We start from the raw sequence: 62,440 nt of genomic DNA on the forward strand, positions 1-62,440 counted from the left end.
TGGGGGTGGTGACGGCCGACAGGGAGCTCTGGCGTGGGCTGGTCCATGAGATCACGAAGAGTCGGAGACGACTGAACGAATGAACAACAGGTAATAATGGATAACAACAAACCCTGTTTTAATGAATGACTTCTGACCCAACAATACCATAGATCAGCATTTCTCAACCTGGAGGTCGGGACCCCTGGAGGGGTCACGAGAGGGTGTCAGAGGAGTCACCAAATGTTTTCTGTTGGTCATGGGGTTTCTGTGTGGGAAGTGTGGCCCAATTCTATCATTGGTGGGGTTCAAAATGCTCTTTGTAGGTGGACTATAAATCCCACCAACTACAACTCCCAAATGTCTATTTCCCCCAAACTTCACCAGTGTTCATATTTAGCCAAGCCCAGGAAAAACACAATTAAAAGCAGAGCAATAACAAAATGCAATTTAAAAGCATAAAACAAACATAACAATAATAGACAAGCATCAAGCAACAAAAGAACTAAGAGGGGGGACGACAAAATACAGGCTGATTATAGAGTAATTGGTTCAACAAGGTGGATGAAAATGTATAATAGCATAGGAAATATCATTAAAACAGAGCAATCTAACAGGATCAGAAATAATTCAGTTTGACTTATAAAATCTGAATAGTAATGTAATATAGGAAATTCAGGTTGAATGATCATTAAACCCTTCCAGTATTTTCTGTTGGTCATGGGAGTTCTGTGTGCCAAGTTTGGTTCAATTCAGAATGCTCTTTGATGGTAGGTGAACTATAAATCCCAGCAACTACAACTCCCAAATGACAAAATCAATCCCCTCCCAAGTATTCAAATTTGGGTGTATCAGGTATTTGTGCCAAATTTCGTCCAGTGAATGAAAATCCATCCTGCATATCAGATATTTACATGACGATTCATAACAGTAGCAAAATTACAGTTATGAAGTAGCAAGGAAAATAATGTTATGGCTGGCGGTCACCACAACAGGAGGAACTGTATTCAGGGGTCGCGGCCAGGCCCGTAACCAGGATTTCGATTCGGGGGGGGGGGGGGGGGGCTGAGTTTGTTTCGGGGGGGGGGGGCTGAGTCCAAGTGAAAGAGGGTCTACCCTAGCAAACCTTTTGTATCGTTACCCCAATACCCCCATGCATATGGGATATATTGAGTAGGTGATCAGATCATATGAATAAACATAACAGTTTAAATAATGCACCAGTAAGGCCTTTTCGCGAACCACCATGAGAATTTTGCACCAGTAAGGCCTTTTCGCGAACCACCATCATCATCGTGGCCAAGTGTGACTGTATTTCAGAAGTAGCGTCTTAGCGATGGGTCCGTAAGTGACTGCAGAAACCTATTCTGGGTCTGCATTGTCTTTTACAATGAGGACATCAGTTTCCAGATGGAAGGTGTTCCTGAGAAGGGCTGGCTTGATGTGCCTTTTTTTTGACACATTTCTCCCTTTTGCCCTCTATTCGTACCTCCTCAAAATCCACAGCACTGTTGGTAACAGCTGGCCTCCAGTTAGGATGCTGAAGTGCCAGTTCTTGGTGTTTGTTCAATATTTTTTTGGTTAGCTTTAATCTTTAAATCTCTTTTGCTATCCATTGACATTTTGTTTTCTGTTCTTGAGTTGAGAGTAAAGTAACTGCTTTGGGAGATGGTAATCAGGCATTCAGACATTGTGGTCCTTCCAGCAATGTTGTTGGCAGAGAATAATAATTTCAGCTGGCTGTATTTGCTTCTTCCAGAATACTGACTTTTGTCCACTTGTCTTCCCAAGAGATTTGCAGGATTTTTCAGAGACATCTTTCCAGAAGTCGAAAGATTTAACCCTAAGGCTAGGTGGACGTCAGAAGCCTGAATGGAGAATGCCATACCTTAGGATGCAACCTACGTTTTCTGGATGCAGCTATACAATACTCCTTTCCCCAGTATCAAGTACCCATTTTTCAACAGCTCACTCTGTTGTCTCCGTAATATTTGCTGCTGTTCTGTGCATTAGATAAGAAGACAGCACACCCTACTCCATTACCTTCAGGTTTTGTTCTTTTTTAAAATTATTTTATCACACTAATCCACGATTCCACTAATGTTGAAAATGAATACATAGGTTGAACACCTACAATAATTTATATGGGATGCCATTATTATTTATCAGATGACTTTGGCTACAGGTGATAGTACGTGAGATGCCAGCGACATCTGGTGGTGAGTGTGTGCCTTCGGGCCACCTGTTTATTTACCGCAGGCTTCTTCAACCTGCAGCTCTCCAGCTGTTTGGGACTTTAACTCCCAGAAGACTTGGCCAGCTTGTCCAATGGTCAGGAATTCTGGGAGATGAAGCGCAAAACATCTGGAGGGGCACAGGATGAAGATTTACAGCAACCCCATGAATTTCATCAGTAAGGAATAATCAGAGGTGAGTTTTGCTTATTCTTTCCCCTGAAATACAGGCTATAGTGCAGGCATGGGCAAACTCCGGCCCTCCAGGTGTTTTGGACTTCAACTCCCACAATTCCTAACCCCCAGTGGGAGTTGAAGTCTAAAACACTTGGAGGGTTGAAGTTTGCCCATGCCTGTGTTTTGTTTTGTTTTTGTCGTGTCAGGAGTTTGACCTGAGAAACTGCAAGTCGCTTCTGGTGTGAGAGAATTGGCCGTCTGCAAGGACATTGATGTTTTGATGTTTTATCATCCTTGTGGGAGGCTTCTCTCATGTCCCCACATGAGGAACTGGAGCTGATAGAGGGAGCTCATCCGCCTCTCCCCGGATTCGAACCTGCGACCTGTCAATCTTCAGTCCTGCCGGCACCAGGGTTTAACCCACTGTGCCACCGGGGGCTCTTATGCCTGGGGTGTAGCACCTGGTATTGGGTGATGATTTTCCGTCCAAGTACTAACCAGAGCTTAACCTGCTTAGTGTCCAAGACCAGATGGGATCTGGTGCATTTAGGATATTGAACATAAAAAATCCATTTGTATCTCAATCCAGATAAAAGTGAATAATAATGACGATAATAATAATAATAATAATAATAATAATAGGTGGGGGATCCAATCATATGATTTAGTCATATGATTATATATGTAGTTGTACATGATTATATATGTAGTTGTACATGAAAACTAGCTTGTTCAGACTGATTAAACTAAAAGGATAAAAAATGAATACTGGAGAGCTTCTTCTGTACTTTTATTTGGGCAAATGTTTTGTTTTCAATTCATTAGCCAACTAATGCATAATTTTGATGTGTGTTACAGGCATACCTTGGTAAACAAAGACACTGACAAAGAAGTTCCTTTAAAAAAACAAGTTTTTTAAAATGCTGCCATTTTCTCCCTTTTCCTTCTTGTCCTCTTCCTAGCTGGAAGCTTTTTTAGCAGCATCAGGATTGGAAATCTGTCAAGGGAAGGCTAGAGAAACACAGATTTTTTGGTGTTGGATTATAAATTGACTTACTAGAAACTGTGTATGCATGCATGTGTGTGTATAAATAAATACAGTGTAAGAATTCCTTCTATTTTATTTATGTCTGTAATACCAAGTTTTATGTATGTTCAAAAACGGGAAAAATAATGAAATAAGTACTATATAGAGGCAACCAACATATCTCAGCAAGGGTTCATTTAGTGGGTTGTTGTGTATCCCGGGCTGTATGGCCATGTTTTAGAGGCATTCTTCCCTGATTTTTCGCCTGCATCTATGGCAGGCATCCTCAGAGGTTGCGAGGTCTGTTGGATACTAGGAAAATGGAGTTTATATATCTTTGGAATGTCCAGGGTGGGAGAAAGAACTCTTTTCTGTTGGAGGTGGGTGTGAATGTTTCAATTGGCCTATTTGATTAGCATTTAATGGCCTAGCAGTTTCAAGGTCTGGCTTCTTACTGCCTGGGGGAATCCTTTGTTGAGAGGTGATTAGCTGTCCCTGATTGTTTCTTGCCTAGAGTTCCCCTGTGTTTGAGTGTGGTTCTTTATTTATTCATTCATTCATTTAAGTCCATTTAATTCAATGATCACATTCATCAGTTCCTCTTCCAACTCAGAACCAATGCCTTGCTTGTTTTGATCATTTTCATAGACAGAGCACAACTCTAATTCATTGCAGAAAAAAAATACCATTGGGTCCAGTGGAGTTTAGACAGCTCTTAAATAGACAGATACAAAATGCAGCTTCAACAGTGGAAAAAAAAATTGATGTCTTATTTTCCTGTAAAGACACCCGGAATCCGAGAGCGACATTTTACTCTATCCCTTTTCTACATCAGTACTTCTATAACTTTGCTGCGCTTTTCATCCGCTGAGACGAGAGACTAAGCGCACAACCTTCTCCTCCGGTTCTCATTCGACCACCAAAACAGGTAGAAAGGAGGCACCGCTTTATTTTCGAACGTTGGACGGAAAGTCATGCGCGTGCCTCTCTGCGTCTGCTTTACGGCGGCTTATTCGCGTCACTGTCGCACCACCTCCCATCAACCTGCGGAAGTAAAAAAAAAGCTGCCGGAAGTAACCGAAGAGGAGAGGAAAGAGGAACACGTGGGGAGTGGAGGTGGGTATTGATAGAGGGGTTCTGTTTTCTCAGGGTGGAGGGGCTTAGTGTTACTTTTCTTAAATATCCCAAGGGCCCTGAATCCTGACTGATCTTGGAAGCTAAGCAGGGCCAGCCTTGGTTAGTGCTTGGGTGGGAGACCGCCCACGATGCCCAGTTCCTATAGGCCATGTTTTGCAGAGAAAGGACCTGGCAAAACCACCTCTGCTTAAGAAAACCCTATGAACTCTGCCCTTGTTGAACTCTGTGTTGAGTCTTCTTCAGCAGGCATTTATGGCAAGGCTGGGGAACAAAGTAGCCCTCCAAATAGATTGCCATTCCCATCTTCCGTGACTGATTGGAACTGTTGGGATTTGTAGTCCAATGGGAGACTCCTCATGGTGTGTTTGAGTTGATCCTTCTCCTCCATACACTGTAATTTCTGTTCCAGATATATCTGCAGTTAGTGCCATTATTTTCCTTTTTGTGTTTTGTTTTGTTTCATTGTGTTGCTACAATCTGACCAGTTGAGGGTGCATCTGTATTGTAGAATGAATGCGGTTTGACTCCACTTTAACTGAACTGGCCCAATGCTATGGAAACCTGGGCATTGTAGTTCAACAAAACTATAACTCTCACAGCTCCATAGCATCATGACTGTCAAAGTGGTGTCAAACTGCATTCATTCTAATCTACAGTGTTTTAAAGAGTAGCACAAGCAGTAAATAGAAAGCAGGTGTTTTGTTTACCATCCGATCTGTATTGCTAGAAGCAGTACAGTACAGGTTGAGCATCCTTTATATCAGGCATGGGCCAACCTCGGCCCTCCAGGTGTTTTGGACTTCAACTCCCACAATTCCTAACAGCCAGTAGGCTGGAGGGGTGACATTTGCCCATGCCTGCCTTTTATGGAACACAAAATATTCCAAAAAAGTCCACCAGGGTGTCTGACAAAATGACATTTTACTTTCTTGTGGGTTTCTATTTTCATGTTAGGAGTGACTTGAGAAACTGCAATTCCCTTCTGGTGTGAGTGAATTGGCTGTCGGCAAGGACGTAGCCCAGAGGACGTCAGGATGTTTTACTATCCTGTGGGAGGCTTCTCTCATGTCCCCGCATGAGAAGCTGGAGCCAACACATGGGAGCTCACCCCGCTTCCCAGATTTGAACCTCAGACCTTTTGGTCAGCAGTCCTGCTGGCACAAGGGTTTATAAAAAATCCAAAATGCTTCCAATCCCAAGCATTTTGAATAAAGGACACAACCTGTATTTATAGCTTTCTTGACATGCCTTGCCCATTCATATCTCTGTACTTGTATAGAGTGTATCCCATCAAAGCTAACACTTGAAGCTAAACTTGAAAGATGATAGGTATGATTAAGTTCCCTTCTTTTTGAGCATGCCATGCTGTATAAAAGTTACAGCTTTCTGACAAGAATTATTCTAATTTACAACTGAATCAATTTTCTGTAGTAGAATAATGTGCAGTAAGATATTGGATTTTGTGCCAAATTATGAACTGATGTTCTCTATTTTATTTTATATGATGGGTATAAATAGATTATCACTGTTTTAGTTTTTTCATCACTTTCTATTGTTATCATAATAAATCAGTATGTTTTGTTGGCTCCTTTATTTACTACTTATACTAATCTGATGTGATAAACATTTACATTCACTTCCCATTGTGTGCTATTTGTCAAACAGCACTTGTAACATTGGTAGTTGTGATGTCAGATTCTTTCAAACAAATAAAGAGGGGCATGCATTGAAATAAATCTAAGCTCAGATCATATATTTTAAATGGGTTTGGAATTTGATTTATAACATGAAGACAGATATTCATGAGACACCACTACCATCTTTTGTGTTTTGCAGCAATAACGAAATGGAAGCCAAAGGCAAAAGAAAGTTCCCAGGCCAAGGTGGAAAAGCAGGCCCTGGCAGAAAGAAGTTTAAAAAGAATAATGGTAAGGCCAATGAATGATGAAAACAATCCACCCCAGTCTGGTGCCCTCCTGATTTTGGACCACTCCTTCCATAAGCTGTAATCACTAGCAGTTCTGTCTGAGACTGATAAGAAACACCAATCCAGAATATTTGGATGGCACTAGGTTGGGTAGTTATAAAGCTGATGCACTCGACATAAATAAACTCTAGAAGCGAAGGTAAACTGAATGATCGAGGAAAACACAAGAAATACGTTGTTGAACTTATGAAATGCTAGCTGAGTGTTTTAAAATCTCAAAAGAAAGGGGCAAAATATTTAGTTTTATGTACATAATATAATGAATTATATCATTAATCTGGCCTATACTATGTAAATTGATTTATCTCATGATGACACTACAAATCTTCAAAAGCATAGTGACAAAAATGACAAGGTCTTGTACATATAGACCGTTCGTTATGTACTGTATGTTCCTTATAATTGCTTATTCATGGAATTTGAGTGTATTCCTCAGAATGTAAGTAAGGCGTCATCTGTAGCTTGCTTAATTTTGCTTAGGACTGATTGTGGAAGTGGAAGGTGATTTGATTAGAATTGATTTGTACCACAGAGTAAGAAATAACAATTTTTAAAATTATACCTCACCCAAGAGATAGAAGCGACAGCATAGGACGTATATGTTTTCAAATATCGTCAGTAATCTAATATTTCAAAATGTTAATACGTTTTTATTCAACAATCCTCAGAGGCCTTTCGTCTTTCAAAAATACAGTATGTAATGCACTATTCATGTATATTTACGTTTAATTCATAGGGAAGGTAAGAAGATATCCTAAATTAAAATATCATGGCTGACTTTGAAAAAATATAGTAGTTTTAGATGCCTGTGTGTGTGTGCATGCATGCATGTGTATGTATGTATATATTGCTGTTATTTATTTATTTTCTTTAATGTTGCAATCCTGCTCCTACAGAGAAGTTCAGTAAAAAAGAAGGTGAAGAAGGGAAGCCGAAATTTAAATCCAAGAAATTTGAGAGAGGAAACAAAAAACCTGGTAAAGCAGGCACAAAACAATTCAAGAGTAAACAACCCTCAGATAAATTCTCCAGGAAACGCAAACTTCAAGATAACAAAAAAGGAGGTGAGAATATAAATTTTAAAATATGTTCATTTCAAGAAAAACTTTTAGCTAATAGTGAATGTTATGCTTTTGAGAAGGACTTTTAAAATGTGCCTGAATCTAGAAATCAGCAAGCCTGAAAAAGAGCACGCCTGAGATTCGGGGATGTGGGTATTGTAATGTTAAGGGCAAAGCGTTTCTTGCTGTTCTATACAAACACTGCAAGAATGGGATCCTGGTCCCAGCTGATCAAAATCTACATTTCATATTCAATATCAATATTTTAATGGCTAGGTATGTTTACCGACCTGTCAGGTATTTGGTCAAGCAACACAGAGTTAAAAGTGGTAAAGCTAGGAGAGTGCGAAGCACATGAAGACTCTGAATATCATCTAGCACTCTGCCTCCTATTGAGAAAAAGATTGGCCCCGTCTTTTTTTAATGCCATAGTCTGGCAGCTCTTCCAGAAGGGTGTATTTGATAGTAATTCAAGGCAGATGGCCCAAATTCTCTCTCTGGGGATACTTCTTGAAAGAGTGGCATCCAGCCAGTTGTAGTCCTTCTTGGATAAACTTACGATTGGAGGTGGGCAAGGTGCTGCCAGCAGGCTCTATATCAGTGGTTCTCAACCTGGGGTCCCCAGATGTTTTTGAGCTTCAACTCCCAGAAATCCTAACAGCTGCTAAACTGGCTGGGATTTCTGGGAATTGTAGGCCAAAAACATCTGGGGACCCCAATGATTTTGATCCCCAGAGGTCAATATTTTTTCTTTTAAGATTTGGGGATACGGGCAAGATTTCAAATGTGGACCTTATATCCAAAAGGTACCAGATTTTTTAAAAAAGCAAAATGATTTTGAGGTGGCAGGATATTGTTGCTTCAAAGAAGAATATTATGTTCAGATCAAAACTATCAAAAAGTATCAAATCACTTCAGTACAGGTATTGGAAAATTGCTTTTTACAGCATATCTTCAGCATGGTTTTTTTTATTCCTTTAAAATTTGTTCAGATGGATTTGATGCTTTCTGAGAACAAACTCCACAAATGCTTTCTGGGAGACATGGGACTTTTTTTTTACCCTTAGGTCATTTTAAACCTAGGAAAGGCCTGTTTTAGAATAAGGGATTATCCTAAAATGACCGGGGAGGGGGGCAGGCATGATAGTAATGTCCCTTTACTCCATAAAAAGCATATGGAACATTTTTTTGCCAGAAGCATGATCTCCATGATAACATTATGGGCAGATCTATTTAATTTGGGCAGCCCTGTCATAAAATAATCTGCCCCATTCATTTATGCTTTTAAAACAAATTATGTTAAAAATAAGCCTTCGATTTAGTTTCTGATCTAGTCGACCATTTGTTGTGTCCTCTTAAAAAAAAAGTGCTACTTTTATCGTTTCGTCTTTCATTGTGGTATATTTTTGAAACTGTATTTGTTTTCTTTTTTCCTCTATCGTCCAACTAAAGAATACTGGTTCATGGGTGGCTATTTCTATCTAGTAGAATATGTGTTTGAAGATATTGTAGACTCATATTTGTCCTGAGAGCTGATACAGTCTAGTAGTGAGACACTTTGATAGTCTTGAACGTGAAAGCAAAACAGGTAGTTGCCACACTCCTGCTGTTCTCTTGTTGACTTGGTTACTGAGAAAGTTCCTGTTGTCATTTCTTGCATGCAGATGGACAAGGAGGTTGATGGTTTGGCTACTGCTGAACTGGGATGTTTTGAGCATCTCATCTACATAAGAACCAAAACCCAAAATATTTTAATCTTACTTATGCATGCTACCATGTGTAGATGCAAAGAAATGCAATGTAGAAGGGGTTAAATACACTATGACACTAATATCCAGGGAAGATATCTTCCAAGACACAAACACACACAGATACCTGGAAACGTGAATAATAGCGACACCGATATTTTGACTATACCTGGGGCATACCATAGAATTGCTATGGAGGACCTAGAGATGTCCACAAATACTTCCATAGAGTGTTTTTGGGGGAGGTTTTTGGAATGTGGGTAAGTGGAACTGTGGATATCGAATCTATGGATACTGTAAATTCACATTAATAATAAACTTAGGAAGTTCCAATTCTTCACTCAGCACGGAGCTGTGGAGAGATTGCTGTGCAAATTCATGGCTGATTCCTTACTCTCCCAGCCTTTTCAGCTCCAAGACTGTGGCTTGTTGTGCACATTAGGTGGCAGCAGTAGCACATTTGTGGTGAGCATAATATATGGTAATATGAAGAACTGGGCTGGGTAGGTCTTCGACTTGAGATTTCAAGTCTTTCTGACATTTTCTTAGGCTGTAATGTGGGGATGATATAAGGACCTCAAACACAGCAACAGGTATACATGTTTTGTGTGTCAGGGATGTTTTTCAACCTCCGCTGTGAAAATGCTTTGGAAGAAGGGATGTGGTGGATGATCTGCCTATTTTAGAATAGAACATACTGAGCTAGACAGGGTAATAGGCATGATTTCCAGAATAAGCTGTTGCCTTCTTTGCTTGAGGATGACATTGCTAAAATAGGAAGGAGAAGCAAAATGAATAAGAATTAGTTGGAGATGACTTGGTGTTGGATATGATCCCATGAGCAGGATAGTCAGCATCAAACAAACGGCATTATGTTAATGAACTGGTTAATGCTGATGAATGTGTTCCATCAGAGTCGATTTTAATTTTTATCATCAGGGTTGCAGCCTAAGAAGCCTAAATGGGACGACATCAAGAAGAAAAAGAAGGAGCTGAAGCAGAGCCGACAGCTGAATGACAGAACCAACTATGAGGCAGTGCTTAAAGGAAAACAGATTTGGGAAGCTCTCCGGCGGTAAAAATGACTTTGGTTTTATTTTCTGTAGCATTCCACTGCATATGGAAATCGTTTTCTTTCTTACCTTTCACTATAGTGCAGGTGTAGACATTGCTTCACTGTAGTGAAGTATGGATGGATTATAAAATTAAGAATATGGGTTGGCATGTTCAGTTAGAATATCTATTACTGCTTATCGGCGGGTTTTTAAAATATAAGGACGTCGTTGTAGGGGAAACTTTGAACCAAAGAAAACTGAGCTGAATTTCCTGAAATCCTGGTTGCCTTATTGGTCTGTGATGTGTTTGGCTTGACCATTGTAAACTCGGCTTCAGATCCCTGCACAGTTTTAGAGCTGATGAAATGTCTGGGCAAATCACTATCCCTCATCTTGATATGATGTTGTGATTCCAAGGTTAAAATCAGCACCAGCCTGAGCACTTTGTATTCCACCCAGTTTTCTGCCAATGCGGCAGAACATTTTTGAGGTCTTATTCTTATCTTGCCATTACAGTTGAAACCTGAGAGTATGCTGTTTTGTATCTTCAGTGTATATATGACTGTACCTTTTTTAATCTAAGGTTTGTATTGCTTTAGAATAATTCTTGATTATAAAGTAATGAACTTAAGCCCACTTGAAACACAAGGTATAACATATTGGAATCTTTAGACAACTGATACATATTGATATTATTGGTTTTTTGTTGGCCACAATTTTTTGATGCTTTGTAAATATAGAGGATGCCAGCTTTTTTCTTACATTTCATAGCAAATTGATTGTGTAGAAAAGAATATTAATTCCCCTCTGGATCTGCTTATTTTGGTAGGAAAGACTGTGACAAGGAAAAACGGAACAAGCTATTGAGTGACCTTCAGAAGCTGCTTCATGGGAAAATAAAAAATGTAAGACAACTATGTGCAAAAATAAATAAAACAAAGCATAATCACAAAATACTAAATACTAAGAAACAATTCAGAAATTTCTTGGAAACGTTTTTACAAATGTTTTTGAATAATGGCAAAACTGCATGTTGTACCATTTTTCTGAACACATGACAGGTATTTCTGAACACATGACAGGAAGTAGAAATATTGCCCCACTCCAAATGATTGTATCAAAGATTGAGAAAGGCCCTTGGGCCAGAAGGGCTTTCACCTTAGCTAGGGATCTCCACTGCCATTTTACATAAAAATTCCTTTCTGATCCAGCCTGGGCTACATACTATTGTATGTTTTGCATGCATTTAATGTTTCAGTTGTTGCAACAAATTGTGATAGGAAATATTCTGTACTTGTTAACCTAAAGCAGTGGTTCTCAACATGTGGGTCCCCAGATTTTTGGCTTTCAACTCCCAGAAATCCTAACAGCTGGTAAACTGGCTGGGATTTCTGGGAGTTGTAGGCCAAAACACCTGGGGACCCACAAGTTGAGAACCACTGCCAACTTTGTTTTTCCAGCTATTTGCTAAAATGCTACTCCATTACTCTGATTTCCTTCCGATTGGTTTATTTCTTGCCTTAGACAATCTGTCCTTGAGAACCATATTGTTTATTGTAATATGTGTGTCTAATATAGTATCTTTAGAGCCTCAGTTAGCTATAGTCTTTATTCAGAAATACAGTTATTGTTAACTATTAAGGTGCTGTAATGCAGTGCTTTTGGGTTGTTTATTTATGCATTACTTGTTTGTTTATGCACTACTGGTCACATTACCTTGGAGGTGTATGAACAATGTCAGCTCTTCAACTTAGAAATGGAGATAAGCATCACCCCCAGAGTGACATGACTAGATTTAATGCCAAGGGGAAACCTTTCCCTTTCCCTTTGACACAAAATAAACTATTAAGATAAATGCCCAAAACAAAATGCCACCTAAAGTATGTGGGTGAATGGATTCATTTCTCTCCATAGATGGCGTTTGCTCATGACTCAACCCGTGTCATCCAGTGTTATATTCAATATGGCAATGAGAAGCAAAGACAAGAGGTATTTGAAGAATTAAAAGGTATACTCTTTAGATATATAGCCTTTATGTGTACATTACTTCATTGTTGTTATGGCTTTTCACTGTGATTTCTCATTCCACAGAGAGTTTCACTGAACTAAGCAAGTCCAAATATTCTAGAAATATTGTGAAGAAACTTCTCATCTATGGGTAGGTAACTTAAATAACCCTATATTTGGTTCATGTTTTGTGTGTATGATTGATTCCAGTTTGAGGCAACCAGGCATAATTTAGAGAGTTGGCATGTAAAAGATTAAAACTTGAACTTTGGCTTTGATTCTTGGCTACAAATGTGTATGTGGTAACTTTACAATTTTTGGCAAGTTGGTTTTTTAATGTCTAACCTCTGTTGTAGCAAGGTGCTCAAGATGATTAAAATGGGATTTGAAAGAATAAACATGTGAGTGATTGTCCTTGATGCCTCATGTCTTCCATTAAGTGGTCCTGTTGAGGCGATTGCTGTGCTTTCAGAGCAAAGGTCTTGCTCAGGCCCCACCTGCACTGATCATTTAATGTTCGAAGCTAGCTTCAAACCAACAGCAGCCAGATAACAATTGCATACAAAAGCACATAAAAGAAAGCCCTTAATGTACATTGGTGCTATCATCATCTGGGCCTCAAACTGATTCCAGGATTCCCTCTGAAATCATCTGCACAGTGCAACCACTTTCTTCAAGACCAATTTGAAACTGCATTAAATTCTTAGTGTAGATGAGGTTTTAGCAAGACTAGGAAAATGCTTTACTCTGACTGTACCTATGCTTGGCTGCTACTTGTACCTTTTTCAAGTAGGAAAAAAATGTTGTTTATGTTTATGTGGGTATTGAATTTATAATACAAAAGTATCATCTCCTAATACTAACATAAAATATTGCAGATTGTTAGGAAGTGTCATGTTCAACACTTGAACGGGTTATTTCTCTAAGTGAGGGTGTGGGAAATCTAGTTTGAAGTTCATGTGTGGTTTTCTTTTCTTCCCTAGTGCTCAAATTGCCCCTAAATGCCCTCCAATAACTTCTATGGGCTATAGGGTGCATTCTTGCCACACATCATTACAGGGCCAGAAGGCACTATTTTAAAATACAGAAACAAAAAATGACTTCCAAATATTTGGTCTAAAATGATCCAGGGGGAGCTAAAAATACAATCTTTTAAAAAAAATCCATTGGGGTACAGCCCTTCAAAGTCTCTTAAGGAGCCAACGCTGGCCTCTGTCCCCACAGTTGCCCACTTCTGCTATAAACAATACTTGTTTTGCATGCTTTTTGTTGTATATACTATATTTTGGCTTCCAGAGAGTTTTGGCACTAGTCCATAAAGTTTAGAAGTCTGGAGTAGGGAGGTATATGGCTTACCGAGAAACAAAAAATAATGGTTCATGATTTCAGAATTATTCTACCTATCTGTCTGTCTATCTATCTATCTATCTATCTATCTATCTATTTCTCTTCCAAACCAGTTAAGACTCATGTTGATTGAGATGCAAGGGTGTCAAAATATGTATGTAGATATCATTCTCTTCTAAACCTGATAAGACTCATATTGATTGAGATGCAAGGATGGCAACTATTGCTCTGTATGTGTATGTGTAGTTTTCAAATAAGTATTTGCTATAGTTAACAAGTCTGGTTTTCCTTTTTGTCTGTTTGTCCTGCTGGGTGTTGGTGTTCACTTATTCCCGGAGCAGAACAAAGCCACAAATTGCAGAAATCATTAAAAGCTTTAAAGGAGAGGTGAGGAAGATGCTGCGCCATGCTGAAGCGTCCGCTGTTGTGGAGTACGCATACAATGACAAAGCCATTTTGGAGCAAAGAAACATGTTGACAGAGGAGCTTTATGGGAATACATTCCAAGTCTACAAGGTGATCTACTGAGACAACTTCCTTTTTCGTTTCCTAGCTTCTTTCAACACAACCTACCATATAGAAATGCAAAGCCTTCTGAGAAAGAAAAGGGAAAACAGACAAATATGAAAAGAAAATAGAACAACTTAGTTCCAGAACAGGAACCTTGAAATGAGTGCTTATGTGTGTTGTACCCTACACGTATCAACACAGATACCATTCCTCTAGATTACATTTTTATTCTGAGCTCTAGGTGACCTCTTGGAGCAGAGTATTTTGGATGAGATATATTTGCTGGAACTCTCTTCACAATTGTAAAATCTGTGATTTGTGCAACTCTAATTGACATCTCGGTTGCTTCATTAAATGCATTATCTCTTAAAGCTGAATACACAATTTTTTCTGTATGCGCTAGTTAATTTATAAACGGACTGAAATTTAAAAGTATTGTACTTTACCCCATTCCAGCCCATCCACTAAAGCACAGCTTTATTAAGCATCTTTCCAACTTACCATATATACTCGAGTATAAGGCAAAATTTTCAGCCCTTTCTTTAGGTTGTAAAATCTCCCATTGGCTTATACTCGAGTCAAGGTTATTTATTATTTTATTCTGTTATTATTTTATTACATTTATTATTTTACTCTATTTATTACTGTTACTATTACAGTTACATTATTTAAGTATTATTATTATTACATTTATTATTTTATGCTATTATTATTACATTTATTATTTTATGCTATTATTATTACATTTATTTACTCTATTATTGTTATTACATTTATGTTATTTTAATATATTATTATTTGTATTATTTTACTCTATTCTTATTTTTATTACATTTATTATTTTAGTCTACTAATATTGGAAGGATATGTAAGCACATTTACATTGAAGGTTAGAATAATGATTTAATCAGAGTTTGACAGTCTTATCTTAAATTACAGTTTTATGTAAATATTCAAAAACATTTACCTACTGATGCCTCAATTAATATAATTCTATTGGTATCTATTTTTATTTTGAAATTTACCAGTAGCTGCTGCATTTCCCACCCTTGACTTATACTTGAGTCAATACATTTTTCCATTTTTTGTGGTAAAATTAGGTGCCTCGGCTTATATTCATGTTGGCTTATAGTTGAGTGTATATTAGAGACTGTCTTTGGGAGCTTGTCTCTTTGCTTTAATGTATCTTGTATGTAGTGTTGAATATATATATTGGCAAAAAATAAGTCCTTGGCTTCTCAGAATCTGAAGGAAATTGAGAGCACCTTTAAATTGACATAATTATTGTGAAAGTGTCAGGTTTCTTAATATTCTAGTAGATAATCTATTATTTAAAAACTGTTAAAAGATTTTTTACATTTGCTTTTAGTTTGAAATCATATCCACTGGAAGCCTATGTGTATAAGAAGTCCTATATATTTACCAACTCTCTGAATGGGGCATAATGGTACCTCTGTATCCATGGTTTCTGTATCCACGGATCAAACCATCCATAGCTTAACAATACTGCCCCCACCAAAAAGAAAATTCCAAAAGCAAACCTTGATTTTGCACTTTTGTATAAAAGACACTATTTTGCTACACAATTTTATGTAACATGAGTTGAAGATTCATGGGTTTTGGTATCCATGGAGGGTCCTGGAACAAGACCCTTGCAGACACAAAGGGCTCCTCTCTTCATCAAAATGATTGGCTTTAAGGACCTAAAAGTAATAATTGGTTGCCATTGAACTGGAAGTCAGTTATTAGGACTTGCGCTGTTCGGGAATCTGAATAGAGCCATTCTGGTACCTTTTAAAGCAGGCTTAATTAAGTTCTTTCACACCCTTTGAAATGATGAATACTAATGTGTTTTTGGTTAAATTCTGTTCTCATTATGTGCTGGATCATATTATTCAAGAACTAAAGATTGTGCCTTATGGCTTTTTTAAAATGAAAAAGCAATTAACTGGAATTCCACTTTACACACTAATTAGAAACCATACCATTTGGTAGCTAACACGGCGAATGTAAAAATATTCATACCTGCTGTTCTAAGCTTTTAAAAACTGCACATGGATAAATACTACATTTTATAATAGGTTCCACCAATTCATTTTCCAGGTTACACCAAGTTTTCAAATATGATTAAGTAATATATCTTAATAGTTTACTGTGACTTAATCTTTACCTGGGAATTATTTTGGGCAATTCTGTTGTAAACATAGACTTTTCAATTCAGTACAGTTCTTAGAAGGTGCATGAGTGGAATTTGTCCCCACCACTGGAAACCTATAAATATTAGACTTCTTATATATTTACCAACTCACAGTACCAGATGTAGGAATATCTGGCTACAGGTGGAATTCAAAAGCTGCTTTATGGTGTGGTTGGATTTTTTGTGTTTCTCTTGATTGCATTTTTATGTCACTAAAATGAATTGTGGTTATTTTTCTTCATTTTTTTAGTCACCAGAGCACCCAACCTTGGATGCAGTGTTAGCAGCTCAACCTGAAAAGCAAGAAGCCATTATAGATGAAATGAAACAGATCCTTACACCAATGGCTCAGAAGTAAGAACCACAGCTTACATTTTTTCTTGAATCCTTTTTACTAATAGATGTGAAAGAATAAATATGAAAATGGGCTGAAACCCCTTAGATGTGTGTCTGCTCCATCTGGAGGTTTAGCACAGCTGATAAATCACCAGCAACTATAAGATCTGTCAGTTGAAAGGTTGCAAGTTTGAAGCCCCGGGTTGGTGTGAGCTGCTGACTGTCAGCCCTGCTCACTGTTTATCTAAGCAGTTCGAAAACAGTGTTAGCTATAATTAGAGAAATTAGGTACCGCTAAAAAGTGGCGGAGGTGTTTTATGACACCATAAAGAAAGAAGATCAGAAAATGCTGGGTGACCAAAAGGAAGTAGGAAGTCCTGACAGCTCTTTGTCATAGAGGATGGAGTGACAGCACCTCTTGTGGCTGGATTTGAGCCCAACCTTCCATGGCAACAAAATAGCTGGACACTGAATTGAAACAACACACCTCCTTTCTGTTCTGTCTGTCTGTGTATTGTCTATACAAAGCAGCACTGAATGTTTGCCTTGTATATGTACTATGATACTCCCTGAGTCCCCTTTGGGGTGAGAAGGGCTGAATATAAATCGTATTATTATTATTATTATTATTATTATTATTATTATCCTGTAGTTTCCTGTAAATGGACAGTCCAGAGGGAGCTCCCACAGGTCTTTGGAAAATCCTTGTAGATGACATCATTTGGGCATGTCCAGTTACAGTAAAATAGCTGTATACACGCAATGAATTAAACCTTTGTGGCGGCAGGACTGCTGATCGAAAGGTCAGTCGTTTGGAGCAAGGTGAGCTCCCATCTGTCAGCTCCAGCTTCTCATGCGGGGACATGAGAAAATGGTAAAGCATCCGGGTGTCCCCTGGGCAACGCCCTTGCAGACAGTCAATTTTCTCACACCAGAAGCAACTTGCGGTTTCTCAAGTCACTCCTGACATGAAAAAAACATCTCCCATGACTCTCTTCCCTTTTCCAAATGACAGAAATGGCCATACTTGGGTGGCTGCATCACTTAAAAGTTTTTTTTTTATGGCAGTGATGCATTGTTGTCATTATAGAGCCAGTAAAGAATTTCAACCTCTGCACAACTAAAGCAACTGAGCTATGAAAGTGTAAGTTGGAAATAGGCTACCACAACTCAGGGTCCAGCTATACTGTAGAATTAATACAGTTTGATACCATTTTAACCACCACAGCTCAATGCTATGGAATCCTGAAATGTGTAGTTTGATGAAGTGCCAGCACTTTTTGGCAGAGAAGGCTCAAGACCTTGTAGAACTAAAACTCCCATGATTACATACCTGTGCTTTTTAGAGTACTGAAAACAGAATGATTTATGTGTTGTCGAAGGCATTCATGATCAGAATTACTGGGTTGCTGTGAGTTTTCTGGGCTGTATGGCCATGTTCCAGTAGCATTCTCTCCTGACCACATTTATGGTAGTCATCCTCAGAGGTTGTGAGGTCTGTTGGAAACTAAGTAAGTGAGTTTTACATATCTGTGGAATGTCTAGGGTGGGAGAAAGAACTCTTGTCTGCTTGAGGCAAGCGTGAATGTTGCAAATGGCGAACTTGATTAACGGTGAATAACCTTGCAGCTTCAAAGTCTGGCTGCTCCCTGCCTGGGGGAATCCTTTGTTGGGGGGTATTAGCTGGCCCTGATTGTTTCCTGTGTGGAATTCCCCTGTTTTATGAGTATGGTTCTTTATTTACTGTCATGATATTAGAGTTCTGAATACTGGTAGCCAGAGTTTGTTCATTTTCATGGTTTCCTCCTTTCTGTTGAAATTGTCCACATCCTTGTGGATTCCAGCGACTTCTCTGTCATTGTCTGACATGGTGGTTTCCAGCAAACCTCACAACCTCTGAAGATGCCTTCCATAGATATAGGTGAAACGTCAGGAGAGAATACTTCTGGAACATGGTCATACAGCCTGGAAAACTTACAGCAACCCAGAATGATTTATCATAACCTGGTTAACCTTTGTTCATAGGCTTCATAATGTGCCTCTTTGTCAGGATTGTGAGAAGGCCAATGGTCTTTAATGGAAAAAAGTTCTTAGTGCTTCTCCATAGTACTTCTTTTCTGGGACACAAATATTCTGAACTTAGTTAGGTCCAATTAAGAATTGCCCTCTGTGTCAAGTATTATCTTTAAAAATATACCTGAAAGTAATAACCTCATCCCTCTAGGTTATAAACTCAAGTATGTTGTTGCAAGTCAATGTTTTACTTCCAAATTGTAAATAGAAATTTAAAGTTTCCCTTCTCTTTCACTTTTTATCTTACAGAGAAGCTGTAATAAAACATTCGTTGGTACATAAAGTCTTCTTGGACTTTTTTACTCATGCACTCCCTAAACAGAGATCTGTAAGTATCAGCAGATTAACTTTAATATGCCCCCGCCCCAAGTATTAATGAATAAACTGCAGAGTTGTGGATGAGACATGGATTGGCCATCTTCAGCCAAAACACAGACACATTTATCAAGCTAGGGAAACATCGGCCTCTGCGAGTTCTGTTTTATAGGTGAGGAACTGGCAGCATAACTCTGATGTACATTGAAGTTTGGATGTAGTCTTCTTTGCATTGTTTTCAGTGGACATAATGATACCTAAGTCCTACTTAATAATAGCTATGGGGAATAGAGCATTACAGGTCACACACTAATGGCAAACTCCTTGGTTGTCTTTCTGTTGGTCCCTACTATTCAAAAACAAGTCATTTATGACTGTAAAGTTCCAGTTAAAATTTGTTCAACATAATATTGTTCATACTATTGTAGAAATTAGTTAGGATTTGTTGGCGTACTTATGCTGTTGGAAATAGCAACCTTCTTAAAGCCTCCACTAGTTGTTTGTTATGTATATAATTGCCTACTGTATTGTATGTGTGTGTATTGGTATTCAGTTTTCCTTAACTCTATATTGTGGGAGGGGCTGCGGACCATGTGATTAGAAACTGGGATTGTTTAGGACTCAGACTCCATTATGCTTTCAGAAGTCATTAAACTTTCAATGTAGAGACTTCAGTAAAAGCAGAATGCTTTAGTGAACAGAGACTGTATTGGACTCTCAGACCAGAGAGATGCATTAGATGCATAATTTGAAGTCGTTTCTCTTATCTGCACAGAGAAACTACTTCAAATTCTATGATTGATAAGCAGTGTACCTTTATGCTGAATACATGAAGTTTATGAGTGAACTAAATATGTTACTTTTAAAGAAGTCTACTTATTTTGTCTCTTGAGAGCATTATTGTTAAATGGGATGTGGATGTTTTTGTGCTACTGAAAGAATACTTCTGAAACTCTGTGAGATATATGTGTGTGAGTGAGTTTTTGTGCATTGGCATATCTTTGTCCCTAACAGTTCAATAAGATCTAAGTATATCAGTTTAACAGTAATTTAATTGCCTTGTATGAATACTAGTGGATATTTACCAGTGAGGAGAAGGTTGGCTCAAGCAAGTTTTTAACTCTTCTCCAGGAGATTCATGATTTCCCAAAAGGTTATTGTGAATGCCATTTCCCAAAAGATTGTGATATCATTTTTCCAAATTATGCTGGATCACACTGTTTCCACCAGAACTATTGATTCCCATTATTTCTAGCTGCTCCCTTGTTCCCTACAAGACTGGAAAGTTATCTGTGATTTGGAGCACCATGAAAGCTTATGGTAAAAGCAACAAAGTGAAGAGAGTCTCAATTCTGCTCCATTGGATACCAAAATAAAACATTAAATGTTAGCCGATGTGTATGGTTAATTTTCTTAAGATCATCTCATTGAAATGAGGACTCTTTATGTTTAGGAAATGATTGAAGCGATCCGAGAAGCTGTAATCTACTTGGCGCACACCCATGATGGAGCCAGAGTAGCTATGCATTGCCTGTGGCATGGGACCCCCAAGGTATCGTATGTGAAAAATATCACATGTGTTAAAGCCATCCTACAAATTGGTATGGATTGGTTGGCTGAAATTTTGTGTGGCCCATCAAAATATCAGCATCAAGGAGCTTTCTTTTTGACTCAGTTACAAGCCACTTAACTGTGTCTAACTGCCCACTGTGTTTGTGGTACGTAAAAATGTGGAAACAGCCATCCATTCTGTTAGACTTAGTACCACAGAGATACTAAGGAGGATGTTGAATTAGATTTGTGATTGGTAAGACATGCGGATTTCATCATATAGCACCCTGTAGGCATGGTGTAATTTCAGACTTCAGAAAAAAGCCATTTGGCTATTCTTTATTAGGCAATACTTAAAGCTGAAAATTGTATGTTAGATTTAGGGCTGACAGGATATGTCCTAGGGCTTTTCCAGAGAGAGAGAAGAAAAAATGTAATGTTCTTCCTTTTTCAACCTCCTGCAATCTTTTTAGTAGTCTGATCAGTGTAAAAATTGGAAAGCTAAAGACAGATCCTTTTTTTGTCTCCCATTCTTTGAGGAATTTAAAAAGCTACTTTTACCCTTATGAGTGGCTCCTGCTTACTTTTGGATTTCAATTAGTACTACTGTTTATAGGGTTTAGTTCTAGCTGTACTGAATACATTAGCCAACACACATTTTGGTGTCACAAACATTAGATATGTTTCTGGGTATATTTGACCTGTTGATTCTGAAAATGGTACCAGTTTTCCCCTATAAGCTCTAGGTTTTGAGATACAGAACATATGCCATCTATGAGTTGTCATCTGCTCGCCCATAGAAACTCATAATGACCATATCTGGGAAACTAGAACTGATGCAATCTATCCAATCCAATTTTCTTAATTAGTGTCCCAAATAACTCCAGGAACATTCTTAAAAACCCTGGTTGGGCTGCTTTATTTGTCTGAGGCACTTTCATTGGTGTGCACTGCTCACCAAGAGATGAATACCACTGCTATCAAATTTTATCAAGAGGAATAAGAATGAGGAGTAAGGACAGAATAAAATTTGAGACTGAACGTGAGAAGCAGGAACCAATGGGAAACCAGAGATCTGTAAAAAAGAGAAACAGAAGAGGTGACCGAGACCTGCAATGGTAGAAAGGGGAATAAGGTTGGTTTCCAAGACTAGGGGTGAAGCAAGAAATACCAAAGAGATATAGTAGGAAACACAAAAAGAGATGTAACAGATGGGAAGCTTAATTTCCTCGAGATCTATAGCAGTGCAGAGTTAGAAGAAAGCACACACTACAGGGTGTAGACAGAAAAGGAGGTTGACAATGTGGGTTAAAAATAGATAATAACAAATCCTTTTCCGTGACTAGCACAGCAATGTACACCTCTTGTTAGTAAACAGATAAAAGTGGCACTCAGCAAGATTTGAGAATTGCTTTCCTGTTCTATTTTCTGTTGAGAGATGTGTGTAGGAATCTCCCAAAGGTGCCTTTCTGTAGATGGCTGGTTTTATAATTGAAAGAGAGAGGAAAACACCAGTCCTGATATCTGTCCTCTCCAGATACTTGGAAATAATTAATAGGAATTATATTAATTCCTGAAGTTTGATATGGGAATTCTAGATTGCTCTACTGTTCCTACATGGGATGCTTTGGCCATAAATTCATGGTGGACAATTGATGTCTGAGAGCTGAAGGAACCAAGGCATTTTGTGTGACGACTTCTGAGATTGAGAGTGTGATTTGCCCAAGGTTTCCGTGGTTGAGTAGGGATTCAGACCCTGTTTTCCCAGAGTCCTGAGGCATCATTCAAAACCATACTAGTAGAACTGCTTGAGAACATTTTGCATCACATTGAGTAGGCTTGAAGAATATCCTTCTATTCCACAGACAGAACTCAGGCTCCTAAGTGTCTCAGATTTCTCAGGGGTTCTTGGGTCCCCAATGTTTGTTTGTTTGTTTGTTTATTTATTTATTTATTGTGATACAAGGTTGATGACAGAACCTTTATTTATATAGCATAACAGTGCATTCATTTTCAGGATAATATTCTAATTCCTTTGTGGTCATTTCTCTTCTTAGGACAGAAAAGTTATTGTAAAAACTATGAAAACATACATAGAAAAAATAGCAACTGTAAGTATTTTTGAAATCCTGTCGAGATATTGAAAAGCAAATACATGTTTCCTTACTCACCAGGGTTTACAGATTGGTTACAGGAACATCTAGGAGTAAGCACATAGCATCTATCCTAATGTCACTCTACTGGCTGCCAGTTAGATTCCGGGCAAAGTACAAGGTGTTGGTTTTGACCTTTAAAGCCCTATGTGGTTTGGGTCCAGATTAACTCCAGGATCTCTTTCTCCTATACAATCCTCCTCAAACACTTAGGTCCTCTGGGGGGCATCTGCTCCAGCCTCCCAGAACCCAACTGGCAACCACCACCCAGAGGACCTTTTCATCAGCCATCCCATGACTGTGGAATGACCTGCTAATAGAGCTCTGACATCTAGATCAGCTGTCGGAATTTAAAAACCATCTAAAGTCACATCTCTTCTGGCAGGCCTATCCAGAAACTATTATCTTGATATCTGTTTTGTGTATTTTAATATGTATTTTATAGAAATGCAGTTTTAATGGATCTTTATGTATATTTGTTGAATTTTTGCATTGTTCATGTTTAGTAATTGTGTTGTAACCTCCCTTGAGCCACAGGGAGAAATGGGTAAGAAAATAATAATAGTAATAATAATAATAATTCCCTAGTAAGCTTAAGATTGCAGCTAAGACTCCTACTTTTATATTATTCTAAATATTTCAAAATTACAACATATAGGGTTCTGTGAATTCAGAAGTTAAAGTGTTTAAAGATGAATTTTAAGAAATTATGTGAATGTTGATAAAGTAGAGATGAGTGTTCTGTAGCAAAATAACAAGGACAGAGGTGTGATTTGTATATAGACAATTGTGAACAGATTTCGTATGCTAATATGCATATAAAATGACACCTAATTTTTGCAGTATAGTTAATACAAATTTGTATTGGTCTGAGGCTTAATAGCTATCTCAGATACACTAGAATAAATATGACTTTATTCTATGGAACAGGTCTTCCTTTGAAATGGATCTGTTTTGCTTAACAGGGTACAAAGAGGCAACACAGCTGTTTAAGTTAACACAGTACTTTCCACAACTATATAGCAGTGCATTCCTAACCTTTTCTCAGAGTTCAGCAAGACTTAATTGCAAGTAATTACTTTGAACTAGTGTATAACCTAAATTGCATATAGTGAAATCACTTGTCAGATCTTGATGGCTTCTGTCTTAATTGGAAGGAGTAGTCTTTGTTGATGATGCTTAGTAAATCAGCTAATACATGTGGCGTACCACCTTCCTTGATTAATCAGGCTTTTGTGATGCATAGCATTCATGGTTGCTGGTTTATATTTCAGGGTGAATCCTCACACTTGGTTCTGCTGGCAGCGTTTGACTGCATTGATGATACCAAACTTGTGAAACAGCTGGTTTTATCTGTAAGTAATTCATTTTCCTAAATTAAAACAAAAACTCCTGTTGGAGATGTAGCCACTAACTTGAGCCAGAGTATGTAGCCCTATATTTTAAAATGAAACTTAAAAAGAAATATATTTACTGAGGCGTTATAATACACTGGAAGCTTTTTAAAGCTATGCTAAATCTATCAGCTTCTGAGTAGATGATTATGCATGGGATTAAAATATGGGAGAGTGAGGCTTTTCTTTTTATCTTGACATTGAAGAAGGATATTTCTGTACTCAGTGTTTCAGTCTGTATTCAAATATGGAGATTGAATGTATGGCATTCCTGTAATATGGGACAGAAACCTCTGGCCTGAAAGCATAATCCAAGAAATCCAACCTGGATCCATTCAGTTTCAGGCCAGGGTGCCATGCCAAGACCGCCTTGGTTGCTCTGATTAATGATCTAGTCTGGAGGAAAGGAAGGGGGAGTGTGGATCTCTTAGTCATTTTACCATATTGAGTTATAGTTATCCTTCAGCCTTCTGACCAAAATTGAAGCCTAAGTTTTAAATATCAATTGAACCATTAAATCAGGGGTCCTCAAACTACGGCCTGGGGGGCCGGATACGGCCCTCCAAGGTCATTTACCCGGCCCTCACTCAGTGTCAACTTAGGTCTGACATGACTTGAAAATTCACAACAACCACCACCACAATCCTATCTCATCAGCCAAAAGCAGGCCCACACTTCCCAATGAAATACTAATAAGTTTATATTTGTTAAAATTGTACTTCATTTTCATTATTGTATTGTTTTTAAGTTTTATTAGCACTACAAATAAGATATGTGCAGTGCGCATAGGAATTCGTGCATTTTTTTTTCAAATGATAATCCGGCCCTCCAACACATCGAGGGACTGTGACCTGGCCCTCTCTTTAAAAGGTTTGAGGACCCCTGCATTAAATGGATGCGTTTTATCCTCTACTGGTGGGAGACCTATGAAAGTACATGGTGATTAGTCTCATTTCTGTGAGGTGGCGTTATTGAAGATTAGTTGAAGGTCAAACTAGATGAGATGAGAGATCTGTGCCTGGATCTTCTATGATTTTGGAGATCTTAAAAGTCTCTTTGATGATTGGCCAAAACTAACAAAATGAAGTTCAGCAAGGACAAGTGCAAGATACTCCACTTAGGCAGAAAAAAATGAAATGCAAAGATACAGAATGGGGGACGCATGGCTCGAGAGCAGTACGTGTGAAAAAGATCTTGGAGTCCTTGTGGACAACAAGTTCAACATAAGCCAACAGTGTGATGTGGCGGCTAAAAAGGCCAATGGAATTTTGGCCTGCATAAATATGACTCTAGTGTCTAGATACAGGGAAGTCATGCTCCCCCTCTATTCTGCCTTGGCCAGACCACACCTGAAATACTGTGTCTAATTCTGAGCACCGCAATTGAAGAGAGATGTTGACATGCTGGAATGAAACCAGAGGAGGGTGACTAAAATGATCAAGAGTCTGGAGAACAAGTCCTATGAGTAGCAGTTTAAAGAGCTGGACATGTTTAGCCTTCAGAAGAGAAAGCTGAGAAGAGACATGATGGCCATGTATAAATATGTGAGTGGAAGTCATAGGGAGGAGGGAGCAAGCGTGTTTTCCGCTACCCTGGAGAATAGGACACGGAACAATGGCTTCAAACTACAAGGAAGGAGGTTCCACCTGAACATTAGGAAGAACTTCCTGACTGTGAGAGCTGTTCAGCAGTGGAACTTTCTGCCCTGGAGTGTGGTGGGGGTTCCTTCTTTGGAGGCTTTTAAACAGAGGCTGGATGGCCATCTGTCAGGGGTGCTTTGAATTTTCCTGCTTCTTGGCAGGGGGTTGGACTGGATGCCCACGAGGTCTCATTCAACTCTAGGATTCTATAAATTATACCTGCCAATTTGCTTTAAGATAGTTTAAACAGGTTTTTTTGCTTTCCATTTTTTTTTAAAAAAATATATACATGCCAGAATAAAAAATAATTAAATACTCAAGTGGGTGGAGTTCATGGGGTAATAGTGTTGTCATTATACATCCTTTGAAATGGTGACATTTACAAGTCATGGATCAGTACATTGACCTATTTACTTCCAGGATGAATTTATTTAAAATTAAATATTAAATGACAGTGAAAAGATTGTAAAAATGAAAATGTAATTATTTGTTGAAAACCATTTTCAAACGAATAACAAGATTTCTCCTTATCTTTCTCCAACTTTTAGGAAATCACTACTTCTTTAGCCAACATTGTAAACAACAAATATGGAAGGAAAGTCTTGTTATATCTCCTAAGTCCAAGGGACCCTGCATATTTCTCACCAGCAATAATCAAAATCCTGCAACAGGGTGATGGGAATGCTTACAGGTAATTAGAAAATGCACTTGCTCTTGAAATGGCTACATTTTGACTTCTTTATTCTCAGATATATATTATACCCAGAAGCAATTTACCCCTTCTTGATCCCAGTGGGTTGAATGGAAATTCTGCGTGAATTCCAGAAAAGCTGTCTAGCATTAAAAATTTTGGTGCATACATCTGTGCAAATTGTCTTAAGGAGTGCAGAGAGGAGATACTATTACCTTTCATATTTTTTGTGGTACTTATGCTGGAGAAACCCTTTGTGGGTTTGCATTTCTTCTGTTTTAGGGAGATTGATAAAAGAAAGTTGCAGTTGCATCCTGACAACATCCAGTACAATATCTGTACGCCTCCTGACAATATTCCGGAAAAGTTTCCGTGTTAAGATTTCTAATTTCATTTTAAAAACAATTTACTGTGCCACTTATGGTGCTCATACCTGAATACCTGTCTCTATCTTGGTTTCCTGTCTTGGCACACTTTTCCAGTGAGAGTTTTTCTACGTAGGCAGACCATTACCTGTTTTGGATGGCAAAAGAACATCTTTACTCCTTAACTCTTAGATTCTGCTTGTCATATAGCCCTGACTACATATTTCTGGTTCTACTGCAGCCCTATGTCATTCAGTCCATATGTTATTCTCAAGAATAACATATGGAAGCAGCAGTGTGAAGTATGATAGGACTGCTATTTAAGTTGGGCAGCAAAAATGGTTGAATTATTTTGTACAAAGTAGTGATATATATATATATATATATATATATATATACACACACACACACACACACACACACACACACACACACACACACATAAATCCTGCTATTTACGCTTCTGTTCCACCAGTAAAAAAGATGTGGACGTTCGCCGCCATGAACTCCTGGAAGCTGTTTCTCCTGCCTTGTTGAATTACCTGCACCTTCATGCTGAAGAAATGGTGATGGACAAAGCTGCATTCATTGTAGTGACTGGTATCCTCAGGCACGCCATGGGCGACGTACAGCCTGCAATGGAAACCATTGCAAGTCTCGCTGCAAGAGAAATGGTCCCGGGAGGCAAAGATGGGCAGGTAAATGAGCTGGACAAGCAAGTTTTGGAATTATTCATTAATTTTTTTTGTAAGGCTTGCTGTACTTTGACTTTTGAATTAGGATAAACAAGAGGAGCCCTAGGGTCTCAGAGTTTACATTGATTTAGCAGCTCATCATCATGAAAGATGCTTGTCATGTTTTTAGCGATGACTTTAATCTGCTTACATGTTAATGCCATTGATCACAGGAGATAGTATGTCGGGGTTCATAGAATCATAGAGTTAGAAGAGACCTCAGGGGCCATCCAGTCCAACCCTCTGCCACATAGGAACACACAGTCAAAGCACCCGGCAGTTGGCCATCAAGCTCTGCTTAAAAACCTCCTGAGAAGGAGACTCCTCCACAATCTGAAGCAGCATATTCCACTTTCTGAATATATATTTATAGGTATAGTGAAGCACAGCTAGCCCTCCATATCCACAGGTTCTACATCCACAGATTCAACAAATCCTTGCTTAAAAATATTAAAGAAAACATTATTTTGCTGCACACTATGCTGAAGTGCAGGCATATCCAACCATGTCCTTCCATTTCATGTATCCTCAGGTTATCTGCTCTCCCTTGTTTTGTCTGTCTTCCTGTTCAAACTTACTCAGCAAAGGATTCTGGAAGCACCTATTTAGTGTCAGTGTGAAAACATATTGTTGTAGTTCAATGCCAAAACCCTATGTTTCTTCAGTCTCTTTTATCACCCTTTCGGGATTAGGAGCAAAAGGGAGCTGAGGGAGCATAAAAAGATTTTCTAAAATCAGCTTCTTTGTGAGAGGCTTTATTAACTGAGGCATGCCTGCACATTCCTGCACATAAATAATCCACACATGTTTTCTTCTCATATTTTAGCATATAAATATTTTATATTTTAGCTAAACGTAAATAGTTCACTTGGGTTATATCATGGGTTCCCCACCCTTTGTGAATGCCAAAAACATGCTGATCTTTTAAATGGTTAAGAAAGCAATAAACTGTACTGAAGATCTGTTTTTAATTTGTACGCTGAACCTAAAATGTTGCATAGCGCTATCTGTTCGTTACATTGTTTTAAACATTTTGTAAAATATTAAATAGTTAACATAAAATATTAAGTTCTACAGTTCTAAAACTCCTCAAATTACTGTATATACTTGAGTATAAGCCGAGTTTTTCGGTCCTTTTTTAAGACTGTAAAGCTCCCCTTGGCTTATTCTCGAGTCAACGTTATTTATTATTTTACTGGGTTATTATTATTATTATTTCATTACATTTATAATTTTACTCTATTTATTATTATTATTATTATTATTGCATTTATTATATTTCTCTTTTATTGTTATTATATTTATTATTTGTAGAGATGTGTTCATTATAAAGTGGTATTTATAATGTGTTTAAACTGTATTTATAATGTTTATTATAGAGTGTTTAATGTACTGTGTTTAAACTGCATTTATGTATTACATTTATTGCCATGGCCTAGCTGTGAGGGATAGGTTGCCATGGTGACAAGACAAGGCAGAAGAGGAGGTGGGCGGAGCTTAAGGAGAAAAAGGTTGGAGTGTGGCAGTTAAGCTCCAGTCCGGTGGAGGAGACCCGGAGAAGAGCAGAGCCAGTTAAGGGCTCTGGGAAATAGCAGAGTCAAGAAAGGACTCTGGGGAAAATAGTTTAGTCCGGTGAAAGAGACCCAGTTAGGGCTCTGTTGTGAAGCTGTGAGAATTCAGTAGTTCCTAGAATTTGTGAATATTTCTTCAGCAAGAGAGCTGAAGGTGTTACCTTGTTAGATTGCTTAGGTTAAAGGAATCTAACAGAGGGGGTTTTCAGGATTGCCAGTAAGGAAAGACTGGTGATCAGTGGTTTGTTCCGAGTATAGGGCAAACAGTGTGGACATTCACAATAGGTAACTCTGAAATAGTATAAGCACTTCACTAAAGAAGGAGTTTGTAGATTTGTAACATTCAGAAGCCTGAAAGTATCTCAAACCAGCCATTTTGTAACATCAAGCCTTGTGCCAAGTTCAAATTCTCAAAACTGCAACAATTACGTTCTGTTAACAATAAATCTTGTTCTCTTTGTATTTCAAACCTGTCTCCTCCATTGCTTTGATGCTTGGTGCATTCCACACTACCAAAATCACCTCACAACACAACTAAGGATAAACAGAGACATAAACCAGCGTCTCTAAACATATTGGTGGCAGCTTAATTGATATTTAAAAGAAGGTTCCTCACAGAATATTGGTGGCATTAAAGAAGATTAATACTTCCTCACATAATTTTTGGTGGCATCTAGTGAGATTAGCGCTGCTTCTTTACATTTTTGGTTGACAAGCGGTGGGATTAACGCTTCTTCACATATTTTACCCTATTTATTTGTTATCATTACATTTATTATTTTTCTCTATTATTCTTATTATATTTATTATTGTTATTACATTTATTCATTTACTTTATTATTATTTTACTTTGCTATTGTTATTACTACATTTTGATTATTTTACTCTATTATTATTGGAAGGATACAAAAGCACATTTACATTGAAGAAAGTTAGAATAATGGTTTAATCAGAATTTGACAGTCTTATCTTAAATTACAGTTTTATATAAATATTTAAAAACATTTACCTACTGATGCCCCAATTAATGTAATTTTATTGGTATCTATTTTTATTTTGAAATTTATCAGTAGCTGCTGCATTTCTCACCCTCAACTTATACTCAAGTCAATACATTTTTCCATTTTTTTGTGGTAAAATTAGATGCCTCGGCTTATATTCAGGTCGGCTTATACTCGAGTGTATACTAGAGACTGTCTTTGAGAGCTTGTCTCTTTGCTTCAATGTATCTTGTATGAAGCGTTGAATATATACTAACCCATATTGGCAAAAAATAAGTCCTTGGCTTCTCAGAATCTGAAGGAAATGGAGAACACCTTTAAATGGACATAATCAATTATTGTGAAAGTGTCAAGTTTCTTAATATTCAAGTAGAAAATAAGAATGATTGACAACTGGAAAATAGAGGGAGAAACCGTGGAGGCCGTGACAGACTTTGTATTTCTAGGTGATTACTGCAGATGCAGACTGTAGCCAGGAAATCAGAAGACGCTTACTTCTTGGGAGGAGAGCAATGTCCAATCTCGATAAAATAGTAAAGAGTAGAGACATCAGACTGGCAACAAAGATCCGCCTAGTCCAAGCCATGGTATTCCCTGTAGTAACCTACGGATGTGAGAGCTGGACCTTAGGGAAGGCTGAGCGAAGGAAGATCGATGCTTTTGAGCTGTGGTGTTGGAGGAAAGTTCTGAGAGTGCCTTGGACTGTGAGAAGATCCAACCAGTCCATCCTCCAGGAAATAAAGCCCGACTGCTCACTGGAGGGAAAGATACTAGAGACAAAGTTGAAGTACTTTGGCCACATCATGAGGAGACAGGAAAGCCTAGAGAAGACAATTATGCTGGGGAAAGTGGAAGGCAAAAGGAAGAGGGGCCGACCAAGGGCAAGATGGATGGATGGCATCCTTGAAGTGACTGGACTGACCTTGAGGGAGCTGGGGGTGGTAACGGCCGACAGGGAGCTCTGGCGTGGGCTGGTCCATGAGGTCACGAAGAGTCGGAGACGACTGAACGAATGAACAACAAGAAAATAAAAGTAAAATTATTGGTGTCTATTTTTATCTTGAAATTTACCATAGCTGCTGCATTTCCCACCCTCAGCTTATACTTGAGTCAATATGTTTTTCCAGTTTTTTTTGTGGTAAACTTAGGTGCCTTGGCTTATAATTCGGGTCTGCTTATACTTGAGTATATACGGTATGCAACAAGAAGGAGTGAGTCATAAGTGAAAAATGAAATTTAGTCTTTGAGGATGCGGGTTACTTTAAATTTGTATTGACCCTCCTTTGCTTAATGTCTGAATGAATGTTTAAATGTTCAGGTCTGTTTAAATGTTCAGAGCCTTAGTATCTGCTCATCATTGATTACTTAGTTTGCAACTTAAATGAAAAAAAATGTCTGTGTGCATTTGCCTAAATCTAATTCCTTAAGAGTTTTTAAAGAAAAAAAATCTGGAATAAGAGAAAGTAAGAAAATACATGATGACTCTTCTGTTGTCTTAAAGCTCCACATTGCTGAACATCCAGCAGGTCATCTGGTTCTCAAATGGCTCATTGAACAAGATGAAAAAATGAGAGAGAGCGGCAAAGACGGTATGATACTAAATCTTTAAATATTATGAAATCACACATCACAGATATACCAATGACTAAAGATTCCCTCCAGCATAACAAGAAATATGCCTTTCAGTACTCAATGTCAGGGAACACACGGTGGATGGGGTTATTAAGCTCAGGTCTTGCTTTTGGGCTCCCAATAAGTATCATATTGCATTGGAAAAGAGATCTCTTTTTCTAATGCCATGTAATGAACAATGAGAATAAATCGTATTAATTATACATTTTATATCTTATCTGTGCCCTTGTGGCGCAGTGGGTTAAAACTCTGTGCCGGCAGGACTGAAGACCGACAGGTCGCAGTTTCAAATCTGGGGAGAGCGCAGATGAGCTCCCTCTATCAGCTCCAGCTCCTCATGCGGAGACATGAGAGAAGCCTCTCACAAGAATGTTAAAACATCACAACATCCAGGCGTCCCCTGGGCAACGTCCTTCCAGATGGCCAATTCTCTCACACCAGAAGCGATTTGCAGTTTCTCAAATTGCTCCTGACACGACCAAAGAATCTTGCCTGTGAGCAGGACAACTAGATCCTGGTATTTTTAGTATGAATATCTTGCCAGGATCACAAGTACAATATTCTTTTGTGAAAGGCAGAAATTTAGAAGAGGAGGAAGTGTCCTAAGGGGAGCCACGAAGTGGTGTAGCTATGTGATTGAAAGGGGAACAATACAGCCTGGGGGGAGGCAGACTTTTCATATTGACAGTATCAAATGAATTCAGTTCTTGTGTTGCAGAGAAGATTAAGGCTGGGAGCACAGAAGAGAGAAGACTCAAGCTAATAAAAGCTAATATCATGCAAATTACAATCTATATCTCCTACTGCGTAGAAAATATTATCTTTGTATAAGAGTTTGGGCCATAGTGGTGTGGTAATTAAGAATAATGAAGTAGGATGCAGCTGCACTGCAAAATGAATGCAGTTTGACATCAATTTAACTGCCACAGTACAATTGCTGTGGAATCCTGGTATTTGTAGTATGGTGAAGCACCAGCATTCTTTGGCAGAGAAGATTAAAGACCTTGCCCCACTTCAGTTTCAAGGATTCAATAGCATTGAGCCATAGCAATTAAAGTGGTGTCCAACTGCATGCATTCTACAATGTAGATGCAGCTTAGGCTCCAGGAGACAAGGGCTCAAACCTCCACTGAGCCATGGACATGCACTGGATGGTCTTGGGCAAGTCACACTCTCTCAGCCTTAGAAGGAGGCAACAGAAAACATCCTCTGAATACATCTTGCCATTTTTTTGGTGTCAGGAGCGACTTGAGAAACTACAAGTCGCTTCTGGTGTGAGAGAACTGGCCATCTGCAAGGATGTTGCCCAGGGGACGCCTGGATGTTTTACCATCCTGTGGGAGGCTTCTCTCATGCCCCTGCATGAGAAGCTGGAGCTGACAGAAGGGAGCTTACCTCGCTCCCCGGATTTGAACCTCCAACATTTCGATCAGCAGTCCTGCCGGCACAAGGGTTTAATCCATTGTGCCACCAGGGGGTCCTATCTTGCTGATAAAAATATGTGAGAGGATCACTATAAGCTGTAACCCACCTATTCACACATAACAAAAATACGGTGAATTTGAAGTAGCTAAATGTTTTATTCACATTTCTATTACTGTTTACTACTCCCCTTTTCTAGTGCTTATCTATACTGTGACCACACATGTTAAGTAGGCTTGTTATTTCAGCTCAAAAGCAGTTTAATTGTAGGCCACTCGAGTAGAAGCAGCTTCTCCTATTACGATTCTCCTATTATGGCCTGATTTTTCGCGTTCTTTCACATGTAGTCATATGTATACAAAAGTATGAAGTAGTAGTCATATGTTTGTATAGATTGGCCATTGAGAAACAAATAATGAGTAGTTAAAGATATTGTGCTGGAGCAATGTAATGGAGTGGTGTAATGCCTTCCCTGATATCCACACTTAACAGGATGCTTTGCAAGAACATTGGTGCAGCATGTGAATGTTGACCAGCTAAAGACCTGGGCACATGTGAATCGTGGTGCCATAATTTTGTGTCGGTAAGTAAAACCCTTTAAGTCCTCTAAATCATTTATTATCTTGCATATGTTCCTTACGTTTTAGCATGGTACCTGAACTGAAGTTTACATTTTACTTCCTCTGTGCCATTCATGATGTTTGTAGTTGTACTGTGAACCCTCCTGTTTTTGCAAGCCGGCAAAAACCTGGGTGCCTCTGCTATTTTGTTTCCTTGAAAGCGGGATCTGTTTCTTAGCTTACTAGCCTGAACACAGGGTACTATATTTTTTTATTTGGACCCATAGGAAGCACAGAACTTTTCTTTCGAAAGACTTCTAGTTGTTGCCTGCTGTCTCATCTCTATCTTCCTTCTAAGACATTACTCAATGATTTAGGAATTAATGGCCTTTGTAGGCCGCTGGTTGTCAAGACCCTTCCTTCAAAGGCACCCGATTCCTGTTTTATAATGTGGTAATTCAATTTACTCCCCCAAGGGATAAATATGGGGATTGTCTTCTTAATACTGTTCATTGCAGTGGTTCCTAACCTTTTCTTGACCAGGGACCACTCTCCAACATTAGTACCAAAAGGATTACAAATCAGTTTTTGGTCAATTTTAGATTTGGTTTGATTAATTGGGGTGCTGATTCAGAAAATTGCATTGGATAGACCACATCAGCTCTAGTTTCTGATACAGAACATATGCCATCCAGTAGTCACCATCTGCTCACCCACAGAAAACCATATTTAATAAGCCTCAGCACTATAAGAGAGTTTCGCAAGACCAGTTGCTCTCATTGCAACAGTGTAGTAATGGTGAGATCACAGACCATAAAACCATACTTTAGTTCTTGCGGACCACTAGTGGTCCCAGGACCACAGGTTGGGAACCACTGGTTTATTGAGTCATGGCTGTATTACTGACCATGTTGCATATCTCAGACATCATATATGGAAGTGATGTTGTAGCTCTTGCACTAGGAAAATTCTCCTAAAGTAATATGTGGGCTTCTGGAGTAAGCAGCTTACAAAGGCTATGTCACAACTCAGCCGACCCGAGATTTTTACATTCTCCTCATTTATAAAAAATGTCTAAAATATGATTGGTGTTTTGAAGAAATAAAAACAAATATTCTAGCTTGTTAATAATAATGACTTGCTCCTGTAGAGAACTGATTTTTTCAATGATAAGACTGCCATAGTTGTTCCAAATATATATTTTTACCCCCTAAATTCTTAGCTGTTAAGGTTGGTATCACTATGACAACCTATGCTGTTAAATTAAAATGGGGATGTCAGCAAATGTATTCAGGGAATTATAGAAAAGTAGTATAAATGTCACTTAGCCTAACTCCCCCCCCCCCCTCTATTAGCTTGACCCATATTGTCCACGGCAGAGAGATGCCTTCAGGACCAGGAATGCATTCAGTTTAAGCAAACCATGATGATGAAAGGATGTAAAGCCTCTCTGGTCTGATAGAAAAATGTATAGCCTGAGCAAACAAAACATCTGTCTGAAATAGATTGGCCTTCTTCCCCAAGTCTCCACTATCCACTGTCCAGTCGCTAATGTTCTCAATTTCTTCTGCTTCTAACACAAAGCAAAATAATGCCTCCGACTGTCTGGGTCACTGCAGAAGCACCAGGCTTAAATCAAACATGCGTTTGTAGGTTTATCATTGTGGTTTTAATGGTGAACTGCTGCCTTTCTAATATAGATCTATAGGGATTTTTTGTGATATTTTAGAACAGATCTCTTGCATTTGACAAGGATGCTTAATTCCTTTTAAAATCTCTAATCCCACACACAGATGTTGACTGAAGATTTGCAAAGAGCTGCTCTGACCAGTATATATATATAAAACTTCATTTTTGTAACACTGGGCTGGGAACCATGTGCAAACCCCACTCTAAGTGCAGGAGTGTTAGATGCTTACTACAATGTGGATGGGTTTGTAATCCTGTCCATTAAAAAAAAATGAAGTATTTCCATTCATTCTCTGGAGCCACAGCATGAGCTGTAGATAAATCCTGACTAATGTGTTAGCCTTGATCTTGATGCATTGAGAGTGCAGCTGCACTACTTTCAGGATATGGAGAAGTAATGTCCTATTATTCGTTTTCTCCTTACACCCTAAAAATATTCCTGAGGCTTGCAGAACCCACTAGAACACTCAGGAATGAAATGCCAGATCTACCGAGAGTATTTCTGTGTGCCAAATAGTTGTAGACACTTTTCTTTGAACCTAATATACATATCAGTATTGAGATCAGCAGTAGTTGAGAAAATAGAGTCCTTTCCTCTCTCACACAAATATACATGCCAAAATACTCTAAATGCCAGATCCCCAAGGAGAGTTGGTTTTGACTAGTACTTGGGTGGGATACAACCAAGATTATGACAACAAGACTGATAACTGGCAGATAGAGGGAGAAAAAGTGGAGGCATTGACAGACTTTGTAGTTCTATGTGCAAAGTTTAGTGCAGAGGCAGACTGCAGCCAGGAAATCAGGAGACACTTACTTCTTGGGAGGAAAGCAATGTCTAATCTCGATAAAATACTGAAGAGTAGAGACATCGCATAGTCAAAACAATGGTATTCCCTGTAGCAACCTATGGATGTGAGAGCTGGACCATAAGGAAGGCTGAGTGAAGGAAGATAGATGCTTTTGAACTGTGGTGTTGAAGGAAAATTCTGAGAGTGCCTTGGCCCGCGAGAAGATCCAACCAGTCCATACTTCAGGAAATAAAGCCCCACTGCTCATTGGAGGGAAGGATATTAGAGGCCAAGATGAAGTACAGGAAAGCTTAGAGAAGGCAATGATGCTGGGGAAATGGAAGGAAAAAGGAAGAGAGGCTGATCAAGGGCAAGATGGATGTGTGGTATCCTTGAAGTGACTGGCTTGACTCTGAAGGACCTGGGGGTGGTGATGGCTGACAGGGAGCTCTGGCATGGACTGGTCCATGAGGTCACAAAGAGTCGGAAGCGACTGAACAAATAAACAACAAACCAACAATCTATCAGGTTCTATAGGCTAAATTTCAGAGGAAGGAACTGGTAACAAAACGTATAAGGCCCCTTTTACACTGCCATATATTCCAGATTATTTGCTTTAGACTCATTATTTGCTTGTAGACTCATATAATCCAGTTCAAAACAGAAAATCTAGAATGCAAAACACTTCTGGTACCAAACATTTCTGGTATGGAATACTCCGCCTACATAATTTATATAAAATATAGATTACACATAAAATTAGACAGAAGTAGTACAAACGGGTAGTTTTTCATTTTTGGAGAAGGCAAAAATATTTTAGGTCACATTGAGAAAACAGATTTTAATCACTCAACAAGCCATGTTAATTCTTCTCTCATTCTGTTTGGTTTGGCAACATAATCCTTATTATGTATCTAAAAAAAAGCAAGGCGGGGGACGTGGCTGTTTAATCAGAAGGTTATGACAAAAATAGCACTGCAGTTAGGAGCTGCAAATGAATCTGTCAGCCTGGTGCCATCTCAGGGCACAGTGGTTCTCTATGGAGCATGGTGCTGCTGCCCACCACACACTTTAATATGGGGAAGTTCTAAAAGCTGGTCTGCATGGTTTCCCTGGAACACTGCCTGGAATATAGCTTCATCTCCAGTTTTCAATCCTATTAATCCTGCTACCAGTGCAACTGTTCTTCCCTCTGAAGACTAAGTTTCCCTGACTCTTAAAAATGCAAAATCCACCATCTCTCACCCCCCTCCCCCACTGCTTAATTTTAAGGATCTCTTTCCCAGCCTCCTGTTCTTTCAGCTGGGAAAAAGAATGGTTGCTTTCCCTGCCAAGTATATGAGAATGTAACAAGAGGATGTCAGTACAAATGAGCTTCTTAATATGGTTTGCGAGAGTGCATCTTTATTAACCTTATAGAGGCTTTTGTGCCTAAGATATTCATGCTTTGATTGAGTGTTCCTGCAGGGCAGGGGGTTGGACTGGATGGCCCTTCTAATCTCTTCCAACTCCATGATTTTATGTATAGGAGGCACTAGAAGCGGGTACAGAGCAATGGTTTGTGCATTCGTATAGAATCACTATCTGTTTCTGTTTGTTTCATTTGTAAGGCCCCGTTTTCATTTTCAAGCGCTTCTCCCAAAAACTGCCCCCTTTTCGAATGAGCTTTTTCATCCCAGGTCCATTGGTGACCTGCAAGCCACACTTGCACTCTTTTCAAGGTGGCTGAGGCTGTAATGCACTTTGCCGTTGGCGCCCAAATCAGGGTCTATGGCGAAAAGTTGGTACAAGGAGCTGCCTACAGCTGCGTCTTCTCTCACCTGGACTCTATTCACTTTAGCAGAAAGTGGGGGTGTAGTTGTTCTTGTCCAGGATGTGGATTTGGACCTGGAGCCATGTGGATTTGGACCTGGAGTGTGTGTGTGTGGCATGCAGGCCCAAAGCGCCTGCCAGGACCTGCAGCCGAGCGCCGAAAATCAGGTGACCAAACGGTTACCGTTCCCACTTTCGTTTCACTGATATTTCGGTACCGGAGGGAGGTGTATGGTTTCATGCCATCTGAATTAAAGAAATGGTATGAAAACATGAATTCAATGGCTGAAATGGTTCCCAGGGCCCATTACTAATTTGTACTGGGACTCCCAAGGAACCAGGGTCAGTTATCAAAACACCCACCCTCCCAGTCTTAGAGAAAACAGCAGCAAACCTTTTTCATATAAATGTTGTCAAGAAAGCACTCTTGACAGGGAGTCATAAGATGGAATGAAATGGATCGGGACACTTAATGCATAGCAAGAGGAAGGAATCCCAACTCCAGCGATAGCCCATAATACTGCATCTCACTTCTATGAGGAAAGTGCTTTGGAATAGTTCTTTAGGCAGTGGGGCAATCACACTGTAATTGTTCTTGACCACCAGAAAATAGCAACAATTTATAATGTTTATTGAATAAGGTGTAAAGGCAGATTTACAGCTGAAAATTAAAAAAATCAAATAAAAATGACCATAGATGATTTATATAACTTTATAGTAGACATTGAAATACTGAAAAACCTCAAGATTTTTCCATGTCTTGGCACAGCCATTAATGCAGTCATGCCAGCCACATGATCTTGGAGGCATCTATGGACAATGCCAGCTCTTCGACTTAAAAATGGAGATGAGCACTATCTCTAGAGTCAGCCACAACTAGACTTAATATCAAGGGAAAGCTTTATCTTTATGTTTTGTTTACATGTTGTTTGCCATTTTGAGTCCCAATTTGGAAGAAAAGCAGGATATAAATAAATAAATAAGCAATACTTATCAAACCTAGTCTCATTTTAAAAAGAAATAATTCTCAGTCTGGTGAACTATTGGTGTGTAGGTGTGTTCTGGAACTTTGCCTTATCACTTTTTCAGTCTTCGCAGAATAAAAAAAGAAATGTAATATTGATGCAGATGTTTTATTTAGTTTAAAATATATTCAAAAGAAAGGAAGCATTTAGAAGGAAGTGTCATAGGAAAAGTCAGAGCATTCAGTCATCATTTATGCTGAACTGTCATGCACAATTGTTCACTGTATAGTTCCTTACTTTTAAAAAGTGATAATCCCAATTTGAATTTTGACAAAGTAGATCTGTTTTCAATTGTTTACCTTTTCTTGTAACCTTTTGGTTTGATTTTATTATTGAAATTTCCTTGGTCTTCTTTTACAGTCTTCTTCAGAGCTCTGAATCAGAAGTGGTGACTCAAGTCAAAGAACAACTGAAAAGTCTTATTCCAAAACTTAAAAAGACTAAAGATCAGTCAACAGCAATAAAGGCGTTGCTGGAGAAATTATCATCTTAATTTAAAGAATTATCAAATGGACTACTAGTTTTCTATGTAAAGAAATTCTTCCTTTTAAAGATGATTTTTGCCAATAAATATTTTTAATTTCTTTGAAATGTTAGTTTGTGTTTTTATTTTCTCCATTGCCATGGTTCAATATTATGGAATCATGTAAATTATAGCTTTAAAAGGTCTTTAGCTTTCTCTGCCAAAGAGTGCTGGTGTCTCCTCAAACTACAACCCTTAGGACATAGCATTGAGCCATGGCAATTAAAGTGGAGTCAAACTGCCTTAATTCCACAGTATAGATGCACCCAAGATCTCTTCCTACATCTATACATGAAAATACATTTTTGCTTCACTTTTCTTCAAGGTCTTTTTGTGTTTCAGCTATCTTGTCCATGAAGAATACCACTTGAGCCAATAGCTGCTTTTGTCTTTTCCTTTTCTCTTTTAGACTAGTTTTGTTTTTTCCCCAGCTACCTGCTTGGCTTTCCTCAGTTGCAACCAACCCTTTTCTCTAACATTTGGCAGCAGCATTTCAAGTAGAGTGTTTTCTTGTTAATTGAGTCCAAATTAACCACCTGCTTCTGAGGTTCCATTGTTCATTTATTGGCAGTCTCAGAACCTTACTTTCCTATTGTTTTTGTGACATAGTGTAACCATTGTGTTTTTCCCCACTTCTCAATGTCCTATGAGTCATAGAAGTGGAGAAGCACAAATAGAAAATAGTTGCAAGTGTTGGTTTATATTGAAAATGACATCGATATGGGCACATGTCTCAATATTATGGAGATATGATTCTCAGACTTGATGAAAGATAACCACAGCATTCAAACATAATAACAAGCAGGAAGTGAATCGGTTTGTGATCCATCCAGGCATCTAAGTAGCTTGAAGATAAGCATTGCAGAAGAACTGTGGCGAGGAACTGCACTGGGTTATGGATTAATGTCGGCAACTCACCATGGTTTTTGCAGTTGATGTATCAGAGTGGACTCTTCTTTCACAACACTATGCTATGGAGTTACGATCCACAAATGTTACAAATAGTAGATAACATGTTCTTTTTTAAAAGTCATGAATAATTACATAATTCATTTCTGCTATAATAATTAAATGAGCACATAAAGGCTACCAAGGAGACCTCCACTTATCCCACTTGTTGCCTGCAAGATTCTGATGAAGATGATGGTTTTCAAAATGAAGTGTCAGAGCATTCATGGAGATTTGCAGACAGACCAGTCTGAGGCAGGTTGGCCTGACCATGAGCCAGCAGATGTGCATACTTAGGAAAGCAAAAGTGAATTTTCCTTGGAGAATAGGCCCTGGGAAGAGACAGAGGGCACATATATTTCGAGAGAGAAGATTAGATCTTTGGACTCAGGCAATTAAAACATTCTTAGAGAATTAGAAAAAAGAATCTCAGGTCCTGATGTGGCAAGGATGATGTCAGGAATGTCTTGGTGGGTTTAAATTGGGTGTTTGGTTCCTAACAATTCAGAGAGGACAACTTTGCCATAGAGAAACAGCCTTCTGCTTATGTTGCCAAGTTTTCAAGTCTATGATTCTTGTAATGTCAAGGTTCTTGTTTTATGTTCATGCCTTGCCTATGTACCATTGAAGAGTTTTGCCTGGATTAAGTTTCCTGTGTTCAAGTTCCTGTAATTTACCTTGGATTATTTCTATATTCCTGGATTTCTAGTTCTTGTGAAGTTCCCATGGACGTCTTAAGGAGTTTTATTGAATTCTTGACTGCTTTTGTATATTGCTGTTTATATCCTGCCTGCTGCTTTTTAATATAAACACTTTCTCCCTTTTATTATTCTTCATTCAATAAACTCTTTGAACTTTTAGTTTCTAGTGTGGTGCTGGGTGAAGAGGTGCCTCAGGGATGAGGTGCAACACCACTATTGTTAACCACTTATAAGAGCTCTCTTCTGATTGCCCAAGTTTCTGTCACCTCCTGTAAACACTCAAACTTAAATATTTTGCTGTTAAATCTTTTAAGAATCACCTTTATAGTTTGTTGTGTAAATTCTGTTCCAAAGCCAAAGACGGCAACAACAAGGGCATTTCTGGTGCCACTACTTTGACCTTATCAATAACCTAATCTCAGTGTAGCAACCCTGAAAGGCATGTGTGTGTGCACAAAATGATTTAGCAGATGAAGATAATGCAGCTATTCACAACCGTGTATTGTTCACATACCAGTGGCTATGATACAGTGTTTTAGATTACGCTATGCAATATGCTTTTTGTATTGTCGAAGGCTTTCATGGCTGGAATCACTAAGTTCTTGTGGGTTTTTTCGGGCTATATGGCCATGTTCTAGAGGCATTTCTCCTAATCTCAATATGCTTTTTGTTCCTTGGTTACAAATGTCCTTTCCCAATTGGTTCTATAATAAAAACATGGAAAAGATTTGTTAAATTTGTTTTTACGGGACAACCTGTAGCACATTTTGCTATAGTTTTTCAATGAATATCCCAGAGTCTCAACCAGTTCAACATAGTTTGTGGCAGAAATGAAGTTTCTGGACTATAACTACTTTCAAATAAGTACCACACTATTAAACAGGAAATAACGCTTTTGAATCAGGAACAGAAAATTGTTCAAATTTTGTTGCATGTGTTATTTCTTCCAGTTATATCTTTATATATGTTAACCTTTAAATACACCACACAGGTTATGCTTTTTAGACAGCCAACCACAGACTGTAATAACAGACATACTTGCTCTGACTCTTCCCTCTCAGGACCCACCCAGAATAGCAAGGTAGATAATCTACAATATCTGTTTTGAACTGGGTTATCTGAGTCCACACTGCCATATAATGCTGGGTTATCTGAGTCCACACTGCCATATAATGCTGGGTTATCTGAGTCCACACTGCCATATAATGCAGTTCAATGTGGATTTTATACAGATGTGTGGAAGGGGCCTCAAAGACTCATAGCCCCAATCTATCAACTGAATTCTGACTAAACCTATTCTGACTACTCTGATGCTGACCAACATACTTTTAAAAGCATGTTTAAACTCCTGGGAATCACCAGTTACTTCCCGTATGCCACAGTCCTACCCTATCCCACGAGACCCCTTCTCTTAACATACATATGCTACATGACTATGTACCTTGTTTTCTATGATATAAACATAATGTTATACAAATGTGAAACATCACGGCTATCCTCTTCAGAGTACAACTGGCTCTCAGTACCCATGGATTAATGATAACATGGCTTGAAAATATTTTAAAACATTTCCAAAAAGTAAACCTTGATGTGCCATTTAATTTAGGGGACATAATTTTACTGCACCTTTATATATAATAGGACTTGAACATCTATGGATTTTGATATCCGCTGGGATCCTGGAACTAAAACCCCTTTGTTGTATATTCGTTCAGTCGCTTCCAGTTTTTCGTGACCTCATGGACCAGCCCCTACAGATGCCAAACCCCTACAGATACTAAAAACCCACTGTACATTACAGTAGATATGTCTGATAACTACTATCCAGATTTGACTCTTAAATTCTGTATTGAAACTTCAAAACATATGGCTCAGTAAAATATGGAAAAAATTAAATGACATGGCGGGAAATCTAGATCCTTGAAGGATGTTCTGTTTGGGCAGGTAAACATTTCCACCCTTTGACTTTAAATACTCCTGTGGTTTTCAGATAAAATAAGGCCTCTCTTAGTTAAGATTATGCAAACCTTTGGGTTAAGTGGAGTGGCTGTTTTGTATGAGGGTAATTGCTATCGGTCTCAGAGGAAGCCAGTGGCAAAGCTCTTCTGAACAAATGAAGAAAATTCTGTGATAGGCTCATTTTAGAGTTGCTATGGGTTGGAAACAACTTAAAGACACACAACCATAACAAAGTTGTCATCAAAATGGTTGGGAATACAGGATGAAGCTCAATTAACTTTCAAATTCTGGTTGTTTGGAAAGTATTGTCGTGGTTTAAACTTTATACTTCATGGTTGTCAGGTGCATTAGTGTATCTCTCCATTGTGTACTTAAACCTGTGCCCTATTCGATGTCAGACTGCAGTCCCCATCCTTGCTAATGTTATTAGTTAGCTTCTCTTGCTAGTAAGCCTCCTTTCCTAGTAAGTTCTCAAGATAGAGGCTGTAACCTGAGCAAGAGACCAGTTTCAATCTTTATCTTGAAAACTGTTCACCTATATGCTGCCTCCAATTCCCATTTCCCTTTAAACGGGAAGCTGTTCCTAGCAAGAAAAGGGAGGGTTGAAGGAAAATGCAAGTTTGTGGGGAGGAGCAAATGAAATTATGGAGATTGGCAGTCTGGGAGCCTTTGTGTCTGAACTGGGTCACTGCCTCCTCTGCAAATCGGCTTCCCCTGAGTGTGAAGCTGCTCCATGTTTAAAGGTTCTCACTTTTCTCCTTTGTGCGAGGAATGAAAGCTTTCTTCTGTAAGAAATAATATTATTTCTGAATTTATTTGCTGTTTCCATGGAGATACCTTTTTGAACAGCAGAAAACCCAGGTGGTGGCCTTCCTAACGTTCTTAAAAGGGGAAAATATGTTCATAGTTTTTGTGTGTGCAGCTGAGCTGATGTCTTCAAATATGCAAACTCAAAGTAAACAATGCACAGTTGGGCTTGATACTGTACATAAGGTGCTATCTGGACACATTACTGCTCAGCTCTGTCTTCATAAAATATTTTTTCCCCAGCATTTCATCCTGATTCTTCACCCAAAATATTTATTAGATATTGAGTCCAAACAGAGATCATCTGGATTCTATATAATCAGAAACGGCACAGTTTTTCAGTTTTGGAGTTGGTTATAGCACTGCTATCATTGTTATTTTCCCATCAAAGTTGTTCAGATGGACCATGTAAATAGACCTTAATACTAAGGCAGAGAGATTACAAACTGTAGTTGATCACTGTGTTGACACATACCAAGCTCCAAGCTGTGAGTAGGCAGGAATGCTAACTAACTTTGACACATATATGTTACGCCACCAAAAGAACTTGATCCAATGAGAGCCAACTGCCCACTGACCGGGTGTTGGCACGTGCACTTTGCTGTCCTACAGTCCACCAAAGCTTGGTTGCCCTGCATAACACTGAAAGGTTAATCTCAAATACATCTAATTGGGAGTGACAAAAATTGATGCACGCCCAGCCACTCCTGAGCGGTTTCTGAAGGGCCACTTCTGCTCATCACTTCCACTAACAAGATTGTCTTCTGCGACAGTGAAACAGATCACTTTGATTAGGGTCAGATAATGGATTTAAAGGCCAGCCAAGATGTCTTTGGAGTCTTAGGTGCTGTCCTACATAGCAGTTGGCTTGGAAAAACACAGGGCAACAGTGCTGAGGACAGGGGTAAAATATAATGGTAGCAGAATAGAGTTGAAATGCTGCTTGGATGTTGATGGTGGGACTTAGGCAACTTCTCTACCAGGGTTCTTCAAACTTTTTAAACAGAGGGACAGGTCACAGTCCCTCAAACTTTATAATTTTGAAAAAAGCATGAATAAATTCCTGTGCACACTGCACATATCTTATTTGTAGTGCAAAAAAAAAACACTTTAAAAATACAATAATTAAATTTAAGAACAATTTTAACAAATATAAATTTACTAGTATTTTAATTGGAAGTGTGAGCCTGCTTTTGACTGATGAGATAGGATTGTTGTTGTTGTTCCTGTTGTTGTTCCTGTTGTTGTTCCTGTTCCTGTTGTTGTTGTTGTTGTTGTTGTGTGCTTTCAAGTCGTTTCAGACTTAGGTTGACCCTGAGTGAAGGCTGGGTAAATGACCTTGGAGGGCTGTATCCAGCCCTCAGGCCTTAGTTTGATGATCCCTGATCTATACTGTAGAATAAATGCAATTTGACACCGCCTTAGCTGCCATGGCTCAATACTATAGGATCATGGGAGTTGTAGATTTCTTCTCTGCCAAAGAATGCTGGGACCTCATCAAACTACACATCCCAGGATTTCATAGCATTGAGCCCTTGCAGCCAAAATGGTGCCAGACAGCATCTTGGGGAGGTCTGACTTGGCTGTGGTGATCCACGCTCTGGTTACATTCCGTATAGATTACTGCAACGCACTCTACATAGGGTTGCTTCTGAAGACTGTTTGGAAGCTTCATAGTCCAATGCTCGGTGGTCAGGTTGCTCATTGGAGAGGGGGACAGGAAGCGTACAGTTCCCTTGTTATTCCAGCTCCACTGGCTGCCTATTAGCTTCCGAGCACAATTCAAAGTGCTGGCCTTAACCAATAAAATCCTAAATGGCTCTGGCCCAGCTTACCTGTCCAAATGTATCTCCCTCTATGAGTCCTCAAGGACCTTAAGATCGTCTGGAGAGGCCCTGCTCTCAGTCCCACCGCCATCGCAATCATGTTTGGTGGGAACGAGAGACAGGACCTTCTTGGTGGTGGCCCCTTGGCTGTGGAACTCCCTCCCTAACAAGATCAGATCTGTCCCCTCCTTCATGACCTTCCGGAAGAAGCTCAAACCCTGGTTCGGCATTCGCAGAATAGAGGGTTTTAATGGACTGTTTTTAGCTGACGGCAATGAATTGAAGATGGTTTTAATGGACTGTTGAACTGACGGCAATGGATTGACTCGGAAGACAACATGAAATGGTGAACTGTTTTAATGATTTTATAATTGTTTTAATGTAGTTTAAGTGTATATTATGTTTGTGTATTGTTCGGCACCAAATGGTGCCTGTTGGCAGCCATCCTGACTCCCTTTTCGGAAGTGAGAAGGACAAGATAGAAATGCTCCTAATAAATAAATAAATAAATAAATAAATAAATAAAATAATTCTACAATGCAGATGTATGGCAAAAAGAAAAAGAAAAGGTTACCTTCAAAGAGAGAAAGAGAACACAGTTGTCAGGGTTGTCTTTGTATATGAGAGTTTATTCTGGATCTAGTAAAACTACACAGGACATGCTTAGGCCAGATCCTTTCTGTTTACGCAGGTTTCTTGCACAGTTAATTACTCCCTTTGAAGGCTACTTCCATTCTTATTTTATTTTTTCCAGGGAGCATTTTGAAGATAAGATCAAATTTTATAGGCAGATAGGTTGCTTCATATCTTAACTATCTTAACTGCATCATTTTCCATGTGTTGAAAGGTACTTTGTGCTTCCAGTTCCAGGCCTAGATATTGGTATTCACACAGGCTCCAAGCTGGGTGCTGGTTGGGTGAAATTTAATGCATTCTAAATAGAAAGGTTTGCAAGTATAAATAAATGCTTGTTATGGGTTGACATTCCATTCAGCCCACAAGCTGAAATTACGAGCTGGATTTACATGACAACGAAACATGAACCCAAAAAACCTACTTTTGCAGCCTGGCAGCACTTTCATCGAAGTGTTTCTGAAGTGCTGGAAATCAAAGTGGTAAGAAATGCCCTCCATGGGGCTCTCCTTGGTACAAGCATTGTAGCTGAATCCCAAGGAGTCTCTCCAGTTGCCTGCTCTCAAAGCGCTCTACAACCATCAGTTTGCTGCAGATATAATTTACTCACGCTTCAGTCTCCAAAACCTCATAAATGCCTTTGTCGAAGTGCTGCCAGGCTGAGAAAGTTGCAGAGGGGGCAACATCAATCATAGCTGTGAGGATAGATCACTGCAATGCCAATGAAAAATCTCAGCTTTGTTGTTATCTTCGTGAAGTTGCTCTCCTTCTGAAAGACTGGGTTTATAGCTTTGGTGTGCTCTCGGACCCTGGGATGCTTCTGGAAAGCCTTTTGACTTCATCCCACTGAACATGTCAAGAGTTTGGAAGAGTAGACTACTATACAGCTCAGGCATAATCTGTTTAGAAATTGAATGGATGATTTTCCTACTTCCATCACATGCTAGCAAACTATCCGTTTTATTCAGAAGTTCTCAGTTGATTTGGCATCATATTGTAGAGAGTTATTCCCACCCACTGTCCCTCCCCTGTTTTTGTTTTTGTTTTGTTTTTGTTTTTGGGGGAGGTTTTGTGAAAAGAAACACCTCCTCTCCTGGACTATGATTTTTGTTCCTGGTTATATATGTGGCTCAGTAGTATTTAATGAATGTGGTGAAGTGGAAAGCCAAGATTTGTCTGGCAAAACATCCATCCCACAAGAACTGTACTAGTTCCAATTTACCTCTCAGCCCAATTCAAGGTGCTAGTTTTGACCTAGTAAAGGTAAAGGTTTTCCCCTGCCATTAAGTCCAGTTGTTTCTGACTCTGGGGGTTGGTGCTCAATCAGCCTGCGTTGTCCATAGACACCTCCAAGGTCATGTGGGCAGCATGACTGCATGGAGCACGGTGACCTTCCCGATGGAGCAGTACCGATTTATCTACTCACATTTGCATGTTTTTGAACTGTTAGGTTGGCAGAAGCTGGGGCTAACAGCAGGAACTCACATCGCTCCCTGGATTTGAACCTGTGACTTTTCGGCCAGTAAATTCAGCTGACCTACAAAGCACTTAATGATTTCAGACTAAGATATCTGAAAAACCCTCTCCTCACATTTGAACCTGAAGGAAATACAAAATTGTCAGAGAAGGTCCTGTTGTTTATCCCAACACCTTGTGAAGTTGGTTGGGGCATATAACAGGACTTCCTCTGCATTAGCGCCCCAACTGCAGAACTCCCTACCAAAGGGCAGATAGGTTGGACCTATCCCTTCTTTAGCATAGCAATCAGTGTCTGGAATTGCCGTTTGACTCTTTCAAAATTGAATTATAAGATAGTTTAATTCTCTTTAAACATTCCTATAAGGGTAGAGACTTTCAACTCTTCAAAATCCAAAACAGCATGTCCAACTGTAAGATATTGGGGGAATATAGTCCGAAACAACTTGAGGGCAATGGTACCTCAAGCAATACAGCTAGGATGTTTCTTACCTTTATTATCCCACTTATAATTATTGTATATTTCAATAATTATATTTTTCAGCTATTGAAGAAATTTGTTGTTCTCTTTTTTCTGTTCTTTCTTTGGCTAAAAATATAATGCTTTATGACCTGACCCAGTGTTTTTAAGCCTGCAGTGTTACAGATTTAATGCCAATAACCCTTCTCATCCCCATCTCTCATTATTTATGAGCTTGCTAGACCAGACATGTCTTCCTGTGTGTGCTTGAGCAACCTCTTATTTTATGATGTGCAAATATTTCTACATTAGTAAATATCCCCACAAAGATAAAAGCGATTTAAGGATTGGCAGATTTGAACAAAAGCAGACTGGGTTTTGCTGGCCATGTTAGAATTCAGCCTATGGTTGCCATTTCCTGGATTATGTGATTATTATACAAAAAAAAGCTGTGTGTGTATGAAATCCAATATTTATACATTAGGATACCATAAAATGCCTCTAAGCTCGAGCACATGTCAAATACATTGTTCTTTTGGGAGGTGTTTCTTTAATCCAATCCCCACTTAACTACTCTTGCTTGCTAGGGCACTTAATACCCAGTGTAGTTAATGCTATATTTCTGACTCTGCAGTACTTTGCATATCTAGTCAGACGCGCCTAGATATCCTGCCTCTCCATTTTCCTCATGGTGTTTCTAAGCACTGTAGGTGCATGGATCATCTCCTAACTACTGGAGGAGAGAAGAGAACATAAAAGGAGGAGAGGTTTGGATTAGAAGTCAGGTGGAGAGGGTGATGCTTAACCCTTTCCCTTGTGCCTGGTCACCAAAGTAAGCGCACCCACTTCTCAAAAGCCATTACAGCGTGGAAGGAGAAACATATGCAGTCATCCCATCCACAATTATGGTTTTGACTTTTGCAGATTTGATTATCCATGGATTTGGCTAAAATTTTCACTTTAGGAATCTCTAGCTCCTCTAGTGTGATTCTGTAGTCAATCTACAGATTTCTAGAAAGAACAGTTTTCTAGTAATGTATGGGCCCTCCAATGTAATTCTATAGTCAGCTTCCAGCAGAAGTTGACCAAAGAGTCATGTTGGAATCCTTGGAACTTCTTAGGGTGCATCCAGACAGCCCCTTTATTGCGGTAACTTCCGCAATAAAGAAGGGGCTGACCAAATGACATCCTGGACAAACCCGAATTAATTCCCTACAAACCAGGAAAATCCTGATTTGTAGCAAATTAATTAGATAATGGATTTAAGAAGGGGGGACAGGGGACAGTTCCACCTTGTCTCCTGCCTATGTCATCAGTTGGGAGCCCCTCCTGCCAGCACCAATTGCTGGTCTGGGCCAGAGTGAAGTGAGAGGGGAGCAGAAGATATCTTGTCTCCTGTGCTTTACTAATAATATAATGCAATATAATATAATATATTGAATATACACATAATATTCATAATATTATAATGTAATACAATATTATACTACTAATAATACAATATTATAATTATATATTTTATATTACATGTAATATTACTAATAATATTACAATATAATGGTATAGTACAATATAGTAATATATAATACTGATATTGTATTATGCTAATAATATAATATATTGTATGTATATATACCTTGTAAACCGCTCTGAGTCCCCTTCGGGGTGAGAAAGGCGGCATATAAATGTTGTAAATAAATAAATAATAAATAAATATTCCACACCTGTCTGGCCCTCCCTTGTATTCTATTACCGTACCTCCTCCTCTGCCTCTCAGATCTCGCTCCTCAAGATTGCAATGAAGTGGTGCAGGTGCGCAGGTGTGCAGGTGCGAGATCTGAGAGGCAGAGAAGGAGGTACAGTAATAGGAAAATTGCCATATTGAAATCAAATCTGATGCTTTAAAAATTTTTATTTGGTGTGCGTTGGAAGAGGCGAGTATATCCTAAACTCTATAATTTAACTGGAAAAGTTGGGGGTTGTCTTATATGCCCAGTCATCTTATATGCCGGAAAATATGGCAATTGTCCCTCTGGACATTGTAAAGCTTTGTTGTGACAAAAGACACAGAAAGTATCCCATTTGTGAATGGGCTGGAAGCTGGAACCAGTGGAGAGTCTGCTGATAGAGGAGCATCTTTCTGCAACAGCTCAAAGCACTATGTGTTATTCTGAAGGGTCTCCAATTCTTCTGGAGAAGATGTGTAAGAAGCACAAGGAAGGCTGAATTGACAAAAATTGCTTCCCACATTCTGTTCATTGTGAATTTCCTGGGAGCAGAATTCTGCTCATAAACCACCTGGATCTAAATTAACCCCTCGTCTCCCCCCTCCCTTCTCCAAATGCCTCATTTCTCCAGGCGGTGTCACTCCAGGTGACAAACAACAGGCACAACCCATGTTGCATCTGCTGGTGCTGTAATTTAAAGAACGGAAAGGGACAGTGTGTGCCATCTCATCATGGAATTGGCCCATTGTTTATTTGGCCCCAAAGTCATGGTTTGCTTCAGATTCTGGGGGAGAAATCAGAGCAACCTGCAACTTTGGTTATTGCCATTCAAGGCCACATAAAGCAGCTTTAGCTCTGTTAATGGGAATCAGCTCTTTGTATTATTTAGCCAGCATGGTGCTTATTTTGGAGTTTAACAAATACTTTCAAGTACCACACAACTAAATCGGAAATAACACTTTCAAATCAGGAACAAAAAACTGTTCACATTTTACTACATAGTGTTATTGGTTCTTAACTGGTGAACTTCTACTATCTCCACATCTGGACCCAACCTAATGTGCTTAAGCAGCACTTTCTCCAAATATGTTTCCGGTTATTTATCATTGCTCATTTTGTTTGTTTTAAATTGCCTTAGCGGGCATATTCCAAACTATGTTTCCTGTGGCATTTGGGAGTATTAATCCAGGATAAAAGAGACAGATTACATTGGTATGTTGTGTCATTTCTGTACTATTGTATTAAGAAGTTAATAAAGGTTATGTAAACAGCAGATCAGCACAAACCAAGTATTTTTAAACATTACAAGAAAATGGGGCAAATCTGTCTTCCATGAAACTAAATATATCCAGAAAATCATGTTTAAAACAAGCAGAAGAGACTATTATCCAAACTTTGATGTGGCTTCTGCTTGCTTAAGTACACAGTTTTGCAGGCACATCTCTTTTCATGGCTCCTAAGCTTAAAATGATACCAAATTTAACACTGAATGCTTCCATTTCTCCCACAGCTGTGGGAATAGAATGCATTGACCAGTCAACTATGGTTATTTGGTTGACAATCCTTCAACTACTGTGTTATTTAAAATGGTAATCAAATGTGTCATTTATTTACCTCTAGAAGAGATTCCTCTTTGCAGAATGGCATCTGTTAAGAAAGCTGCTTCCAACAGATATCATCCCTGAAGCCTAATTGAATGATGGCACCTTTATTAGAAGAACGCCTTCACTGGACATGATGTAGAGAACGTAATGCATGTTTAGTTTAGTTCTGACCTTTAAAGTTTGAGCCCTTTTCTCTCTTCTAAAAGGAAGCATTAGTGAACTAGATCGCTTTTTTCTTTTCAGTGTTCCATAGGATTTCATTCAAAAACAATGGGGTATGTGTGTGTGTGTGTGCTAAATGTAGCAAATTTGACTAAGATCTTGAAATGCAGCAAAATGTTGCGTACCGGTTTTGTAGAAATAAATTCTGATATTGTGTTCAAGGTACCCTGACATATTTGCAGTGCTGTTAGCTACAGACTAAGATCTGTATTTAATAAATAGCGTGATATGATATACTCAGCATATTTGAGGGCCAAGAAATATGACTACCTAGCAGCTAGTTCTACAATATTTATCACTTTATCACCTTTTCCATTTGTAAATCAATAGTTAGTTAAAAATAATCCCACACAACGAGTTGGTTGCAATTGATTTCATTTTTCCAATTGCACAAGAATAGGGGCAGTACATTGTAATTTCATGACTCCTTTTGTTATGTAGCTAACTTTTATCAGTATAGAGCAGTTGTTCTGAACCTGTGGGTCCCCAGATGTTTTGGCCCTCAATTCCCAGAAATCCTAACAGCTGGTATAACAAGTTAGCAGCTTGTACCATTCAAATTTTCAAACCTTTACCAGCTTCCCCACCAAACCTGACCTATCCAAACATCCTTCCTATAGATATCAGATCGGCCCCATCCCTATTGGCGTTTTGGAGGAAAGTGAAGACATGGCTGTTCGAACAAGCATTCGATTAAGCAGTGTAATGAATATAGGAACACAGATTAACGGATGATGAGATTGGATTCTGTTTTTACTGATGAGACGCTAATGATTGTTATATTGATGTTTAATTGTTGATGATGCTATTGTTTTAACTGTCCCATAATCGTTTGATGATGTTTTGCATTGAATTTTGCTGTTGTTAACTGCTTTGAGTCGCATGAGGACTGAGAAAAGCGGCATATAAATGAAGTAAATAAATAAATTCTGTTTTGAACTTATTTAGCTACTAGAAGGAACAGTTGGATACACTACACAAAAAGTCACTGTGGAAGTTGAAGTAATTTGAAAAAGTGTTTTATTGTTCTCCAGTGGTGATCCCTTGCAAGAACATTACTCTGTGTGTCACTTAGGCCCAACTTTAGTAAAAGCATAGCAGCCAGACAAAAATATGGCACTGAAATGTATTACCAATATGATTAGCATTTTTGTCTTACATCTACAGTAACCCTATCTTTCCTCACTCACTCCTCCCAACTTTCATCTCCGCAAAATGCTATGCTCATTGCCAGTGGTAGCTAGGAATTGTGGGAGTTGTAGTCAAGTTCTCAGATTACTCTACAAAGTTGTTTATGACATTTCTTCTGTGAGGTGTGTACAGGATTTGCTTCAATTTGCTATGTGAGATGTCAAATTGAATGGACAAGAATCTTAGTTCTGTTGTTCCTTCTGATTAGAGTAAACCTACTGAGTCCATGAGATCCATGTGTTGATTCAACAGTGGAACTATCTGTCTAGATCAGGGGTCCTCAAATTAAGGCCCGTGGGCCGGATACGCTCCTCCAAAGTCATTTACCTAGCCGTCGCTCATGGTCAACCTAAGTCTGAAATGACTTGAAAGCACACAACAACAGCAACAACAACAACAACAACAACAACAATCCTATCTCATCAGCCAAAAGCAGTCCCACACTTTCCAATAAATGTTTATAAGTTTATATTTGTTAACATTGTTCTTCATTTTAATTATTGTATTGTTTTAAGTGGTTTTGCACTACAAATATGATATGTGCAATGTGCATAGGCATTGAAAATATGTTTTTTTTTAATTATAATCACTCCCTCCAACAGTTTGAGGGACTGTGGCCTGGCCCTCTGTTTAAAAGGTTTGGGGACCCTTGGTCTAGAGGGGCTTCCTTTTCTGAATGTCTTCAAAAAGAGGTTGAAGATCTTTAAAAAAAAGAGGCTTTAGCTCAGTGGTTCTCAACCTGTGGTTACCCAAGGGTTTTGGCCTACAACTCCCAGAAATCCCAGCCAGTTTACCAAAACGCCTGGAAGGCCAGAGCCAGTCCAAAACACCTGGAGGGCCAGAGTTTCTAGGAGTTGAAGGCCAAAACATCTGGGGACTCACAGGTTGAGAACCACTATGATGGCTTTAGCTGGAGATCCTGTACTGATCAGAGGGTTGGACTCGATGGATCGTAAAACCTCATCTATCAGTCTATGATTCTATGAATCTCAATGAATTCCTGGGTCTACTTTTGCTGGAAATGACTGACAGGATTCTAGACCATATCTATTATCTATTGGACAGACTGGAGAGTTGCCATAGTGGGAGGGATGGATCTGGTGTGACCTTGAAAGCCCCCATTTTCCTGCTGAAACTGGGACTTGTGGCACCTTAGAAAGTACAAATATTTAGTGGGGCTTTTGTAGATTTGTGTCCATTAAGCTAGTAGTGCGAAACTTTCTCCTATACTTGGAAAATTGTAGACATGGGTACTTGGGTAGAGAAAATAATTTTGTAAACAATAAAGACCAAAGGCCATGAAATTGACGATCGGTGCTTTTGAGTATTATCAGTCTGTGGCATTTGTATGCAGTTCTCCTTCAGGAGACACAATTAAGGATTGATATGAATAGTCTACAACATACTTTCTGCAGACATGAATGAACACACAACTTGCTGGTGTGCACAAAATCTAACAACACGTGCCTTATAGAGTTTTTGCTCTACCCTGATACACTTGGAGTATGCCAGTCTGTTCCAAAAACCTTTGCTTACTTATTCTATTGAACATGCTGCTCTAGATGTTGTTTCTAAAAGGGGGAAAAACAACAACAGCAGATGGGCTTGTTTGGAGGAAAGAAAAAGGTGGTGGCTGTGTTATTCACTGTTCTCTATTGATAGGCAAGTGTAGTTAGCAATGTCTGCCAAAAAGCATTTGATACAGTAGACGTTTTACTGCTCTGAAAGACTGGCGCATCACCCCCACTCCTATCTTTGGCTGGTGTCCAGACTGCAGTTCACACTAATTTGTAGATAGCAATATGTAGACTGAGGGGCTCCAAAGGGTGTTGATAATTGGAAGTGCAATGGTCTGCCACCAGAGTCTATTTGTCAGAGAGAGAGAAAAACTCCCATGGCTTCTGTGCTGAGAAATAAACCCTGAAAGAACAACCAGGGTGACTGCGATCACCCTTATGTCTTCTGAAGAAGACCTGTCTTTCTATCACGTCTTGAAGGCAGTTCCTGCATTTCAATTCTGTATTTATCCTGGCATTATTTGCTGTTCTATTTCAAAGTAGAAGAGCTGCTGGCAAAAGAACCAGAGACGTGTGCACTGATGGTTCACATGTTTTATTTTATTGTGTTTGCTTGTTTCTATGGCTCTGTGTTAAAGCACTAAAATTGTATTGTAATAGATATAAAGCTGTTATCATATGTCTTCCATATAGACCAGGCATGGACAAACTTCAACCCTCTAGGTGTTTTGGACTTCAACTCCCACAATTCCTATTAGCCTACTGGCTGTTAGGAATTGTGGGAGTTAAAGTCCAAAACACTTGGAGGGCTAGAGTTTGCCCATGCCTGCTATAGTCTCAGACAAAGCAACCTGCTTCTACCTTCTTTAGTTTGCCTGTTCTTCATCATTAATAACTTTTGCCACCTTCACCTTCTTCTGATGTCGCTTGGCCATAAGTATTCCAAGACTTTCAGGATGTCTTTGCTTTCTTCCACACTACAATGCCCTGGTTTTGGATACTTTCCACCACCACAAAACTACAACTGGAACCAGCACTGATTTTACTCCAGCACCGATTAATGGGTTCTTTGTAAGATCTGTGGGACTGCACTGATTTTATCGAAATCTGCACATGTTCATTGTTTGTGGTTGTCTTCATACTGTTTTAACTTGTTTTTAAACTGCCTTGTTTTAAACTTGCCAAATGGTTAACGTGCTTTAACCTGCTCCAATGATTTTTTTATTGCTTCAAATTGTTTTATGTTGGTTAGCTTGGTTTTATTACAGAACTAGCTTGGGGACCCGGCGTTGCCCGGGTTATTAGAGAAAGTGGGTAATGGTGGTTCTGTATGCCAAGTTTGGTCTTTATTGGTGTTTGGATAACGGCTGCATTATTTTCAGGAAGTGAGTGAAGGTACTTGAAGTCCCATCATCCATGGCCCATCCTCCTACAAACAGCAGCAGGATATAGAGTGGGTCATGGGGGCTCTGTGTGCCAAGTTTGGTCTTCATCAGTCATTAGATGAGGGTGGCAGTGGTGTCAGTAAGTGAGTGAAGGTATTGCAAGTCCCATCATCCAAATTCCATCCCCTTTCAAACTGCAGCAGGATGTAGAGTGGATCATGGGGGCTCTGTGTGCCAAGTTTGGTCTCGATCGGTCATTAGAAGAGGGTTGCAGCAATGTTTTGAAGGGAGTGGAGGTACTTGAAGTCCCATCATCCATGGTCTGTCCTCCTCCAAACTGTAGCAGGATGTAGAGTGGGTCATTGGAGCTCCATGTGCCAAGTTTAGTCTTGATTAGTCATTGGCGAGGGTCTCAGTGGTCTCAGGAAGTGAGCAAAGCTACTGTAAGTCCCATCATCCATCTCCAAATTTTTCCAAACAACACCAGGACGTAAAGTGGGTGATGAGAGGTCTATGTGCCAAGTTTGGTCTTGATCCGTCATTGGATGAGGTTTGCAGAGGTCTCAGAATGTGAGTGAAGGTACTGGAAGTTCCATCATCCATGGTCCACCCTTCTCCGAAACTGCAACAGGATGTAGAGTGGGTCATGGGGGCTCTGTGTGCCCACTTTGGTCTTGATTGGTCATTAGATGAGTTTTGCAGCAGTCTTGGGTAGTGGAGGTACTTGAAGTCCCATCATCCATGGTCTGTCATCCTCCAAACTGCTCCAGGATGTAGAGTGGGTCATTGAAGCTCCATGTGCCAAGTTTAGTCTTGATGAGTCATTGGCAAGGGTCTCAGTGGTCTCAGGAAGTGAGTGAAGTGACTGCAAGTCCCATCATCCATTGTCAAATTCTTCCAAACCGCACCAGGATGTAGAGTGAGTTATGTGGGCTCTCTGTGTAAATTGTGGTCCTGATCCATCATCGTTGGCAGTTGTAATGGTCTTAGGAAGGGAGTGCAGGTATTGCAAGTCCCATCATCCATGGTGCATCCTCCTTCAAACTGCACCTGGATGTAGAGTGCATCATGGAGACGCAGTGTGCCAAGTGTGGTCTGTATTGGTAATTGGATGAGGATTGCAGAAGTCTCAGGAATGGAGCGAAGGTACTGTAAGTCCCATAATCCATGGTCCATCCCCGGTCAAAGCACACCAGGGCGTAAAGTGGGTCATGCGAGGACTACATTGGAAGAAGAGGGGAGATGGCTGCCTCTTTTGGGACCTAGCTAGGAAAAGGCAACCTAGAAGGCCTGCAAGGATTTGGCAGAAGGGTCAAAGGAGGCCGGGGTGAGGGGGCTTTGGGGCCCAGAAATGTTCAGAAGCAGAAAAAGGCATCATTAAAAATATAATTATTGTTTTTCTCTGCTTTCATTGGAATGATGTAGTGCCATACCTTGTAGAAGAACAATGCTTTTTCAGATCACCCAGTCAGAAGCTGCCTTCTTTGACACAATGTAGAAGAGGGAAGGTGGCTGCCTCTTTTGGGGCCTAGCTGGGAGAAGGCATCCTAGAAGGCCTGCAAGGACTTAGCAGAAGGCCAATCAGAAACCATATGCAAATTTCCTTCTCTCATGTCCCTGCAGCTGTCATTAACCCTCTTTGCCACCAGGGGGCCCTGTTGAGGTTGGCCAATCAGAAACCATATGCAGATTTCCTTTCCCCTCTCAGCCACTTGAGAATCTTGGAACTTTCAGGCTGGCCAATCAGAGGCCATATGCAAATAGCACCACAGTGGCAGCCAATCAGAAAGCTGCCACAAACTCCTACCTACGTCCTCCCTCTGTCCTCCCTCCCCCACAAACACTCTCTTTTATTATAGACTAGCTTGGGGACCCGGCGCTGCCCGGGTTATTAGAGAAAGTGGGTAATGGCGGTTCTGTATGCCAAGTTTGGTCTTTGTTGATCATTGGATAACGGCTGCATTGTTTTCAGGAAGTGAGTGAAGGTACTTGAAGTCCCATCATCTATGGTCCACCCTCCTCCAAACAGCAGCAGGATATAGAGTGGGTCATGGGGGCTCTGTGTGCCAAGTTTGGACTTGATCGGTCATTAGATGAGTGTTGCAGCGGTCTTGGGAAGTGAGTGGAGGTACTTGAAGTCCCATCATCCATAGTCTGTACTCCCCCAAACCTCACCAGAATGTTGAGTTGGCCATGGGGGCTCTATGTTCCAAGTTTGGTCTTTATTGGTTTTTGAATGAGTGTCGCTATGGTTTCAGGAAGTGAGTGAACGTACTGCAAGTCCCATCATCCATCGTCCATCCTTCAAACAGCACCAGGATGTAGGGTGGGTCATGGGGGCTGTGTGTGCCAAGTTTGGTCTTGATCGGTCATTAGATGAGGGTTGCAGCAATCTTGGGAAGGGAGTGGAGGTACTTGAAGTCCCATCATCCATGGTCTGTCCTCCAAACTGCACCAGGGTGTAGAGTGGGTCACTTGCGCTCCGTGTGCCAAGTTTGGTCTTGATTAGTCATTGGCGAGGGTCTCAGTGGTCTCAGAAAGTGAGTGAGGTTACTGCAAGTCCCATCATCCATCTCCATTTTTTTCCAAATGACACCAGGACATAAAGTGGGTCATGAGAGGTCTATGTGCCAAGTTTGGTCTTGATCAGTCATTGCATGAGGTTTGCAGAGGTCTCAGAATGTGAGTGAAGGTACTGGAAGTCACATCATCCATTGTCTGTCCTCCTCCAAAACTGCAGCAGGATGTAGAGTGGGTCATGGGGGCTCTGTGTGGCAAGTTTGGTCTTGATCGGACATTAGGTGAGGGTTGCAGCAGTCTTGGGGAGTGGAGGTACTTGAAGTCCCATCATCCATGGTTTGTCCTCCTTGAACGTGCACCAGGATGTAGAGTGGGTCATTAGGACTCTGTGTGCCAAATTTGGTCTTGATCAGTCAGTGGTCTCAGGAAGTGAGTGAAGTGACTGCAAGTCCCATCATCCACTGACAATTTTTTCCTAACTGCACCAGGATGTAGAGTGGGTCATGCGGACTCTCTGTGTAAATTGTGGTCCTGATCCATCATTGTTGGCAGTTGTAATGGTCTTAGGAAGGGAGTGCAGGTATTGCAAGTCCCATCGTCCATGGTGAATCCTCCTCCAAACTGCACCAGGATGTAGAGTGCATCATGGAGACTCAGTGTGCCAAGTTTGGTCTTTATCGGTAAATGGATGAGGGTTGCAGTGGTCTCAGGAATTGAGCAAAGGTACTGCAAGTCCCATAATCCATGGTCCATCCCCGGCCAAACCACACCAGGACATAAAGTGGGTCATGAGAGGTCTATGTGCCAAGTTTGGTCCTGATCAGTCATTGGATGAGGTTAACAGTGGTCTCAGAATGTGAGTGATGGTACTGCAAGTCCCATCATCCATGGTTGCAGTAGGATGTCGAGTCGGTCTTGCAGGCTCTGTGTGCCAAGTGTGGTCTGTATTGGTAATTTTCTGACTCAGCCCCCTCTGGCCTTTTCCTTTCCTCTCTTTGTCATCTCGGAATCTTGGAATTGAGGCTGGCCAATCAGGGACCATATGCAAATTTCCTTCTCATGTCCCCGTTTCTGCCATGAACTCTTTTCTCCACCAGGGGCTCCTATTGAAGCTGGCCAATCAGAGACCATATGCAAATAGCACCACTGCAGCAGCCAATCAAAACGCTGGCACATACTCCTCCCGCCACACTTTTGTCCTCCGCATACAAGTTTTGACTTTTATTATATACATAGATAGATGATCTGAGATCTCATGACACAGGGCATGATGTAAATCATTCAAAATAATGAAAACAAAAAGTGTAGGTGTTGTTCTGAAGAGGTTGCATGAAGCCAGTATTCCCAAAGTAGCAGAAGGGAACTTGAAATCCTTGTTAGAATTAGAATTAAGTTGCGTTTTTATATTTAAAAAAAGGGAGTCAACATATATGCTCGTATGTAAATCTAGAAAGAAGACCCCTGTGGGACAGCGGGTTAAACTGCTGAGTTGCTGAACTTGATGACCAAAAGGTTGGCAGTTTGAATCTGGGGAGCGGGGTGAGCTCATGCTGTTAGCTCAAGCTTCCACTAACCTAGCAGTTTTTGAACAGTTCAAAAACATTCAAATGTGAGTAGATCAATAGGACTGTTCTGGCGTAACAGCGCTCCATGCAGTCATGCTGGCCACATGACCTTGGAGGCATCTATGGACAATTCTGGCTCTTCGGCTTAGAAATGGAGATGAGCACCACCCCCAGAGTTGGACTAGATTTAATGTCAGAGGAAACCTTTACCATTTTTATAAGTCTAGAAATTTCAGTTAAAATAAATCAAACTCAAAAACTTGGTCAACATCCATGGGCCAGTGTGAGTACTGTACCTTAACCCTTTTCAAAAAAGGATACAACCCCTTCTCTGAGCAAAATAGTGAAAGGCAAGCATTAGTCCCTACAGGAAAACCCAAAACTGACTGCCTCTACTCTCTCCACATTTAAGCATCAACCACATTTGCTCTAAACATGCTGCTGATTAAAAAAAAAAACATTAAAAGTTTTAACAAACGAGAAAGCGTATCATTTTCCAAACTTTGGATTAATTTATGAGAAAGAGGCAATATTTCCATAGCTCTGTCTAACACCTTTGTAAGCATTGGTTTTTAACAACACATGGGAGCTGCATTCCAAACAAAGGAAGCTTTCTAGGCTCTGTTTTGAACAAGAAAAGAAAACTGAAGTAATCTGTGAGCAGAACGGAAGAATAAATGCCATACCCTCCCCCCCTCAAACTGTGGTTTATGATGTTTTGTTGAATTTTATGTTATGTTTATTTTTGCTGTTTTTAGTCATGCATGCTGCTTTGAATCCCACCCATGACAGATAAGAGGGATAAAAATAAATAAATAAATACTTCACAACAGCAGCAACAACAAAATTGCCACAGTGTGACAAGGAGGTACACAGCCCCACTTTTCAGGTGCTTTTAAAACATGTTGGGTTCTCTCTTCTTCTCCCAATTTTCCTCTTTGTTCTCACTCTGATTAAATTGCTGAAAAGTGAATTCAAAGTATAAAAGTAGCACTCAATTAACTCGGTGGGAGCAGGGAGAGTCTCGCCTTTCTGAGTAGAGTCAGGAAACGCGAACTGCTGCAGTCCCCCCTAGGCCCCTTCTACATTGCCATATAATCCAGATTATCAAATCAGATTGTTGTTATTTATTTGTTTCACTTCTGACTCTTCGTGACCTCATGAACCAGCCCACACCAGAGCTCCCTGTTGACCGTGGCCACCCCCAGCTCCTTCAAGGTCAAACCAGTCACTTCAAGGAGAACATCCATCCATCTTGCCCTTAGTTGGCCCCTCTTCCTTTTTCCTTCCTTTCCCCCCAGCATCATTGTCTTTTCTAAGCTTTCCTGTCTTCTCATGATGTGGCCAAAGTATTTCATCTTTGCCTCTAATATGCTTCCCTCCAATGGGCAGCTGGGCCCATTTCTTGAAGTATGGATGGGTTCGATCTTCTTGCAGTCCAAGGCACTCTCAGAATTTTCCTCCAACACCACAGTTCAAAAGTGTCTATCTTCCTTCACTCAGCCTTCCTTATGGTCCAGCTCTCACATCCATAGGTTGCTATGGGAAAGGCCATTGCTTTAATTATCCAGATCTTTGTTGCCAGTGTGATTTCTCTGCTCTTCACTATTTTATTGAGATTGGGCATTGCTCTTCTACCAAGAAGTAAATGTCTTCTGATTTCCTGGCTACGAATCAAATCAGATAATTCACATTATCTGTTTTGGACTGGATTATGTGAGCCTACACTTCTATACAATCCAGTTCAAAGCAGATAATCTGGATTTTATATGGCAGTGTAGAAGCGGCCCTAGTTTGTGTGTTTTTCCTCATGAAAACATTTGCTATCTGAGGTTGCTTAATCACACCTGTCCTGGTTTTCATTTGAGAAGTTTTGGAGAGTATGAAGTATTAATTTCACAATTCTTGCTTTCAATGATCCAACAAATGCACACCTCAAGCTGTTTCTTCAGTCATTTGGAGAAGGCTGAGCAAGGTGGGAACAGAACTAGTAAGATAGAAAAAGTATAGAAGGGCATGTTCCTTTCCTGTATTTATATATTCTATCTTCAATCAACTCCAAGGCAAATTAATATTCCCCTACACTGATTTCCTGGGGTTTGGAAAGCTTTGAAAAGGTGTGAAAGTGGCCCCCAAGGGTCTACCGTATCTGGGG

The 62,440-nt window shown here is 39.6% G+C and overlaps 1 protein-coding gene across 1 annotated transcript; it reads left to right on the plus strand.

Annotated features, from left to right (window-relative positions):
- Nucleotides 1–4,431: 4,431 nt before the first annotated feature.
- Nucleotides 4,432–41,552, plus strand: PUM3 (pumilio RNA binding family member 3). The gene is made up of 18 exons (XM_060762268.2): nucleotides 4,432–4,533; nucleotides 6,391–6,482; nucleotides 7,438–7,605; nucleotides 10,290–10,425; nucleotides 11,235–11,310; nucleotides 12,320–12,413; nucleotides 12,497–12,563; nucleotides 14,101–14,275; nucleotides 16,717–16,820; nucleotides 19,125–19,203; nucleotides 20,644–20,742; nucleotides 22,799–22,852; nucleotides 24,169–24,249; nucleotides 26,477–26,619; nucleotides 27,460–27,682; nucleotides 31,792–31,879; nucleotides 33,837–33,927; nucleotides 39,582–41,552. Exons 2-18 carry the CDS (start codon nucleotides 6,401–6,403, stop codon nucleotides 39,712–39,714), a joined length of 1,893 nt encoding a protein of 630 aa, XP_060618251.2. The 5' UTR covers nucleotides 4,432–4,533; nucleotides 6,391–6,400; the 3' UTR covers nucleotides 39,715–41,552.
- The last annotated feature ends 20,888 nt before the right edge of the window (nucleotides 41,553–62,440 follow it).

Source organism: Anolis sagrei, chromosome 2 (genome assembly GCF_037176765.1).
Source record: "Anolis sagrei isolate rAnoSag1 chromosome 2, rAnoSag1.mat, whole genome shotgun sequence".
NCBI lineage: Eukaryota > Metazoa > Chordata > Lepidosauria > Squamata > Dactyloidae > Anolis > Anolis sagrei.

What these genes read in the sequence shown, in the direction of transcription:
- PUM3 (XM_060762268.2), top strand. Translation starts at nt 6,401, where the DNA reads ATGGAAGCCAAAGGCAAAAGAAAGTTCCCAGGCCAAGGTGGAAAAGCA. An exon ending in TCAAGATAACAAAAAAGGAG is followed by an intron (nt 7,606 to 10,289) that starts GTGAGAATATAA and finishes TTTTATCATCAG; the next exon opens with GGTTGCAGCCTAAGAAGCCT. An exon ending in GAGAGAGAGCGGCAAAGACG is followed by an intron (nt 31,880 to 33,836) that starts GTATGATACTAA and finishes CACACTTAACAG; the next exon opens with GATGCTTTGCAAGAACATTG.